Genomic DNA, 72089 nt, shown 5'->3' on the forward strand with positions numbered 1-72089 from the left:
AAAAACCACTTAGGGGAGATGAAAGAAGATTGTGAAATTTCCTACTTATCTACCTACCCAATAATAGCTTCATAAGACATATAGATGTAAACAAGTTATTTAGATAAATAAGTACTGTTTTCAGACCATTAAATATATTATTGTACAGATATATGTGTCTCCTAGTTTCATATATCCAAAGTTTTTAAGTGATGAATGAACAGTTAGGAACCCCTGTTATAAAGCAAATAATCCTTTTTATACTACAGATATTCACCAATAATTTATCTCTTTATTTTATTTAAATTTTTAAACATATGGTTTGCTTATACCAAGGTAAAACAAAGTACCCATGTCCAATATTGCAAAGAAGGAAATACTGTATTCAATTATGGTTGACATATTTAATAGATTATGAATTCCTTATTTTCTAAAGTTCAATTAAATTAAGACATTTAAAATAAACATCTGAATGTGTATATGAAAATTATTTTACTTTCCCTCTCCCCCTTCTCTTTCTCTCTCCCCCTGTGATTTTCATATGAAATTAATGATTAAAAGATATAAAGGTATTGTTAAAATGTGAATAAAGTAGATGGAAGAAGAATAAGAAAATAAACTAGAAAAAATACCTATGCATAATTTAAAATTGCCCATAAAATTATAAAGAAAATATTCTATATGTTGTTTAAATTCATTAGCTATAAAATAATTTCTGTTCATTGCATCTTATTTCTCATTGACTGAAAATCAGAAATTCATGTTCATCATGAAAAGTTTTGTCTTTTGGGTATAATGAGAATATACTTAAGAATTCTGAAAACTTAAACTATAGTTAGCTAATAACAAATTAACAATAATATTCAAAACGAACAAAATATTTACATTACTAATATGTAAAAACAATGAAAGGGGCTTGTGTGGATTAATCATCTTTTGCCCAACTCTATTGCCCATACATTTATTTTCTTTATTGAGCTGTAGTTGATGTACAATATTATATAAGTTACAGGTGTACAACATATTGATTCACAATTTTTAAAGGTTATACTCCATTTATAGTTATTGTAAAATATTGGCTATATTCCCTGTGCTATACAATATATCCTTGTAGCTTATTTATTTTATACACTGTAGTTTGCACCTCTTAATCCCCTACCCGTATCTTGCCTCTGCCCCCTTTCCCCTCCCCACTGGTAAACACTAGTTTTTTCTCTATGTCTGTGAGTCTGTTTCTTTTTTGTTATATTCACTAGTTTGTTTATAAATTCCAGAAATAAGTGATATCATATAGTATTTGTCTCTCTCTGACTTATTTCACTAAGCATAATACTCTCCAAATCCATCCATGTATTGCAAATGGCAAATTTTCATTCATTTTTATGACTGAGTAGTATTCCATTGTATATACACATACCACTTTTTCTTCATCCAGGTGATATCTCGCTGTGGTTTTTTTCATTTTCATTTGCCTCCAAGTATTTTTTGATTTCCTCTTTGATTTCTTCAGTGCCATTGGTTGTTTAGTAGCATATTGTTTAGCCTCCATGTGTTTGTGTTTTTTGCAGTTTTTTTCTTGTAGTTGATTTCTAGTCTCATAGCATTATGGTTGGAAAAGATTCTTGATATGATTTCAATTTTCTTAAATTTACTGAAGCTTGCTTTGGCCTAGCATATGATCCATCCTGAAGAATGTTCCATGTGCACTTGTAAAGAACGTGTATTCTGCTGCTTTTGGATGGAATGTTCTTTAGATATCTATTAAGTTGATCTGGTCTAATGTGTCATTTAAGGCTAGTGTTTCCATATTGATTTTCTGTCTGAATATGATCTGTCCATTGATATAAGTGGGGTGTTAAAGTACCCTACTATTATTGTGTTACTGTCTATTTTTTCCTTTATGTCTGTTAATATTTGCTTTATGTATTTAGGTGCTCCTATGTTGTATGCACATATATTTACTATTATTATATCTTTTTGGATTGATCCCTTGATTTTTATGTAATGTCCTTTTCTGACTCTTGTAACAGTCTTTGTTTTAAAGTCCATTTTGTATGGTATCTGTATTGCTATGCAGTTTTCTCTTGATTTCCATTTGTTGATCTCTACATTTCAAATGCATTTTAACAACCCTACATTTTTATTCTACTCCCTTCACAATTACTATTTTTGATATCATGTTTTATATTTAATTGTTTTGTGTATCTCTTAACTGCTTATTGTGGATATAGATGATATTACTACTTTTGTCTTTTAATCTTCTTACTAGCTTTGTGCGTGGATGATTTCCTACCTTTCCTGTACGTTTGCCTTTACTGATGTGTTGTTTTCTTTTATAATTTTCATGTTTCTAGTTGTGGCCTTTTCTTTTTTGTTTAGACAAGTTCCTTTAACATTTCTTGTAAAACTGGTTTGGTGGTGCTGAACTCTTTTACCTTTTGCTTCTTTGTAAAACTTTTGTTCTCTCCATCAAATTTAAATGAAAGCCTTGTTTCTACCTTTCATCACTTTAAATATATTGTGCCACTCCCTTCTGGCCTGCAGAGTTTCTGCTGAAAAGTCAGCTGATAGCCTTATGGGAGTTCCCTTGTGTGTTACTTGTTGCTTTTCCCTTGCTGCTTTTAATATTCTCTCTTTATCTTTAGTTTTTGCCATGTTGATTACAGTGTGTCTTGGTGTGTTCCTCTTTGGGTTAATCCTGTATGGGACTCTCTGCCCTTCCTGGACTTGGAGGCTGTTTCCTTTTCCACGTTAGGGAAGTTTTCAGCTATTATGTCTTCAAATATATTCTCAGCCCCTTTCTCTCTTCTCCTTCTGGGACCCCTATAATGTGAATATTAGTGTGGTTGATGTTGTCTCAGAGATCTCTTAAACTCTTTTCATTCTTTTTTCTGTTCAGCATCAGTGATTTCTACTACTCTATCTTCCAGCTCACTGATCCGTTCCTCTGTATCATTTAGTCTACTGTTGATACCTTCTACTTGATTGTTCGTTTCAGTCATTGTATTCTTCAACTCTGTTTGGTTGTTCTATATTTTCTAACACCTTGTTAAAAACTTCTAAATTCTCAGTCTGTGCATCCATCTTCTCCTGAGTTCTTTGATCATTGCTACAATCACTACCCTGAACTCTTTCTCGGGTAGATTCCCTATCTACTTCACTTAGTTATTCTGGGATTTTATCTTATTCCTTCATTTGGAACATGTTGCCTTTTACCTCATTTTGCCTAATTCACTGTTTTTATTTTTATGTATCTGGTAGGTTGGTTACATTTCCTTGGATAAGTGGCCTTTTTGTAGGTCTGTGCATCCCAGCAGTGCACTCTCCTCTTGTCACCAGAGCTATATGCTCTAGGGGTGCCCCTTATGTGGGCTGTATGAGTCCTTCTTTTGTGGCAGGCTGATTACTATGGGCAGTCTTGTAGGCTTTCTTGGCCCCTGGTCTGGTTCATTGCCAGGCCCTGCCCCATTGGTTGGCAGGGCCAGGTTATGAGGTGGCTGACTCTAGAACCCTGGGGGGCCCTGTGGCTAGTGCTGGCTCACTAGTGGGCAAAGTCAGGGTCCAGAAGACCCTGCTGCTATTGCCTGCCCACTGGTGGGTGAAACCAGGTCTTGGGGCTAGTGCAAGCCTACTGGGGGGCAGAGCTGGATCCTGGGGTCTGGTTGCAGGGCCCAGGAGTCCCAGAGCTGGTGTCAAATTGCTGGTGGGTGGGGCCACTTCCTGACACAGTTGGCTACAGGGTCCAGGGTGTCTTCAAGCTTGTGTTGGCCTGGTAGTAGGTGGGACCAGGGCCCAGCTGGTCACAGGGCAGGATTTGGCCTGCTGGTGGAGGGGCTGGATTTGTAGGTTGCAGTGCTGTGGTTGTCTTGTGCCTGCTCTCTGCCTGCTGGTGGGTGAGGTTGGTCCCAAGGCTAGAACCTGGTGTGTGGGGCCAGGTCCCTGGGCAGGGTCTGGCCTGCTAGTGGTGGGCCAGGTCCACAGGCTACAGGGCTGCAGTTGTCTTGTGGCTGGTGTCTACCCACTAGTGGGTGGAGCTGGGTCCTAGGGTCTCTGGCTGGAGGGCCCTGGGGGTCCCAGGTCTAGTGCCTATGCACTGGAGTGTGGGCCTGGGTCCTGGGCCTTCTGGTGAGCAGGGCCCTGTCCAGGGGCAGCTGTGGGCACAGGAGGTCTTAAAGTAGCCTGTCTGCTATGGGTTGGGCTGTGTGTCTGCCCAGTTAATTGCTTGACCTGAGGCATCCAGCACTGGTGCCTACAGACTGTTGGGCCAGGGCAGCACTGCGTCCTGAGGCTAATAAGCTAGAGGAATGATTCCAGAATGGTGCTTGCCAGCACCAGTGTTCATATGATAGAACAAGCTCCCAAAATGGCTGCCCCCAGTGTCTATGTCCCCAGGGTGAACTCTAGTTGCCTCCTGCCTCTCCTGGAGACTCTCCAAGAACAGCGCCTGGTCTGACCCAGGCTCCTTTCAAATTACTGCTTCTGCCCTGGGTCCTGGAGAGTGTGAGAGTTTGTGTGCATCCTTTAAGAGAGAAGTCTCTATTCCCCCCAGCCCTCTGGGACTCCTAAAAATAAGCCCTGCTGGCCTTTAAAACCAAATGCTCTGGTGGCTTGTCTTCCTGGTGCAGGACCGCCAGGCTGGGAAGCCGATGTTGGGCTTGGACCCCTCACTCCCTTGAGAGAACCTCTGCAATTGTAATTATTCTCCCACTTGGGGTCACCCACCTGGGGGTATGGGACTTGACTATATCATGATTCTGCCCCTCCTACCCATCTTGTTGTGGTTCCTTCTTTACATCTTTAGTTGTAGAAGATCTTTTCTGGTGAATTCCAGTCTTTTTCATCAATGATTGTTTTGTAAATAGTTGTAATTTTGGTGTGCCCATGTGAGGAGGTGCACTCAGGGTCTTCCTACCCAGCCATCACTGCCAATCTCCTCTATTGCCCATATGTTTTATTAATGGTATGTCACTAGTTGCTGGAATCCCTGTTCTGGCATACTTCAAATTCCCATGCCACTGGGAATTTATTAATCTGTAGACTCAGCCTACCTGCAGTTCTTATACTGATTAGGCCCTATATTGCTGTTCTTATATTGACGGGGAAAATCAAGCATCCCTGGATCCATGGGTCCAGAGTCCTTCATGTGTTTACCCCTATTGTGTGCTTTGTACTTTGGGGTTCGTGTTTCTTTGCTTATGCTCAAATTCCACACAACTGTTAAAAGATATGCAGTATCACTTACATAGTAAAACCATTGAAAGAAGCATATTCCTCAGCTGTGAATCCATAAATATCTTGACAAGATAGATTCACTTCTTGCTGAAGGAGAAGACTGACTAAACTTGTTGGTTCATCACTGAGAGCAATCATAAGGGCTGTTCTGGAGCAAGAGATATAAATGTGTCCATTTATGAACCTTAACCATGTCTTGTACTTTTTAAAAAATGAGTCTTCTAAATTTACTGTTTAAATGTATGATCAGGAAAAGAGTTGGGGCAAGAATGTAAAATGTGGGGCAGATCTACTCAAAAAGGTGTGCTAATCACAGATCATATCATGAGGTCTAAAGATAAGAGTCTCTAGGAAGCAGCTAGCTCAGTGGTTTTCAATCCCTGCTCCTGGGAACACTAGTGTTTTCCAGGAGGTGTCTCAAAAATTCTATGGAGGGGAGTGTCTGGGACTCTGGGTACCGTATCCCCATTTAACTACAGCATCTGGGATTTAGAGATTGAGTTTCTGTGTAAGATTCTAATGTTAAAAAAAATAATAGCAATAATAACATACCATTCTGGCCCAACTGTTTGATTTTGCAGATAGAAAAATAGATCCTGGGAATCTAGGTAATTTGTCCAAAATCATATGGCCAAATCTTTTCAGTTTCAAAAATATGTCTCATATATACATATATGATATATATATATAGGCTTAATTCAAACTGAGGGCAAGAGCAGCCTGGAGTATTTAAGCAATGAGCACCTAGAATTTAACATATGTGTGAATGTGTATATATTCCTGTTAGATAGCTATGGTTATATGCTCATATTTAACATTAATTATACCTTTGATTCTTATCTGAAGCATTCACATCTGCCCCACTCTTCAGAAGAAATTCTACCATTTCTGCATTATTTTCAGTAATGGCAAGTAAAAGTGGAGTATACCCATCCTGCAAAAATTATTTCAAAATGATTATTTAAAATATTGTACCAACATTACATGCCTTTTAATTAGGTTCAATTTAAAAAATAAGTATGCTTATAAGAAACCTCTGTAGTATCTTGTAATAACCTATAATTGAACAGAATCTAAAAAAGAATATATATATGCCAGTCAAAAAATCAAAATAAAATTGTAAAAATTATAAAAATAAATAAGTAATAAAATAAAATATAGTTGGCCAGTCAAAAAATAAAATTAAAGTTTCTACTTTAGGCTTAATTCAAATTGTGGGCAAGAGCAGTCTGGAGTATTTAATTAGTGAGCACCTAGAATTTAACATAAATATTGCAAACCATCAATTCACATTTCATAATGTTGTTACAGCTGAGTTTCCTAGGGTTTCATTTAAACTTCCAAGGCTGGCACTTATTTTGGCCGGTCATGCAGATAAAGTATCAGTGAACTAAAGTGTTAGGAAGCTTAAAAACATATATTAATCAGTTATCCATAAAGTTTTAATAGGTGACTTGGATTACTTTTAGTATAACAAGTGATTTTCTAATTTTACTCTATTATAACTATTCATGAGTATACAAATAAAATATAAAAGGACATAGTCTTCATGATTTTTAATCAATGTTCATTTATAGGGAAATCAAGTATTTCTCATGTGCTGTACTTCTTTGAACAGTTATAATTGTTAAACCTCATTTTGCTTTGGAGGTCAAGATTATAATCTGAAATGAAATGGAGAAAGGTTTTTTTAAAAAGGAAAACCTTATCAGTATTTGATAATCTCATTCTCCTTCTCCTTCTCCCTAATTTCATTTTGTAAAATTCATGTTTTATATAACATGTGTCTCAACAGATATAAATTATCTGCAATGAATACCTTTTTTTACTGCTTTCTAAAATATAATGTATTGTTTTTAATAGAAGACTACCTTATTTTGAGCTTCAAGATTAGCTTTGTGTTCAAGCAGTTTTGCAACTAATGAGTCACTTTGATGACAGGCAGCATAATGAAGAGCAGTATTGCCATATAAATCCACCAGGTTTGGGTCTGCACCATGTTCTAGAAGAATAGTAGCACAACTCTCCTTGTCACACTGTACTGCCTGTCAGTACAAAAAGAATAGATGGGTAACCAATTTACTATTTAGGATCTGATATATTAAACTAGTGTTTAATACTATGTTTTAAAATATGAAATATAACAAAGGTTAACTAGGAGAAGAACTCAAATGTAATTCAATTGAAAAGGAAAAATCAGCACACCTTAGTCAATGGAGATCTGTTTTCACCATCCCAGACATTTACTTTGCACTGTTTCTCAATTAAGAGAGATACAATATTTGAATATCCATTAGCACAGGCCAGGTGCAAAGGTGTTCTGTATCAATATAATGAAACACAAAGTTATAGATAAGTCTCACTTTGAGAAGTTATCTGCTATGCCCAAGAACATGCCAGATCATATATTATTAAGGTATTTGCTTTGTGTACTTATTTATATTTACACAAAATTTAATGAATTATAATTGCTTTTTACTGAATTAAAAGAGCTGTGCAAATGCCTGAAGATCAAATATTTAACTGGTTTCACTTCAAAGAAAATTTAACTATGCGTTAAAAAATAGGTTTTTTTCAAACACCAAAATGGAGTCTGAGCCTTGGAGAGTGATAAAATTAGACATCCAATTATATCTAGAAATGATCTCCAAAACCTAAGATACATATGCCAGCTAACAGGAGGAAAAGACATTGCCTATGTTTGCCTGTTGCATGGCATACTACACCTAGTGTGTGTGTTTCTCTTTGCTCAGCTATTAAAGTTGTCATTTGCATCTAAGAAGTGAACACAAAGGTGAAAGCCTAAGTACTCTTTAAGCTGTAGATCTCAACCTAATTTTCAGTTATTAAAATAATTTCTACTTCTCAAAGAACCATATTCTATGTAGCCCTCCAGAAACCAAGCATATAGTCATGAAGTATGACAGATACTAATGAGCTCCATTTAAACTTTGTAGCTTTTAGCCTGGACTAACCCTCAATAAACTTTTATTTATTTGTGAAGGTGATATCTTTATATCCTATTTTAAGATAATTTCATAATACAAAGTCTATATACAGATAGCCCAGGTCCCAAACAAAAGATTTTAGATGCCATTTTCCTGCTTCATTTTAGGTCCTCAGAAGTACTTTATGGGTACCTAAACAGACCTGTTATTGACACTAAGAGTAGCAAAATGTAGCCCACAAGGACTTGAAAATAAGGTAACTTTCAAAGAACTAGGCTCATAAAATCCAAACATGATGATATAACTTACCATTTATGGGAGTAAACCCAAAAAATATAAAAATAATTTTGAACAATTTGGAAATACAAAAACCTGAATATAAAAAATAAATTAATTAATTATTTTTTAATTTAAAAATAAAATTATTTTAAAATAATTATAAATTAATTATTTTTAAAATTATTAAAATAATTATTTTAAAAATTAAATTATTTTATTTCAAAAATAAATTAAAAAAATATTTATTAATATAAAAATAAATCAAGTTTACCTGAATATAATCTCTGGAAGGCAAGACTATAACTATAATTCAAAAAAACAGAAACCTAACCAATTATGTCATTCTGTCTGAAGAAAGAGTGTAATCAGAAAGAGGATGGTCAGCTAAGTGATAGACTGAAACCAGAAGTTATCCATGATTAACATCCTTCATGGTAAAGAAAATATGCATTTAAGGAACCCATACTTCCAAGTCATTGGAAAGGAGTACTTTGTTTTTGTGTAGAACAAAAATGATTCCTCAGACATCATGATCTAGATGAAATATCCCTCAAAATGATCTACCTTGTTTTGCCACGATTCCATCCTTACCAAACAAACTTCTGATAACTAATTTGTTTTCTCAGAAATCGTGACACAGGAAAAGCACTGATTAGCCTTTTTGTTGACATCCATAATTTGGCTTAAAGGTATATTTCCTTATGTAATAGGAAGTTTCTCCAGTCTTCAACCTGAACATATGGGGCCGAAAGGCTTTAAGCTGACCTAAAATAACTCCTTGCAGTAGCATAGCAAATCCTAACAAACATTTTGATCCATCCCCTTCACCCACTGTTATATATATCTCAAAATTTTAGTCTCAAGGAATGTAGGTGGCTTTTACTCAATCTTTAGATCTAATTCTCTTTCCAACTCCAGTTTCCTTTTTTCATTAAAACAAAGAAACAATAACCAAAAAGCAAAAACAAAACCAATTTCCCTTTCTCTGAGAGAAAGTAATTGGCATTTGAGTAATTCCCAGGAGGTGTTCCAGAAGTGGCTGCTGTGTCACTGCTGCACGCCTGCTGAATATTTCACTCTTCCAATTGAAGTCTAAACCCTATGTGACAGGGGGACCTTCAAGATGGTGAAGGAATAAGGCAGGGAGATCACCTTCCTCTCCAAAAATACATCAAAAATACATCTACATGTGGAACAACTCCTACAGAACACCTACTGAATGCTGGCAGAACACCTCAGACTTCCCAAAAGGCAAGAAACTCCCCCACGTACCTGGGTAGGGCAAAAGAGAAAAGCAAAAACAGAGACAAAAAAGTAGGGACAGAACCTGCCCCAGTGGGAGGGAGCTGTGAAGGAGGAAAAGTTTCCACACACTAGGAAGCCCCTTCACTGGTGGAGATGGGGAGTGGGTCGGGGGGAAGCTTTGGAGCCATGGAGGAGAGCACAGCAACAGGAGTGCAGAGGGCAAAGCAGAGAGAGTCCCATGCAAAGGATCGGTGACGACCAACACTCAACAGCCTGAGAATATTGTCTGCTCACCCGCTAGGGCGGGTGGGGGCTGGGAGCTGAGGCTCGGGCTTCTGAGGTCAGATCCCAGGGAGAGGACTGGGGTTGGCTGCGTGAACACAGCCTGAAGGGGGCTAGTGCACCACAGCTAGCTGGGAGGGAGTCCGGGAAAAAGTCTGGACGTGCCTAAAAGGCAACAGACCATTGTTTCCTGGTGTGCGAGGAGAGGGGATTCAGAGCATGGCCTAAATGAGCTCCAGAGACGGGCATGAGCTGCGGCTACCAGCGAGGACAACAGAGATGGGCATGAGACACTAAGGCTGCTGCTGCAGCTACCAAGAAGCCTGTGTGCAAGCACAGGTCACTAGCCACACCTCACCCCCACCCCGAGAGCCTGTGCAGCCCGCCACTGCCAGGGTCCCATGATCTAGGGACAACTTCCCTGGGAGAACACACGGGGCACCTCAGGCTGTTGCAATATCATGCTGACCTCTGCTGCCGCAGGCTCACTCTACTTTCCGTACCCCTCCTTCTTCCCGGCCTGAGCCAGAGCCCCCTAATCAGCTGCTACTTTAACACCATCCTGTCTGTGTGGGGAACAGACACCCTAAAGTGACCTACGTGCAAAAGCAGGGCCAAATCCAAAGCTGAACCCGAGGAGCTGTGCGAACAAAAAGAGAAAGGGAAATTTCTCCCAGCAGCCTCAGGAGCAGTGGATTAAATCTCCACAATCAACTTGATGTACCCTGCATCTGTGGAATACCTGAATAGACAATGAATCATCCCAAAATTGAGACAGTGGACTTTGGGAGCAACTGTAGACTTTGAGTTTGCAATCTGCATCTAATTTGTTTCTGGTTTTATGTTTATCTTAGTTTAGTATTTAGAGCTTATTATCATTGGTAGATTTGTTTATTGATTTGGCTGCTCTCCTCCTGTTTTTATAGATATATATATTTTTTCCTTTTTCTCTTTTTGTGAGTGTGTATGTGTATGCTTCTTTGTGTGATTTTCTCTGTATAGCTTTGTTTTGCCATTTGTCCTAAGGTTCTGTCTGTCCATTTTTGTTTGTTTTTTTAGTATACTATTTAGCACTTGTTATCATTGGTGGATTTGTTTTTTGGTTTCATTGCTCTCTTCTTTCTTTCTTTCTTTTCTTTTATTACTTTCTTATTTTTTTATTCTTAATAATTTATTTTTTATTTTAGTTATTTTATTTTACTTTATTATTTTTTTCCTTTCTTTCTTTATTTTTTCTAGCTTTTCTTCTGAGCCGTGTGGCTGACAGTGTCTTGGTGCTCCAGCCGGGTATCAGGCCTGAGCCTCTGAGTGGGAGACCTGAGTTCAGGACACTGGTCCACCAGAGACCTGGCTCCACGTAATATCAAATGGCAAAAGCTCTCCCAGAGATCTCCATCTCAACGCTAAGACCCAGCTCCACTCAACAACAAGCAGGCTACAGTGCTGGACACCCTATGCCAAACAAACAGCAAGACAGGAACACAGCCCCACGCATTAGCAGAGAGGCTGCCCAAAATCATAATAAATTCACAGACACTGCAAAACACACCACTGGACGCGGTTCTGCCCACCAGAAAGGCAAGATCCAGCCTCATCCACCAGAACACAGGCACCAGTCCCCTCCACCAGGAAGCCTACACAACCCACTGAACCAACCTTAGCCACTGGGGGCAGACACCAAAAACAACGGGAACTACGAACCTGCAGCCTGTGAAAAGGAGACCCCAAACACAGTAAGTTAAGCAAAATGAGAAGACAGAGAAATACGCAGCAGATGAAGGAGCAAGGTAAAAACCCACCAGACCAAACAAATGAAGAGGAAATAGGCAGTCTACCTGAAAAAGAATTCAGAATAATGATAGTAAAGATGATCCAAAATCTTGGAAATAGAATGGAGAAAATACAAGAAACATTTAACAAGGACCGAGAAGAACAAAAGAGCAAACAATGATGAACAACACAATAAATGAAACTGAAAATTTTTTAGAAGGAATCAATAGCAGAATACCTGAGGCAGAAGAACAGATAAGTGACCTGGAAGATAAAATAATGGAAATAAGTACCACAGAGCAGAATAAAGGAAAAAGAATGAAAAGAATTGAGGACATCTCAGAGACCTCTTGGACAACATTAAACGCACCAACATATGAATTATAGGGGTCCCAGAAGAAGAAGAGAAAAAGAAATGGACTGAGAAAATATTTGAAGAGATTATAGTTGAAAACTTCCCTAACATGGGAAAGGAAATAGTCAATCAAGTCCAGGAAGCACAGAGAGCCCCATACAGATAAATCCAAGGAGAAACATGCCAAGACACGTATTACTCAAACTATCAAAAATTAAATACAAAGAAAAAATATTAAAAGCAGCAAGGGAAAAGCAACAAATAACATACAACGGAATCCCCATAAGGTTAACAGCTGATCTTTCAGCAGAAACTCTGCAAGCCAGAAGACAGTGGCAGGACATACTTAAAGTGATGAAAGGGGAAAAACTACAACCAAGATTACTCGACCCAGCAAGGATCACATTCAGATTCAAGGGAGAAATTAAAACCTTTACAGACAAGCAAAAGCTAACAGAATTCAGCACCACCAAACCAGCTTTACAACAAGTGTTAAAGGAACTTCTCTAGGCAGGAAACACAAGAGAAGGAAAAGACTTACAATAACAAACCCAAAACAATTAAGAAAATGGTAATAGGAACATACATATCGATAACTACCTTAAATGTAAATGGATTAGATGCTCCCGCCAAAAGGCAAAGACTGGCTGAATGGATACAAAAACAAGACCCATATATATGCTGTCTACAAGAGACCCACTTCAGACCTAGGGACACGTATAGACTGAAAGTGAGGGGATGGAAAAAGATATTCCATGCAAATGGAAATCAAAAGAAAGGTGGAGTAGCAATTCTCATATCAGACAAAATAGACTTTAAAATAAAGACTATTACAAGAGACAAAGAAGGACACTACATAATGCTCAAGGGCTCAATCCAAGAAGAAGATATAACAATTGTAAATATGTATGCAACCAATATAGGGGCACCTCAATACATAAGGCAAATGGTAACCACCATAAAAGGGGAAATCGACAGTAACACAGTCATACTAGGGGACTTTAACACCCCACTTTCACCAATGGACAGATCATCCAAAATGAAAATAAATAAGGAAACACAGCTTTCAATGACACATTAAGGAAAAGGGACATAATTGATATTTATAGGACATTCCATCCAAAAACAACAGAATACACTTTCTTCTGAAGTGCTCATGGAATATTTTCCAGGATAGATCATATCTTGGGTCACAAATCAAGCCATGGTAAATTTAAGAAAATTGAAATCATATCAAGTATCTTTTCCGACCACAACGCTATGAGACTAGATATGAATTACAGGAAACAACTGTAAAAAATACAAACACATGGAGGCTAAACACTGTGCAAGTAAATAACCAAGAGATCACTGAAGAAATCAAAGGGGAAATCAAAAAATACCTAGAAACAAATGACAATGAAAATACGACAACCCAAAACCTATGGGATGCACCAAAAGCAGTTCTAAGAGGGAAGTTTATAGCAATACAATCCTACCTTAAGAAACAAGAAACATCTCAAATACACAAACTAACCTTACACCTAAAGCAATTAGAGAAAGAAGAACTAAAAAACCCCAAAGTTAGCAGAAGGAAAAAGATCATAAAGATCAGATCAGAAATAAATGAAAAAGAAATGAAGGAAACGATAGCAAAGATCAATGAAACTAAAAGCTGGTTCTTTGAGAAGATAAACAAAATTGATAAACCAGTAGCCAGACTCATCAAGAAAAAAAGGGAGAAGACTCAAATCAATAGAATTAGAAATGAAAAAGGAGAAGTAACAACTGACGCTGCAGAAATACAAAGGATCATGAGAGATTCCTACAAGCAACTTCATGCCAATAAAATGGACAACCTGGAAGAAATGGACAAATTCATAGAAAGCCCAACCTTCTGAGACTGAACCAGGAAGAAAGAGAAAATATAAACAGATCTATTACAAGCACTGAAATTGAAACTGTGATTAAAAACCTTCCAACAAACAAAAGCCCAGGACCAGATGGCTTCACAGGCGAATTCTATCAAACATTTAGAGAAGAGCTAACACCTATCCTTCTCATATTCTTCGAAAATATAGCAGAGGGAGGAACACTTCCAAACTCATTCTACGAGACCACCATCACCCTGATACCAAAACCAGACAAAGATGTCACAAAGAAAGAAAACTACAGGCCAGTATCACTGATGAACATAGATGCAAAATCCTCAACAAAGTACTAGCAAACAGAATCCAACAGCACATTAAAAGGATCATACACCATGATCAAGTGGGGTTGATCCCAGGAATGCAAGGATTCTTCAATATATGCAGATCAATCAATGTGATACACCATATTAACAAACTGAAGGAGAAAAACCATATGATCATCTCAATAGATGCAGAAAAAGCTTTTAACAAAATTCAACACCCATTTATGATAAAACTCTCCAGAAAGTAGGCATAGAGGGAACTTACCTTAACATAATAAAGGCCATATATGACAAACCCAGAGCCAATATCATTCTCAATAGTGAAAAAATGAAACCATTTCCACTAAGATCAGGAACAAGACAAGGTTGCCCACTCTCCCCACTATTATTCAACATAGTTGTGGAAGTCCTAGCCACAGCAATCAGAGAAGAAAAAGAAATAAAAGGGATCCAAATGGGAAAAGAAGTAATACTGCCACTGTTTGCAGATGACATGATACTATACATAGTGAATCCTAATGATGCTACCAGAAAACTGCTAGAAGTAACCAATGAATTTGGTAAAGGAGCAGGATACAAAATTAATGCACAGAAATCTCTTGCATTCCTATAAACTAATGGTGAAAAATCTGAAAGAGAAATTAAGGAAACACTCCCATTTACCACTGCAACAAAAAGAATAAAATACCTAGGAATAAACCTACCAAAGGAAACAAAAGACCTGTATGCAGAAAACTATAAGACACTGATGAAAGAAATTAAAGATGATACACACAGATGGAGAGATATACCATGTTCCTGGATTGGAAGAATCAACATTGTGAAAATGACTATACTACTCAAAGCAATCTACTGCTTCAATGCAATCCCTATCAAACTACCAATGGCATTTTTCACAGAACTAGAAGAAAAAATTTCACAATTTGTATGGAAACACAAAAGACCCCGAATAGCCAAAGCAATCTTGAGGAAAAAAATGGAGGTGGAGGAATCAGCCTCCTGGACTTCAGACTATACTACAAAGCTACAGTAATCAAGACAGTATGGTACTGGCACAAAAACAGAAATATAGATCAATGGAACAGGATAGAAAGCCCAGAGATAAACCCACACACATATGGTCACCTTATCTTTGATAAAGGAGGCAAGAATATACAATGGAGAAAAGACAGCCTCTTCAATAAGTGGTGCTGCAAAAACTGGACAGCTACATGTAAAAGAATGAAATTAGAACACTCCCTAACACCATACACAAAAATAAACTCAAAATGGATTAAAGAGCTAAATGTAAGACCAGACACTATCAAACTCTTAGAGGAAAACATAGGCAGAACACTCTATGACCTCAATCACAGCAAGATCCTTTTGGACCCACCTCCTAGAGAAATGGAAATAAAAACATAAATAAACAAATGGGACCTAATGAAACTTCAAAGCTTTTGCACAGCAAAGGAAACCATAAACAAGACAAAAAGACAACCCTCAGAGTGGGAGAAAATATTTGCAAATGAAGCAACTGACAAAGGATTAATCTCCAAAATATACAAGCAGCTCATGCAGCTCAATGTCAAAAAAACAACCAACCCAATCCAAAAATGGGCAGAAGACCTAAATCGACATTTCTCCAAAGAAGATATACAGATTGCCAACAAACACATGAAATGATGCTCAACATCACTCATCATTAGAGAAATGCAAATCAAAACTACAATGAGGTATCACCTCACACCAGTCAGAATGCCCATCATCCAAAAATCTACAAACAGTAAATGCTGGAGAGAGTGTGGAGAAAAGGGAACCCTCTTGCACTGTTGGAGGGAATGTAAATTGATACAGCCACTATGGAGAACAGTGTGGAGGTTCCTTAAAAAACTAAAAATAGAACTACCATACGACCCAGCAATTCCACTACTGGGCATATACCCTGAGAAAACCAAAATTCAAATAGAGTCATGTACCACAATGTTCATTGCAGCTCTATTTACAATAGCCAGGATATGGAAGCAACCCAAGTGTCCACTGACAGATGAATGGATAAAGAAGACGTGTCACATATATACAATGGAATATTACTCACCCATAAAAAGAAATGAAATTGAATTTTTTGTAGTGAGGTGGATGGACCTAGAGACTGTCATACAGAGTGAAGTAAGTCACAAAGAGAAAAACAAATACCGTATGCTAACACATATATATGGAATCTAAAAAAAAAAAAAGGTCATGAAGAATCTAGGGGCAAGATGGGAATAAAGACGCAGACCTACTAGAGAATGGACTTGCGGATACGGGGAGGGGGAAAGGTAAGCTGGGACAAAGTGAGACAGTGGCATGGACATATATACACTACCAAATGTAAAATAGATAGCTAGTGGGAAGCAGCCACATAGCACAGGGAGATGAGTTCGGTGCTTTGTGACCACTTAGAGGGGTGGGATAGGGAGGGTGGGAGGGAGAGAGATGCAAGAGGGAAGAGATATGGGGACATATGTATATGTTTAACTGATTCACTTTGCTATAAAGCAGAAACTAACACACCATTTTAAAGCAATTATACTCCAATAAAGATGTTAAAGTAAATAAATAAATAAATAAATAAAGCCTATGTGACAATTAAACTTTTATGAAATCTCAGAGCCCATCTGTATCCCCAAGGAACATAGGAAATCAGACACAAATTCAATAAAATAAAATATCTACGGAAGCTTCAGCTTTTTAAGGTAGTATTGAGCAATTATAGTCCTGTGGTATTTTACACAAAATCTGAAAACAAGACTAATCTATCTTGAGTAGACATGAAACAGTACCAAAGTTACAATATCACTCAACCTTCAAGATGGTCTTATAAAGATTTTTACTCAGAATACTTGGCATCCTTTTAAATGAGTCACCCTGGTTTAAAAACACAAAATGTCTTAAGAATATACAGATTGCCTCCATTCCAAGTTTTAGATTTAACTGTTCTTAATTCCACAGAATTAAGAATATGGAATATTGGAATATGCAGCAAACGATGTCCTTGTTATGACCCTTTACCAAATGTGTACACATATAATGTAAGTGCTTCAATGTCAATGTTTTTTCACCTAATGTCAAAAACAAAAACCATTCTATTTTTTGAAACAGTTGAATGCAAAACGTATATTTACAGAAATCTTAGAGAAACACTTTAAAACCAAGTATAGTATTCCATTTCTCAAAATTCCACAACTTTTATTAATGTATCACATTACCAAGTGAAGACTTTATACTATAAGAGTAAATACTTACAATTTTAAACTTTTTAAAGTTAAAACGTTAAAAAGTTTAAACTTTTAACTCTTTTTAACTCATAGTACTTATAAGAAATCTAAATCCCTGTGAGGCCTAGTGCTGGTTTCTAGAGTTTCAGGCAAGCTGGTGTCCTACTGTTTCATTCAAGTTCTGTTTTCTCCCAGTCTCTCACTCTCTTATATACCAGTGAAACTATTGTCAGCAGAGGTTGTGGACAGGTGAAGGATTGTCAGATCCCAGAAATCTCTAACTGAACTTTAGCAAAAGGCATGACTCAGATGGGTGTGAAGAGTCAATACTCTGGAAGCTGAAATGAGAGGTGTTATCGGCTACACATGGTGCAGGACCAGAACATAGCTGCAGTTTTGAATTACATCTCATCGTGAGAATACCCCTCTGATCAACAGACTTGGGCTCTTGATAACTTAGAATTCAAGGTGAGTGGAGAAGTAACCAAGGAAACTACCTCATACTAGATCATTACATTATTTTCACTGTAGGCCGGGCACTCTAGATCTAATCTGGGTTTGAGTAGTATGACTGAAAGTGTTCATTTGGAATTGAGCCTTCACCTACAAGGCAACCTACAGATCTGAGGAACTTTTTAAATAAAAACCATAAACGTAATTTAATTTTATAGCTAGGAGAGATATTAGACATCTTCAATTCACTTTCAAACTCATTGGGCACAGAACTCAAAATGAAAACATAAATATTAGCTAAATAAGCAAAGCACATTAACAGGGAGCTCCTCTGGTTTAATAAGAAATAGTCTTCAATGGGGCTTTGCAGATCTTGGTTTAAAAAACATCTATCTAGTAATAGTTCTGATTTGACGAGATGAGAAGATTTAGGGTCAAGGTCATACAAATGCAAGGAAGGCCTCAAATTCAGATTTTTATTCCAAAAACAATGTTATTCCTACTGGGCCACTATGGCCTTCAGAACAACCTGCTCATTAACTGTCATGGTGTTTCTCCCATTCTCTCCTAACCAGAAATTTTCAATTTTATTATCATTATTTTTACTAGAAAACATATTTAGAATATTATTTCCATAAGGCCATTATTTATATGTACATATATTTACATGAGGCATCAGGGACCCTTGCACAGTGCTTCTAAAATGAGTTTATGCAGCCCTCAATAAAACACTATAATTCACCTTTTAAAAAATTCAAATAACACAAAGCAGAAGTCTCCCATAACCATTCTCACTCTACCTACTTCCTCTGCCCAAATCTCATCTCCTCTTCAGAAATAGTGTTTTAAGTTTAGTATGTATCCTTTCAGATTTTATCCAATTCTCAGTCTTTCTACACACACACACACACACAAATATTCAAATAGAATATAGAGTTTGAGACTTTTTTTATTCAGCCTTATTGAGGTATAATATACAAAAAATGTAAGTGTACAGCTTTATGAGTTTTTTCCAATATATAGTCATATAACTGCCACCATAAACATAATAAAGAACATTTCTATCACTCTAAAAAGTTCCCTCATATCCCTTTACAATCAATCCCCCTCCTCCAGTCCCCATATGAAACACCGGGTAGCTACTAATTTGCTTTCTTTGGCTATAATTTTGCCTTTCTAGAATTTCATATAAAAGGAGTCATTTGATATATAGTCTTTTGTATCTGGTTTCTTTGACTTAGCAGGACACTTTCGAGATTCATCCATGTTGCTGCATGTATCAGTAATTTCATTTCTTTTATTAATAAGAGATATTTTATTACTGAATAATATCTTTAAATTATCATATTTATCTATGTATGTATATATATATATATATATATGTATTCATTCATCAAAAAATATTAATTCAGCACTTACTATGGCTAAGCAAGGTTCTAGGTGATGAAGATACAGCAGCAAACAAAACAAAAATACCTGACCTTATGGATCATACATGGCTAGTGGAAGAGGTCAATGAAAAAACTTAAAATACAAGGTACAACAGACAGTATTAAGTGCTAAAGAGAAAAATCAGGCAAGGAAGAGGAACAGAAAATGTCAGCATGGAGAGGGGGTACAATTGTTGGAAGAGTAGCCAGGGAAGCTCTCACTGATAAGATGACAAACACCTGAAGGAAGTGAGACTGAGCCATGTGGTCTGTGATATCTGGGTGGGGAAGCACTCCAGGCAAAGGACCCAGCAAGTCCAAAGGCCCTAACTGCATGTCTGGCATTTCTGTGGACACTAAAAAGGCCAGGGTAACTGGAGATGAATGAAAGGGAGAGTTGTAGAAACTAAGATCAGAGAGATAACAGGGAGGGGGTAAAGGTTGTGTAGGGTTGTATGAGCCTTTGGAAGGACTTTGGCTTTTACCCCTAATGAGATGGAAAGCCGGTGGATGTTGTTAGGACAAGGAAGGACATCACTTGACATACATTTTAGAGGATCATTCTGGCTAATGTGTGGAGAATAAATTGGAAAGGTTAAAAGACAGAAAACTACCTGGGAAGCCACTGCAGTAATTCTCATTAAGATATGATGGTGGCTTTGACTAGAGTGGTACCTTTGAAGGTGGCAAGAAATGGCTGGATTTTAAACATGTTTTGAAGGTAGAACCAAAAAGATTTGCTGTTGAATGAGATGAAGGATGTGAAAGAATGAGAGTAGTCAAGAATGACTCTAGGGGTTCTGGCCTAAACAACTGAAAGAAAGGATTTGGCATTTATAGAAAGAGAAGAGCAGGTCGGAGGAGGAATAACAGGAGCGCAGTATGCGGATGTTTGAGATTCCTAAGCAGTGACGGGGTGGAGCTAGTGGCTCTCACAAGCCCATTGTTAAATTTTCAGGAATTATTCGAGCCACTTGACATCACATTGGTAGGTGGAAATCAGGGATTCTCTTCCCTTCTACCCACCCCCACTCAAGAGCCTGTTATATAACATTTACCAGCACACCACAGCCTGTTAGATATACAAGTGATAGTGTAGGCATTTGTATATATATGAGTCTAGAGTTCAGGGGAGAGTTCTAGCTGGAGATTAAAAGTTGGAAGGCATTGGAATACAGTTACAGACGATCTCTCTTCATCAGGCAGGTGAGGATTAAGAGAGAGACAGAGAGAGAATTATTTCGAGGTCTGAGCCCTCAAATATTTACCAATCAGGAAGATGAAGAGAAACCAGCAAAGGAGTCTGAAAAGAACTGTCCACAGAAGTAGAAGAAATGCCAAGTGAACCAAGTGTTCTAAAAGACAAGATGATATTTCAAATACTACTGATAGGAAAGTAAGAGACTTGGCTGAGATGCCTGCCAGGTACGACTGAGAATTGACCATTGAATAAAGTCATGTTGAGGTTATTGATGACCTTGTAAAGAAATTCAGAGGACTGGTGTAGGATAAAAGTCAGATAAATTATTGAATAGATAACTCTGATTTTATTAAAAGAGGAGGTAAAACTATGAGCAAGTTGACACAGATCCTCTAACCATAGTTTCCAGTTGCCCTATTACAATGAAAGATGATGCTTTATATACCCTATGACCTGAAAACTCCCCCACAAGATTTTAAGGTAGGCACATATAGTACATATTTTCTGTTATTAATGCCAAATACGTAACCTCTTCATTTCTTAACATATAAAATTAATTTTGTTTTTGCAGTAAGTGGTTGTTGATAAGCTTTTTGAAGATCCTCTACAACTGAAAAAAATTTTTCATAGGAGATCCACATTAAAAAGTTAATTGTTTCGCTCTTTCAAAGTCTTAAAATCGTAATCACTGTTCTGGGAAGTTGCCTCTACTCTTTTCCTATTAGTACATTAGGAATATGGGAAACCTTAGTGGCTGGGGACAGTATATACCAAAGGAGAAAAACCACAGCATGGGGAAAGGGTGAAGTGCCCAGTGGAGATTAAGGCAGTGGGAGGAGTGGAGGGAATTGGGAAGGACACAAATGCCCTCAGATATCCAGGTGAACATTTCTAAAACTAAGAAGCTGAAAGTTGGGGGTATGACCCTCTGCCAGTGGTTGCCAGACCTCTCCACTATGGGAAACTCAGAGTGACAACCAGTGGGGTAGTCCAGACAAGTCCTGTTTCTGGTTAGAGGACCCAGTGGCCCCAGCTTCCCCTCCATGCTGCCCTTCATCACTATGGTCACCTGTGTTCTCTGTCCCGCATGTTCACATCATGTTTCTTGAGCTGAACATACTCCTTCACCTTCTCTAAATCCCCGACCGAGGCAGCTTTGTGAAGTTTCTTTAAATCCTTATCTCTAAGGTTGTAGCCTGGCTGGGCTGGAGGACCGATACTAGCTGGCCCGCCTATGGGCAGGTGTGAGCAAGAACTGTGGGGCTCATCCTTCCTTCTCCATAATGTGAAAAGCTTCTTCATGGCGGCACGGGAGGCAGTCCTTCAGTCGCACCAGGATGTCCCTGGAGCTCCTAACTGCCCCACCTGCCTCGCCACCTTGGCCCTCTGGCTCGCGGGCCCCTCTGGCCAGGTAGGTCCGCCCCGCAGTGCTGGAGTCAAAGCCGGCTAGAGACCGGAAGTGGGCCAAAGATCAGAACCTGTGTGGGCGGCTTTTCCCAGTTGCCTAGCAACGCCCAGGGCCTCTGGCACCCGAGGTTGGGACCCAGCCCCCGGGTTGCCCAGATCCAGATTCTTCACTCAAGATCTTAGATTAACTGTCAACACTCTCAGTCTTCCTATTAGATCCAGCATCTTTGGGTAGAAATCTATCAGCTTTCTTACAAATACCCCTTTCCCTTCAAGGATAGACCTAGTAGCTTGAACTCTTGCAAACCAAGATTTACCTTACTCCTGGTGGAGATGAACCTCCTCCAGTGATCTTGCCTCCAGCCTACTCCCTGCCTCCCACTAACATGGTTCAGAAGGCGCAACTCGCTTTTAACAATAACTGAGATCCTTTCATAATCTCAATTTCAAACATACTTTTTTTTTTTTTTTTTTAAAGCTGCACCTTGCAAGGGCCTTTGAGGAAATCTTTTTTTTTTTAAATCATTCACTTTATTTATTTATTTATTTTTAATTTATTTATGGCTGTATTGGGTCTTTGTTTCTGTGCGAGGGCCTTCTCTAGTTGCGGCAAGCGGGGGCCACTCTTCATCGCGGTGCGCGGGCCTCTCACTGTTGCGGCCTCTCTTGTTGCGGAGCACAAGCTCCAGACGCGCAGGCTCAGTAGTTGTGGCTCACGGGCCTAGTCGCTCCGCGGAATGTGGGATCCTCCCAGGCCAGGGCTCGAACCCGTGTCCCCTGCATTGGCAGGCGAATTCTCAACCACTGCGCCACCAGGGAAGCCCTCAAACATACTTTTGAATACCATCTCTCATATTTTAGCTCACTCTCTCATCACAAAACTCCAAAAATCCTTCTAACTCATTGCACCTACAGTCCATTAATTCTGCCACATTTCACTGACCTTGACCACCCCACTCTGTGTTCTCACTTCCCTACTTAAGTAGGTTAAATTCCACGGTTAATCATTATCACTCTCATGTATATACCTTCAGCATGTTTGCCCCCATTCCTCTTCTTACTTGTCTACCTAAACCACAGAGCTGGTTAAATCTAAAACTCCCATCTAAACATGTCTGCCCTGAGCCACTGGTTCTGACTAAAGGAAAAAACAAATCCATGCTGTCTTTTCTCACTTTCAGTTCATGAAAACCCACCTGAAATGGATTGGTATGCTTCCCAGCAATCCTTAGATACTTGCCTGATCCATTCACACTCATAGTTTCCTTGAACACTTCATATATTCTCTCTCTTCAAACTCATTCTTAGCTGATGACCTGGCTTCCTGATCCACTGAGAAAAGTGAGTTAATCAGAAGAGAAATTCTGCAGGCTACCAGGACATCTACCCACCTACCGACACCTTGCCAAAAAATATTTTACCTTCTCTCTTGTTCATGTTGATATCCATGTTTCTAGCAAAGGCCAGCACTTCGCTTACATACTAGAAGCCCATCCTCTGTATTGCTTCAGCAACCCCCCTCCCCTGCTTTCTCATGTGTCTTTAAGGTTTCCCTCTCCGATGACATTCTTATTAACATAAATACATGCTAGTGTTTGTCCATCCTAAAACAAACAAACTGACCCGCCTCCCCCTGCAACCATTGCCTCATTTCTCTCCTTTACAGCAAAAAGACTTAGAATTGTCTATAATCTTGTAATCTCTGTCTACATTCTTCTTCTGTTCTCACTTAAGTTCCCATCATTACCCTGTTTTCCCATTTCTCTCAATCCACACTGCTTTAAGTATGATTGACCATGATCTCCAATTGCCATTTCTCAGTTTTCACGTTAATTATGTTAATCTATTGCTTGCTCCTTGAAACACTTTCTTCACTTGGCTTCCAAGACATCACGCTTCCCTGGTTTCATTCCTTCCCTCCTAACCATTCCTCTTCAGTCTATTTCACTAACTCCTCTTTATCTCCAGTAACGGAGAGCCCCAGGATCAGTCCATCATTAGCTTAATTTTCCCCCAAATCCTTGGAGTCATCCTTGAATCTTATCTTTTACACCTACATTTAAACTGCCAGCAAATTCTGTCAATTCTAACTACAGAATATATCCAGAATCCATTTGATTTCTTCCCCTAACCATATTCCCTTCTGGGTGATCTCATTCAGTCCCATGACTTTAATACCATCTATGCAATGTCAACTCCAAATCTGGAAGTTCCAGTCTGGTTCCTTCCCCTGAACTCAGGACTGGTATATCCAGTTGTCTATAGACTCTATAGGCATCTCGTGCTTAACATGTCTCAGCTGACCTCCTGACATTCCAATCTGTCACTGTCTTTCTTACTTAAGGGCAGGTAACTCCATTCTTCATGTTGCTCAGGTCAAAAGTTTTAGTGTCATCCTTGACTTCCTTCTTTTTCAAAGGCCACATCTAATCAGTTAGCAAAACCTGCATGCAGTACTTCCAAATACATACAGAATTTGACCACTGATATCACTGTAGTCCAGGCCAACATCATCTCCCTCATTTGCATTACTTGACCAAGAAAAATTAGCTGTGTTAGAACTGGGACAAGAACTGATAAGCTTCAGGACTTCAGGTCTCCTCCTGTCATATCACACTACCTCTGGTTAATTTTATGAGCTGCACCACCTTCAATTCATGATGACCTGAGAATAATTTTTCACTTATATGCTAATATAAAGCTAGTACAGCTCAGAAATTTGGAATGTATAGATAATTATATGCTAATTTTATATAATTATTATTAATAGAATAATGATCTGCTGTCTCTTCTATTATCAGACACATGAGTATTATGTAATATGGTTAGTACCTTACATAAGTATTAAAATAGCAATGTTATTTATCACATTTTTTTCCTAAATAACTATTCCCATGTAATTTCTCAGGAAAAATAATAAAAGAGATCCCAATATGCTTCATCTCAAACATAGCTATGCAGTTAAAACTTCTCAGTGGATTTTCTGTTGGTGTTCCTGCCAAAGATACAGAAAGCAGGCTTATGAAAGTTTTGATAATGAAAGAGCTATTTAAAGATCAATATGTAAATTTCATTGCTAGTTTTTCTTTCTTGAAATTCTAAATTTGTGGTTATTTAAGAAGGTAATTGTTAAAGTCTAAAATAATAATGTCTGAAGGGAAATTTCTTTAGTTTCAAAAGTTCACTAAGTTCATTAAACCCATATGGTGCCTTTGCACAAATTAGGAAGTAATTATGTATGTCATTTGTTTCTCTATAATTACAAATAAATTGGACTTGTTATAAAATGGGTTTATTATTTTTACAACAAATTATTTCTAATAAATTATTATTAAGTCATAATCATTTATAATAAATGGCATAGTGATTTATTCGTAAGAAAAGCACCTGTTTTTAAACTGGGACTTTAAACAAACAGAAAACAATACAAACTGCAATAAGAAATGCCAGGTTTAGGGCTTCCTTGGTGGCGCAGTGGTTAAGAATCCACCTGCCAATGCAGGGGACACGGGTTCGAGCCCTGGCCTGGGAAGATCCCACATGCCACGGAGCAAGTAAGCCCGTGCGCCACAACTATTGAAGCCCGCGCGCCTAGAGCCCTGCTCCACAACAAGAGAAGCCACCGCAATGAGAAGCCCGTGCGCCACAACGAAGAGCAGCCCCTGCTCACCGCAACTAGAGAAAGCCCACAAGCAGCAACAAAGACCCAACGCAGCCAAAATATATATATATATATATCAGGTTTAGATGGTGTACACTAATACCAATAAGATATTATATTTTAATTTACTTTTGCGATCAGTATAGAAATTATTAAAGCAATTCTTTATTGAGAATCACAAGTTATATGTGGCTGCATTAACAATTATCGACCTTTCTCTTTCATAATTTGAAGAGAATGTTTTGTTCCCCTTAGAACAAAATACTTTTCTTCTGTTTGTTGGCTAATCATCATGATTTACTTCTTAATCAATTTAGACTGCCATAACAAATTACCATAGACTAGATAGCTTAAACAACAAACATTTTTTATCACAATTCCAGAGGCTGGAAGTCTGAGATCAGGGTGCCTGCATGGTCGGGTTCTTGGTGAGGGCCCTCTTCCTGGTTTACTTGCTATGTCCTCATATGGCTGAAAGAGCTAGCTGTCTCTGGCCTTTTCTTATAAAGGTACTAATCCCATTCAGGAGGGGTCCCATGACTCAATTACTTCCCAAAGGCCCCACCTCCAAATATCATCACATTGGAATTAGGGTTTCAACACATGAATTTTGGAGGGACACAAGCATCCAGTCCATAACATTTACTAATTTTGTTAGAACAAGATACTTTATTGCCATCAGCCAGAAGAGTTATGTTTGTATAATAAATGTACAAATAGCCCATCTCTGGACCTAACTCAAAGTTTTAATAGAAGTACAAAAATATGTCACAAAGACAAAAGTGCTGCAGTGAAAATGGTGCCTCTTAGAGGTGGTAACTTGTGCAGTGCATGACCTGAACAACTGTATGAAGCCACCATTAGGTTAGTCGCAATTTTGTAGATCTTCTATACATCAGGCATTTTACCAGATGTCAAAAACACAAGCATGAAATAGATGTAGTTCTGATTGTCATGGTACTCACTATAGAGTTAATTTCTATGGTTTTTCAAACATCTTTTCTAAGGAAAACATAATTTTCGTTCATTCACTTATTCACTCAACTAATAATTCTTGTGTCTTTTAAGTATACTGGTATTGCTCTAATACTGGAGCATAAAAAAGTCTTTTTCTTACCTCAATATACACTTAAAATTATTTGTGTTGTATTTCCATATGTTTCTACTTTGGGGGTAATATCTACATTGTCTAAGTTTGATCTTTATATTCAATTTTCAAGGCAGCTAAGTCATGCGACAACATTCTGTAATAGAAAGATCAGTGGATAGCTTTTTAAATGGTTTTTAAAAATGCCAAGTTAATGGAAAACTTGTCCTTTGGCATAGGGCTCATTATAATGCCTTGCAAGCTGACAAAGCATGATGATGGAAAGGATTTAGAAAGTGACATCACACTGCACTGACTTTGGACCATCCTGCTACCTAAGAGTCCAGCCTCTCTAGCACCAAGAAGAGAGAATCTCAAGAGGTCACCACTTAAAAACTAGAATCACAAACTCTTTCATTATCATTTCTTTATTGGAAAGAGAGTTAATATTGACAATAAATACTGTTTCAAATGCTCCTCACTGGTCCTCTTCCCTTGAGAGATGAACCTGGATAATCTGTGCCACACAATCTAGTTTCTACAACTAGTTTCTCTAGCATGAAAAGTACTTTTTAAAATGACACTTTTTGGCTTACATGGTGCAAATAAGAATTTCTTCCACTAGAGAGAGGGACACCTGGTGTCTTACTCTGGTAGCTTGAATATGTTGATATCAATTGCTATTTGCATATCTGGCAGGTTCCCCTCTAGCAGATTGCCACCACCTCCTCAATGATTCATCCTAAACTTACCTCATTGAGTATAAACTCCAATGAGAGTTAGTTCACAGTAGGTAAGTTCTTAACATGGGACCTTTTTATTTGTTCCTCCAAGAGAGAGAAAATACCAAATAACCAAATTTGCAGAATTCAATTCACAATGTAGATAAAATGGCTAGGGCTAAATGAGTTTACTACCATCGTTCTAAGAAGAAAAATAATAAGTAAATACATTGGTGTCTTTTGCACTCCTCTCCCCTGGCAGCTGGAAAGTTTTTGAAAGGATCATTATCTCTTATCTGTTTTCTGTTACCTGCCATAATGTGAAGTATGGTGCCTCTAGGCCTTAGGATGGAGGCTTCATGCTATACTGAACAGTCTCTACCTACATTCCCTCCCTAGACTAAAGAATTATAGTGAAGTAAGTGTGCTGTCTTCTTACTGCCCCTAGGGAAAGAGGTCCAGAAAAATATCATGCTGTTTAAATTTGTTATTCTGCAATTGTGATACCAATTCTGTGTCATGATGCCATTTTCTGATTTGACAGGGTTAGGTTAGGATTATGATAACTGTAATTCACTTCTAGGTATCAAATTTTGTTAAATCACATTCTCTGACATATAATGATTGTGGTGGTACGGATGCGAGAGATTTTAATGCACCAATTGCCTACCAATAGTATAATCAATATTCACTCTGGAATATTCTCCAGGTGTGTTCCAAGGGATACTTTGTGGCAAAGTGTAATAGTATTATGTTCTTAATATTATCATGTATTTTTCTATTGCTGATTCAAATTCATTTTACTTTTCAGTAATGGAAGAGTTCTAAAGAAGACATTAAACAGGTAGGATTTTATAGATTGACTCATTACTTTTTCTTTTTTTGACATCTTTATTAGAGTATAATTGCTTTACAATGGTGTGTTAGTTTCTGCTTTATAACAAATGAATCAGTTATACATATACATATATCCCCATATCTCTTTCCTCTTGAATCTCCCTCCCTCCCCCTCTCCCTATCCCACCGCTTTAGGTGGTCACAAAGAACCGAGCTGATCTCCCTGTGCTATGCGGCTGCTTCCCACTAGCTATCTATTTTACATTTGGTAGTGTATATATGTCCATGCCACTCTCTCACTTTGTCCCAGCTTACCCTTCCCCCTCCCCGTGTCCTCAAGTCCAATCTCTAGTAGGTCTGCATCTTTATTCCCGTCTTGCCCCTAGATTCTTCATGACCTTTTTTTTTTTTTTTTAGATTCCATATATATGTGTTAGCATACGGTATTTTTCTCTTTGTGACTTACTTCACTCTGTATGACGGTCTCTAGGTCCATCCACCTCACTACAAATAACTCAATTTCATTTCCTTTTATGGCTGAGTAATATTCCATTGTATATATGTGACACGTCTTCTTTATCCATTCATCTGTTGATGGACACTTGGGTTGCTTCCATATCCTGGCTATTGTAAATAGAGCTGCAATGAACATTGTGGTACATGACTCTATTTGAATTTTGGTTTTCTCAGGGTATATGCCCAGTAGTGGAATTGCTGGGTCGTATGGTAGTTCTATTTTTAGTTTTTTAAGGAACCTCCACACTGTTCTCCATAGTGGCTGTATCAATTTACATTCCCACCAACAGTGCAAGAGGGTTCCCTTTTCTCCACACCCTCTCCAGCATTTACTGTTTGTAGATTTTTTGATGATGGTCATTCTGACTGGTGTGAGGTGATACCTCATTGTAGTTTTGATTTGCATTTCTCTAATGATTAGTGATGTTGAGCATCATTTCATGTGTTTGTTGGCAATCTGTATATCTTCTTTGGAGAAATGTCGATTTAGGTCTTCTGCCCATTTTTGGATTGGGTTGGTTGTTTTTTTGACATTGAGCTGCATGAGCTGCTTGTATATTTTGGAGATTAATCCTTTGTCAGTTGCTTCATTTGCAAATATTTTCTCCCACTCTGAGGGTTGTCTTTTTGTCTTGTTTATGGTTTCCTTTGCTGTGCAAAAGCTTTGAAGTTTCATTAGGTCCCATTTGTTTATTTATGTTTTTATTTCCATTACTCTAGGAGGTGGGTCCAAAAGGATCTTGCTGTGATTGATGTCATACAGTATTCTGCCTATGTTTTCCTCTAAGAGTTTGATAGTGTCTGGTCTTACATTTAGGTCTTTATTCCATTTTGAGTTTATTTTTGTGTATGGTGTTAGGGAGTGTTCTAATTTCGTTCTTTTACATGTAGCTGTACAGTTTTCCCAGCACCGCTTATTGAAGAGGCTGTCTTTTCTCCATTGTATATTCTTGCCTCCTTTATCAAAGATAAGGTGACCATATGTGTGTGGGTTTATCTCTGGGCTTTCTATCCTGTTCCATTGATCTATATTTCTGTTTTTTTTTTCTGTGCCAGTACCATACTGTCTTGATTACTGTAGCTTTGTAGTATAGTCTGAAGTCAGGGAGCCTGATTCTTCCAGCTCCGTTTTTCTTTCTCAAGATTGCTTTAGATATTCGGGGTCTTTTTTGTCTCCACACAAATTGTGAAATTTTTTCTTCTAGTTCTGTGAAAAATGCCAGTGGTAGTTTGATAGGGATTGCATTGAATCTGTAGATTGCTTTGGGTAGTAGAGTCATTTTCACAATGTTGATTCTTCCAATCCAAGAACATGGTCTATCTCTCCATCTGTTTGTATCATCTTTAATTTCTTTCATCAGTGTCTTATAATTTTCTGCATACAGGTCTTTTGTCTCCCTAGGTAGGTTTATTCCTAGGTATTTTATTCTTTTTGTTGCAATGGTAAATGGGAGTGTTTCCATAATTTCTCTTTCAGATTTTTCATCATTAGTGTATAGGAATGCAAGAGATTTCTGTGCATTAATTTTGTAAACTGCTACTTTACCAAATTCATTGATTAGCTCTAGGAGTTTTCTGGTTGCATCTTTAGGATTCTCTATGTATAATATCATGTCATCTGCAAACAGTGACAGCTTTACTTCTACTTTTCTGATTTAGATTCCTTTTTTTTCTTTTTCTTCGCTGATTGCTGTGGGTAAAACTTCCAAAACTATGTTGAATAATAGTGGTGAGAATGGGCAACCTTGTCTTGTTCCTGATCTTAGTGGAAATGGTTTCAGTTTTTCACCATTGAGGACAATGTTGGCTGTGGGTTTGTCATATATGGCCTTTATTATGTTGAGGTAAGTTCCCTCTATGGCTACTTTCTGGAGGGTTTTTACCATAAATGGGTGTTGAATTTTGTCAAAAGCTTTCTCTGCATCTATTGAGGTGATCATATGGTTTTTCTCCTTCAATTCATTACCTTTTAAATAAGAAAATGAAAAGAAATGGAACTAACATTTATTCAGTGTTTTACTCTGATCTAGATCCCATATTATGTGGTTAAATTACATTCTCTGCATAATCATCATATTAGCTTTGCAAGGTTGCCATGCTATCATTTTCTTCTTTTTATTAATTACAAAATTGCTGTTCAGGGAGATTGATTAATTGGCCCAAGATCCCATAGTTAAGAAGTGGCTGAACCAGAATTTAATTCCAAGCCTGCTAGGCTCCCAAATCCATTCCTCTCCCCATAGCATCTTTGCATTAATAGTATCCAGATACAGGATCAAGTTAAGAGATACTTCGTGAAATCTGATTTAGCTATATGTTTGCTTTTTAAATTTTTTTTTCCTGAGAAACCTGATTGGGCCTAGAGTTTGTTCATTCTGTTTCATAAAGTAGTAATCAATACTTTGTTTTCATAAATGACAGTGTGTTGTATCCCCTGAGATGTCTCTTACCCCTAATCCCTGCTCCTGGATTCTTTTCCTTTTAACATACTTCAAATATAGTAACAAGTTGGTACCATTTTCATTATATGGTATTTGTAAAGCCAGCATATGGGGAAAAGAAAACTAAAAACAAAATGTTTACAGTATAATTGAAAATCACCCTTATGATAAGACAGAAGAAGCCACATCACAGAGCTGAAGGAGCCCCAGAGTAGAAATAATAGGATGGGATTTTGATCCTAGTTTTACCAATACTTGACCTGTGTCATTTCTGGCAAGTAATACATTTATAAAATAAAAGGATGTTTAAAAAAGAAAGATGTACAAAAAAGATGGAAGTAAAAGGGCATAACAAAAAATCAGTACAAAAATTGGATGCTTTTTTAATGCTAAACCTAAGAAGAGATCTGAAAGATGTCTTAAAGAATAGTCCTCTCCTTCTCCATTCACCAAATGATGATAGTAGGCAGCAGATGGTATACTGTTAACTAATGACAGAAGACTGCTGGTCAAGTCCTAGTTTGCCTTTATCCTTAGTGTTATGCAACCTACATAGACTCTACAATCCTAAAACAGAAAAAAAAGTTTGGAAAATGATTCATATGAATTATATCCACTTAAAAAGACAGTTTCTAGTTGCTTTAAATGAACTCAAGCCCCATAAGTTATCATAGAGCTCTGAAAGAATTTTATGAAACAACTCATGACCGTGGACAGTAAATTTCTGAGTCAGGATGGTTTGGTTGAGGTGCTACATAGATAGATACAAGCATCACAAGGACAAGAGGCTTGTTAATATTGGTCCCTGGTATATCCACAGCTTTGAGCACATTATCTAGCATGCATTAATAGCTTGACACATGTCCTTGAAGAAATTCCAAAATCTATTTTTTAAAGTCTGTGGACACATAGAAAAGAAAGCAGTGGTCACTAGGAGGTAGCATCATTGCACAAAGACCAGCTATGCTCACGTCATGTAGCTTCCCCATTATAGAGAGGAATGAAGATCACATCAAAGCATTTGACCAAATTCACACGAATAATCCCTGTTAACAAGATGGAGCATAAGGACTAAATATCTTGCAATTAAATGAATTTGTAGCTGGTTTAATGAGAGCACTGTGCTGTTTAATGAATCAGTATCAACATGGATGGAGGTAGCTCTGCCTTGTCAACATTCGTTTTTCAATCTTACATGTAAACAGAAAGTAATTTTTTTAATCAAATTTGTCCATGACGTAAAAACTGAGAATAACAGCCCAAGTTTAAAAAAAAAAAATTAGTAAGATAAAATTTAAACTGAGTAAAAGGAAATTTATAAAATGAAGAGGCCCCAGTTTACATGTGTTTTGAGTTTTCATTTTCAAATTCTCAGTCAAGAATATATGATTGCCATAAAACAAATTAATCTTACTGTATACTTGTTAAAATAATGTAAACTTATTATACATACCTTCTGTTTAACCTGAAATCCTCATAATTTATATACTCCAAACTCTTACAGATATGATAGCAAGTGGGACTCTGTAAAACTAAAGTGATAAGACCCATGTTTGTAACCTTTCCACGTTGGTCTTTGAATACCTAGAATAGCTGTTTACTGTTGTAGCCCACAAATCATACCGTTTTAAATGCAGTCTACTTTCACTTGCCACACCCTGGAAGATAGGTATTATCCCTGTCTTAAAGGTAAGGATTCTGAGGCATGATTGGGGATTCATCCAGGCATATGACAAGTGCTAGGTCTTTTAGTAATTCCACCACACTTTCATTACTTAGCTTTTTAGTGAGTATTCCTTTTTGATCCATTTCAGATCTACTGAACCACAATCAGTTAGAGTAGGGCCCCAGAGTATTTAAAGCATCTCAGGTAATCAAATGAAAATGGTCCACAACGCAGCTTTGGGAACTGCCTTAGATACCTAAGTATTTCCTTGAGGCTTCTGAGAGATACTTGACAGCAGAGATTTTGAGGTTATACTTGCTGCTGCTAGGCCATATTATATAAGGAGTACAAAAACCTGGTTGAATTAAGAGCCTGATATTCACAAGTATGACCTCCTGTAAGACACTTAACCCTGTTGAGCCTGTTTCCCCATACATAAAATGATCAGTATTGTAAGCACTTGGCATCATGCCTGGCACATCCTATGCACTTGGTAAATGCTCCCTACTAATTTCGAAGGTGAAGGCCCAGAATACACTATACTGCCAGTTAAGGACTGCTTTTTAACTGTGGCTACTACACAAATAGGTTCACATGCCATTATGAAGGGACTGTATACTTTCTCATCCACATGATAAATCTTTCATGTTACACATCTGAGAAAAATGTTGACATGGATAGCCTGCATTAGGTTAAAAATTTAGAATGACTTTATAAAGGTGTTAAACAGATGTTTAAGTAAAGCAAATATTAATAAAAGATTATCTTTGTTTTAAACAGATAGTATCTTTTCAGTTAAAAAGAAACAAATTAAGTCCTTTTTGCAGTTAATTGCCCTTTACAAAAAACTTTAGTGAAAATATTTTGCCAAGAATAATTTCTTTGATTCATTATTAAGTTGGGCTTAGTGTCTGAGTCACAAAGCACAGAGGTAACTGCAAGTTAAAATTGATTTTAGCCTTTTTATAAATAAGAAATTGCTTACAGAATAAAGTCTCATTAAAGAATATAAAAGACTTGACACTGCATATTAATCACGTTGCCACTCATAATTGTGGCTCCCTTACAATGCTCATGAAAAATGAAATCCAACTTGAATGGGTTATGAGCATAAAGAGCCTACCACGTGCACCCAGGAAGGAAGAATTCCATGTACCATTTGGTGTATTTTCATGCATTTCACCCACCAACCATTAATAAAGACATCCAATTCATATTCTGGGAATGATTTTTCTGGCATCAATAAGGAAAATACATCTTTACAAGGCATTTTAGATTTCAAAAGGAGAACATATCATATTAGAAACTCATTACTGTGAGGGAGAGGGACTATGGTTTGTTTACTGGTTCATGTGTAATTTGTGTTAGGTCAACTATGTTGAGAAAGCATCTGATTCTGGACATCATTTATACTTAGAATACATTTCACTTAGCAATCGAATGATCTATATTCCTTATTTGACTTTTAGAATTAGTTTACCAATTTAAAATACATTATTTATTTAAACAGAACACCTGATTTACAGTCCCTAATTAAAGTGGCCTGTTTGCTTTACCCACTTTGCATTAGTTTCCTTTTATTACTAAATTGATCATAAAACCTTATACTACAAAAGCCAGATATTTATGAATAGCCAGTACTACCTAACCTTCCTCTAATCCTCCCAGAGACAACCCTAAACATCAGAACATCAGCCAAGTTATCTGGGTAATGGTGCTTGATGACCAAAACTATCTCAACAGTTCTCTCCTTACAAGTCTTGTTTTTGTGAAAATGTGAAGATATTTTCCTCTGGAAAATGTTTTATTTGTGAACCAAAAAACTGCCATGTTTAATAAGTAGCGTTTTCAATTTTAAAAAATACAATGAAACCCACGTCTGAACTCTGAAAGGATCCATTCCAGAAGCCCTTTTCAGAATTTATACAAATTAGCCATCATCTCTTCTTATTGAGCTTGTATTTTTCATTTTGAGCCAAGGGACAGCAACTATGGCCTACTGGCCAAATCCAGCCTGCCACCTGTTATTGTAAACGAAGTTTTATTGGAACCGAGCCACAGCTATTCGTCATGTATTATCTATGGCTATTTTCATGCTACAAAACAGATCTGAGTAGCTGTGACAGAGACCATATGGCCCTCAAAGCTTAAAATATTTACTATCTGCATCTTTACAAAAGAAGCTTGCCAACTCCTATTTTAAACACTTCATTAAAAAAAAGAAAAAGAAACTATTGAAATTTTGTTTGAATTACAAGAATGTAAATATTTTTCTATTGTTATCACAAAGTTACACACTTTGGCCTACATATGACTTGATGAGAATTTTTGTGGACTAGCCTGGATAGCTAAACACTGCTTATAGCATTGTTTCTATGGATTCTTTAAAAAGTATACACAACCAGTTGTACAAAGGAGTTTTAGAAAATAGCCTATTTGTAGATGAGGGACATTAATCTACTTAATTGATTCACTACAATAATCAACCAAAGAATAGGCCTGACATGCTTGGAGAAAACAGGTTTACTTCTTTTGAAATCAGGTTTATGGAACTAGGGAGTCATGAAAAGTTGCTGACAATAATAGCAAGCACTGCCTCAATATAAACTCAAGATTTATTTACTCACATTTATAAATAACAAAAAACTCCTTTAATACTAGAAATTCCCCAATTCTTAAATGATAAGATGGCTTTTAAGACCATACGGAATCAATTTTTTCAGGTAATATACAACTTTGTTAGCATTTTTCCTTTTCTCACCCAAACACACTTTTACACACACTTCTAAAGTGCTAGGGAGCCACCAGGGCAGTGTGGTAAATGGGGATGGTTCAGATAACTGCACAAGACAAGATTTACCTTCCTGTGACTTTCTTAAAAATCAGGGACAGAAACATATGTATCCTGCACTATTGATGGTATTTGTATGCTTAATTTATATAATACTTGAATTTCTCTTTTCAACTAGTTTTCCATAAATATTAAAATAGCAGAATGTCTTTTCTAAAAGTTCTCAAAATAATCATTAGATTTTTATACTATTTAATAGAAAAATAAAACCAAGCTACCAAATGTATGATTTAGGCCAAAAAAAAAAAAAAAAAAGTTTTTTTCAAGAAAATGTAGAAATATTTTAATTTACATATCATATTACAATGAATCAATATGGAGTCAAAATCCACAATTACACTTTCATAAAAATTCTGCCCATCATCCTCAGAATAATCAGTTTCTGTACAAAGATTTACAGATGTCCAATATATGTAGTTTATCCTTAGTGCGCTACAGAGTTCAGAGGTTCTGCTCGAATATTCCCCAAATCAAGTGCAGAATCTGTCTCTTCATCAATTTCTCCAATGACTGCACTGTAATTGTTTAAGGAAAAAAAAATCAGTTAAAACAATCTCATTTCTGATTAAAACTGAGAGGAGACACTAAAAAAAACTACTACTTAAGGTGAAAAACAAACATTTTCATAAGGTTGTGAATTGTACATTTAAAGTCACAAAACTCAAACAAATTGAAGGCGACATTGTTACAGGAACGAATATTAAAGAACAGACTGCATATAGTGTGACTGGATCAGGAGTCTTTATTTGAGTAACTTCAATGAACTAAACCCATCAATGGTACATATAAAATCTATTAGTTTCCCTTTCATGATTTCTCAGTTGACTCAATTTAAATCCAACACCAAAAAGAAATACAATTCTTCACATGTAAAGATAATAACAGAACAGATACTTAGGTATCTAACAAATGATTTTTTGTTGTGATTGGCAAGGGTTAAAGCCAGCAAATTTTTCCTTGATTCAACACTAACATAACACCTATGACATTAATTTCACTAATACCATGCTAGGTAACCAAGCCATGGCTCTCTAGCTGGATACAGTCATTGTACATCCAGACCACGGGACATGTATGAAACATTATTACATAAAAAATTGGTTGTTAAATTTGTTTGGTTTTAATGAAAGTAAATTCTACAGACAAATGTTATACAGAATTTGCCCGATTTTGCTTTAAACTGTATACAGTCTTCAGTTCTCTAATAAATGGGAAGTACCAAACTTTAGGAGAATATATTAAGTTTTCTCAATATGAAACATATCAAGATCTTAATTCCATCATTAAAAATTTAGTATCATTTAAAATCCTTATGGAAGACAGTGGAGTGCTGGAAAATGTTTTAAAACTAGCTCTCCAAGGAAAAGGGGGAGGTTGATTTGCAGTGTTGACTGATATCCATAGTGCAGATACTCCCACTATGGCCAATTACAAGCTACCAAAAAGACATCAACCAACCAGCTTGCAAAATTCCCCAAAATATAAAAATCTGCTTCCATGAGCCAGTAGAAGCTGGCTCCAGCATACCACTGTGTCTATAGCAATGTTTTAAATTTTTTAAAATTGAAGTTCAAAAAAAAATTTTTTTTTAATTAAAGTAGGAGAAATTGTCGTAAAATCAATTATTATACAGAGCCCCAATATAAACAATCAGTGCTGTTCTGGTCAGGAGACCTGGGCCCCACCTGCTTCGCCTTTACAGCTCACTTCACCTAAATGTTATCTCTATAGAATATTTTATAAACCTCTGATTAAAGATCAAATGATTTATCCATCTAAAGGTGATTTTCTTAAGACAAATAAAATGAGTAAAGTATTCGTTTATCTTCCATATCCTACTTGTCCAAAAAAGTAATCTGAGATGCTAATACATCTTTTGCTGCCTTCCAGCCATGTTTTAATTTTAAACAGTACTCACTAGAAAACTGATTCAACACTCTTCTAGCCTCTATAACTGCACTAATACAGAAGCTGCTAGCCACATGTGACTATTAAAATTAATTACAATTAAATAAAATCTAAAATTCAGTTGTTCAGTCACACCAGCTACTTTTCAAGTACTCAATGGCCACACACACAGCTAGTACCTACCATAGTGGACAAGGCAGATATACAACATTTCCATCATCCCCAAAAGTTGTACTGGACAGTACTGCTCTACACTGTTGCACTTTTCTTAAATTGCTACCATTAAAATATATCTTCTCAAACTGCCGTATCAGTGTCACAAGTTAACTGAGGCCACAACATAAACATGGGACATCTTAAGTAAGCCAATTATACTAAAAAATTAAAAGAAAAAAGTAAGTAATGGATAAATTCAGCTATGTTATAAAGCATTATTTAAAATTGTTCACACAAGAGATTTCAAAGACATTTTCAAATCCTAGCCCTGGGCCCTGGAGGTATATTTATGTTCCTCTGGAATTAGGGGTACTTTGGAAGAACATTTTAAGAAGCCTCTCCAATGAACTATTCAGTGTAAGGCAGGGCTCTTTCTGGACAATATCCAGGCTACTTAACTATTAGAAATATGGACAAATCTCAGTAGATAGAAACCTCTTCTCCATATAGCAAGGCAGTACACCTATAGTATATTTAACTTGCCTTTAAAAAAGACATATTTTACTTACACATTATCACCTCTCACGATGTATAAACCTAGTACCACTTGTTCTACTCCCTGTGAAGAGCTGAACACTCGTTCATGGCTTTCATCCAAAATCAAATTAATGGTCTGGTCAAAACCTTTCAGTGTTCCCTGTAAAGAAAACATTCAAGGGAAAAAGACAAATATTCTGGTTTACCTGAATGTGTTAATTCAATGACACCATTTTAGTTGCCAGGTACTCCAAGAGAAGTACCTATTTTAAATATATATAAGTTCACTATAAAATACAATACCTCTTTATGATCAACAGGCACAAAACTTACCTCTTGGTTTTTTAAGAGGGGCAGTGGGGAACCCACCACGCTTCTGACTAGTGTGCAGAGTTGTTGAGAATTACAAAGGACACCTATGTACTGGTTTATTTCCAAGGAAGTAGCATAAAAGCCCAGGTAGTCCAGGAGCTAATATTCTAAAGATACAAACTAAAACAAGGGAAACGTAAGGGAAATAGTCCTCTACACAGCAGCTATAGCAATGTAACAGTATCACTTCATGTTACATGCTAGTAAACATGCTGCACACATTATCTCAATTAATCTCTACCCTTTGTGGTAGATACTATAAACATTCCCACTTCAGACAAGAAAATTTGAGGCACAGAGAAGTAATCCCTCAAGGTTTCATGGGTAGAAATTAGCAGAGCTAGAATTCGAACCATGAAAGGCTTGCTTCAAAGCCAGACCACTAAACTTCTATATTATACTACTATGAACAAGCAAATATAATCTACCACTTTTCAGAGATTCAAATCAGTACACAAACTTCAACTGGTAGTAATAGCTAAGGCTTAATGAGTACTTAGTATCTGCCAAAGTGTTTGATGGGCCTCATGTGGATTTACTTATTTAATCCTCCCAATAATCCAGTAACAGTAGATGCAAACATGACTATAACAATTAGAACATCCTAGAACTTGAAGGATATATTCAGAGAAAGTTTTATGAAGAATCGTGGTTCTTAAAAAAGGAAGACATGGGCCTATTACAACATGGTAACTCAGATGCTATTCAAGTTTCTGAAGAACATCAACTTATATTGGTTTTGGTTGGTTATATTTCTCATTAAAGTTTCACGTTTTAAAATTCAAAATATATAAAATTAGAGTGAAATAAAGAGAAAGTGTCAGCTAGGAAGAGAAACATTAGTTAATGTTAGGAAGAGAAACAAAATATGGAGTATTTACTATACTAAACTAGCAAAGAGTTGTTACCACATCCATACATAGGCTCTTGGCTTCATTTTACATGCAACTATTCTATAAAGTGAACCATGTGTCAAAGAAATACACAACTACTGAACCTTAGTACTCAAAAATGCTCTTTTAGTACTTAAAAATGCTCTTTTTAAATGGCTTTCCTTCTTCTATAAAATTAATTTTCCAATTTATCATCTATCCTGTTAACAAAAACAAGAAAATTTAAACTTGAGGTTTTTACAAAATAAAAAACTATTTGCAAATATTTGTTAATAGCAGTAGGCTTCTAAGATGAGATTAAAATATTTCAAACTGTCCTATTTGACTCGATACAATGTGAAGTACCTTAAAAACAAAACCAAAAAACATGATTGTTCTCTTGATTAAGAAGGAAGCAAGGCAACTGGCCTTAGCTTTTGGAGTCAAATTCAATTTAAATCCCAGTTTGGTTCTGCCACTTATATCCACGTGACTCTGGGAAAGTAACTCACTTTTTCTGAGCTAGGTTCCTAACCTAGAATGCAGGGTTAATTCTTTTTCACAGAGCTGTACTGAGATTAAGTGATATAACACATGTAACATGCCTGGTACATGACATATGTTTAATAAATGGCAAAGTCTGACACTTCGGTAATCGTCACTTAAGGATCCACTGAGAAAAAAATCACACAGATTAAAAACAAAACAAACAAAAACAGAACTGCAGAATGGGAAAATAAAAGACTAAACTATAGGAATTAGATAGACAACAGAGAAAGGTTAGCAGCCTTAAAACTTTTTGGAAAGTGAACAATCATATGAATTATAAACGAAGAAATTAAGTAGCCCAAAATCATGGGATAAATTCCTCAGATCAAGGAACAGGTCAAGGAGAGAATCCAAGATTTTTCTGGAATTAAAAAGGGATACTGTGATAAAAGGACAAATGAGATGAAGTAAATTTATTCATTCATCATAATTCATTCTACAAAAAACAAGAGATCATACAACCTAAGAATATCTGAAGAATATTAACACCATACAAGTCTTAAATGTTCATTATTTTATAGATGTAGTATCTAAATCTTAAAAAAGTTTCTAAGAACCATAAACAAATTTTCAAAAAAATTATATGATTCTGGTAGTGGTTGTCAGAGCACTGAATGGGGAAGGAAATAAAAGATGGAGGAGGAAGATAAATATTATAAAATACAGGCAGATATCTGCAGACTAGACTAGAAGTTCTCTGAGGGCAGAATCTATTACCCATCCTAGCTTCTAGAAGCCTTGTATGTAACTTACAATGTTTATTAATGAAAAAAATATGGATTGGCAGCTATTTATCAAAGAGATAAAGACCTGAATCATAAGAAAACTGCAATGCAAGTGTACTGTGGTGCCTAGTCATCGGAGATCAGAGGTTGTACATAAAAATTAACAACCAATAAGGCTACAAGAAAGAGAATGAATATGCCAAATACTTACCACAATCATTCTCCCATCAGAAGTAATGACAGCAACAGTTCCTGATAACTGAATCAAGGAAAGTATTTCTCAGGGCATGTAAACTGAAAACTTAAAATCTGGTAAGGAAATGGTTTAAGTTACTAGGAAAAAGGTAACAGAATTAAGATACAACTATTCAACACAGCCACATTTACAACATAAAAACTTTATGTTCCTCAATTTGGTGTGACATTTACACAATTTAAAAAAGGGAAAAAATAGAAAAAGAGCATCCCTTTCTGTGTGTGGTCAGTGTATTATATCTTAAAACAGCTGGGGTATTTGGTACTCTTTTCTTACTGGGGAATATTGCCAATTTGACAGTTGAGCAAGATATTTCTCCCTTTCTTAGACCTATTTCTTCATCTCTAAAACGAAAATTGGATCATTGCTAAACTAATCAATGTTGAATGATTTCAAGCACGTTAAGACACTGTCTTCCAGGACCTGGCTTCTGGAATTCAGAAGAAAAGAAGCTATATTCAATGTCACAGGTACCAATATGCTTGCATCATTAAAAGCCTTTAGCATTTCACTTTTGTCCCAAATTTGTACATGAGAGCACAATGCAGTGTTCCGTTTCTAGACTTTAAAACGGTAACAGGTGTATAGGGTAATTCACACGGGCTTTTTAAAGTTATTTGTCCCTCAAAACGATCCATTACAACAGCAAGCATTATTTTAATTCCATCAACAAAGAAGTTGAGATTTCAAGTGGTAAAGGGGCAGATATTCAATTTTTGCACCATCTGTAAAGTTTTTGGTATCCTCGAACAACGAGCAAAGCCTATAAATAAAACAAACACATAGACAGATTTACACGACCATCGTTGCCGTTGGTTAAACTGTTCCTCTTATTCCCAAACCTGAACGTATAGGCCCTAGGGAAACAGGAAGGATAAATCAATAGCTGATTTCTATAGAGACACGGAAAAGTTCGGAATAACCACGTTGGTAGGTTTTTTTTTTTTTTTTTCAGATTAAAAATAAAAGACACCTTGGGCCCGTACAAGCGGCAGGTTCCAGCCCCAGGGGCGGGATTGGCGGGTCCCAGATCCTTAACCCCTGCACCCGCATACCGGGCCCCGCAGCTGCCGGGCGTCGCAACCGCCCGCCGATCTCGACCCCCTGCCTCTGCAGCACCGGTCCTCTCCGGTGCATGCGCGGGACTCGCCACAGCCCCAGCAAATGCCTGTGGTGGCCGGCTCGAGGATACGGTTGATGTAGTTCTCCAAGGCGGACGTCATGATGCTCGGTCCGGCAGCTGGCAACACAGCAGGACCGGCGACAAGAGGAGCTAAAACAGCCCGCCAGGAACTAGCGGCGGCTCCCGCCGACTGGCGGCAGCAAATACCGCGAGAGTACCGCACTGCTGCCTCCGCGAATCAGAGACTGAAAGAACCCGGCCAACCATCCACAAGAGGCTCCGCGACGACTAGTTTCAATGCGCGTGCGCAGTATATTTGCACTGTGTTTCTGGGCGGTGTTCTCGGAAGCCGAGAGGGACAAAGCGAGCAGGCGGTGGAAGAAAGGAAGAAGCCTTCGGAAGGTGGGGTAGTGGGGAGACGGGGGGCGAGCGGGCTTCATGGTGGAGTGGAAGGCTATGTGGCAGAAGTTACGAAGGGGAAATATTGAGAAAAGACGGGCAAGGCGGGAGAAAACGGAATAAGGTGTTTTCGTCACACGTGAAATAGATGAGTGCTGTTCTGGTATGAAGTGTAGACGCGGGGAAGTGGAATCCCTAATTTCCTGCCACAGGGGCCGAAGATTAACCTTCTAGAAGCTAAATGGCCTAGGGCAAAGTTGCACACGTTGTAACCATATGGTATATACGCCTGGAGAACACAGCAACAAAAAGCACGTTCGCAGTTTGCATTTGCCTCTAAAAGTGCTCCATCGCGGAGGCGTTGTTACTCATTTATGTAACAAACTGAATCCAAACAGAAAAGTGTGTGAGTCTCCCTTAGAAAACAGTCTTCCCTTTACCACGCCACAGTCTCCCTCCCTTCAGGGTGAAATTAGTAACTAAAAGGCAGGCAGGTCGTCTGCTCCGTCCTGGAAAGGACTGATTCAGGAAGAGCCTTCTAAATAAGCACCAGACTGGGTTCTAGTCCTACACTGCTAACCATATCGTGTGGGTATCCTTGCACAAGCAACGTCAACTCATTTGGGCCTCAGTTTCCTTAGATCCTGCTACATTTATCATTTGCGGTATTTATATGTGTTAGAAAACGTCACTTATTTTACTGTGGTACCCTAACTTCAAAGGACTTGAAGTTAGAAAAAAAAATCTATGTACAAAATACCAGTGAGAGTTATTTCCCCTTTGTACAAAATTGCCTTATGATTTCAGTTAGACTTGTGATTTCTTAACTGAAGAATTGAGGATATGAAAACTCTTGCAATGTCAGCAGTTTTCTTCTGAAAAATCAAGCATATGTTTTCATTACAGCATACCCACAAAATTACCTACAAATCACTCCCAAATGTTTAATATTTTATATACTTAAACTTACTCTGACCTGTTCGAAGCCACATGTAGTCGGGAATTAGGTGGTGCCTGTCCCAATTTTTTTTTTTGGGGGGGGGGGTGGATGCTGGAGGGCGGGTGAATGAAAGTATCTTCCATAAATTAAAAAAATGAAGATATTGTGTGGTTTGCAAATGTTAGACATTGAACAAAAAACCAAAGTACTAATTAGTGATAAATGAGGTATCATTAGTAAGGAATTTTTAAAAAATAATGTGCCAAGTATTTAAAATCAATAACCCATGTAGTGTTTCATCTCTTAGAGTGTGTTTATATGTGAAAATGTTCATTTACATTATATAGTAACTTACAGAACTAATTTCATCATAATACATTAAAAATTTATGACCTTGTGTGGTTTCCATTAAATTAATATGCCAGATAAATGACAGATGTGCAGTGTTTATGGAGCATCACAAAATCTCTTTGGTTTGAAAATTTTTACCTTCGTCTTAAAACTATGTTTTCTGTAGTCACTGATGATCACAGATGTGGAGAGAATGCCTATGGATAAAGAAAAGTCTTTAATAAGACAAAAATGAGTTACATCTGGATGCAAACATTACATATGTGATTTATCTAAATTAGCGTTGTGACCTTGGGAGTACACGGACACAGAGAGTTCAACACCTCATAATGGAAAATTAAGTTAAAGTTCCAACAGGGGGAAATGATATAATATAAACATCTGACAACTAAAAAGGTAAGTAGGGGTACCGTGAGATTTTGAGCTTAATTCAAAAATCTCTCAAAGTGCTACCCATACTCTGTCACTCTTTACTGAGGAGTAAAAGTATGCTGGAATGTTTTTTATTTTATTAATGGAGCACTTATTTTATGCCATTAGTTCTGAATCCAAACTTTGAGCAGATAACTAAAATTTTTTATATTTACTTCACTTATGATTGGCTCAGTATTTTATATATTTCCCAACCCACTCATGAATCTCTCTCATTAGTAATCCAACGGCACGTATCTAGAACAACAGCCAAGATTTATCAAAAATAGGGCAGGAAAGAGATGGGAAAGGGTAGAAAGGAGTTCCCTAGATATCTGACATTCCTGGAGTTACTTTCCTCTAGTACAAGGGTCCCCAGCGCCCTGGGCCACGGTGCCTACTGGTCCAGGGCCTGTTAGGAACCGGGCCGCACAGCAGGAGGTGAGCTGTTAGGTGGGCGAGCCAGCAGAGCTTCATCTGCCGCTCCCCATCGCTCCCCATCGCCCGCGTTACCGCCTGAACCACCACTCCCCCACCCTTGGAAAAATTGTCTTCCCCGAAACTGGCCCCTGGTGCCAAAAAGGCTGGGGACCGCTGCATTAGTAGAAACCAAGGTATGTAAAGTAGGTCTTTCTCTGGTTAATGATTCTCCTGAGAAGCAGGGCATAACTCACCTCCCTTTGTATCCTGTATTCTTTCATTAACATGAAGAATCATACTCATACTAGATTCTGAGGAAACTGAATTTGCGCTTTACTGTGAATGGTTTATGGGAAAAAAATGATAATTATTGGAAAATTAAAATAACCTAATTTGATATGAGCTTTTATTTACTTTTATTTTTATTGATTTGTATTCCTACAAGTTCCAAAAGTGTCAACCAATTAGCAGTATATATTGAATAGATCTTTCTAGGGTTCTCCAAGGCAGAAAAGGACGTAAATAAACCCTGGTATCTCCTTACAAGGAAATTCCTGAATAGGTACAGAGCTCTAATTATGAAATAGTGTATGGAAAAATAATAGATATCCCAAATTATAAAGAAAGGTAATTGATATGGAAATATTAATTCATTTAACAGTATAAATTACAAAGTGTTTTTCATATATTATGGGGTTTTTTTTTTCCTTTTAAGGTATTAAGATAGGCATTTTTAACACCATTTTTTAAGGGATGGGAAAAGTTAAATATAACTAACTTGCTAATCGAGAAGCAGTATAGGATTGTGATTAAGAACACTATCTCAGGAGCTACCCTGTTTGGATTTGGATTCTGTGGGACTTTGAGTGGATTACTTAACCTTCTTGCCTCTGTTTTCTCATCTGTAAAATGGAGAAATGATGGTACTTACATCATCAGATTGTTGGAGGACTAAAAGTAATTCTTGTAAAGCCTGGCATATAATAAGCACCCGATTCATGTCAGTTATTATTGCTCATGGACATAGATTACATCACAGGTAACCTTTTACTCAGTCCCAGAGCTTGTTCTACTACATTATTTTGCTCACTGCCTTTTTTTTCTGATTGGATAAATTGAGCAGTGCACATTTTAATTGCTTAAGGAAGGGGAAGGTGGAAATGTGTTAGAATCTTGGACGTTTTATGAAAAAGGTAAGACTTAAATTGGGGCTTGAGCAAAAGTGCAAATGCACTTTAGGAAAATTAATGACATTAATTATTTGCAGTGGAGGTAGGAAGTGAGGATTAGAAGGCTAGCCAGACTCCAGGTGTGAGTTTCTGATTTGTAGCAGTAGGAGTGGAAAGGCGGAAGACGTAATTCAAAGACAGTGGTTAAGCAAGGCAGGGAGGCAGACAGCAAATCACGGGCAGCATAGTGATAGTGGTTGGTGAACTGGCAGAATGGCAAGGGTAGGGAGACCCAGGAAAAGGCAGGGCTGCTTGTTAATAAAGTACATGGGGCCAAGCTGTAGAACTGTGTAGGTGTGACACTTACTGCGCACCAGCCAGTGGTGAGGCCACCAGACACGCTGGGTTCACTAGCAGTGGCATACACTTTACCCTAAACACTTGGGCATCAGGATTCTAAAAGCTCCACAAGTGACAGTAACATGAAGCAAAGTTTGGGAACCACTGGACAGCATTAACAGAGACAATAACAATCCAAATGAGAATAGCACATTTAAAAGGACATGTGAAATTCCTAACAAGAAATGCTGTAGTAACTTAGAGAGTTTTACCTTTAAAAAAAATTGCAGGTGGCTTGAAAAATGACAGTTTATGGAAGAGTTGACACTGCTGCGTGATGGAAGCAAGGGCAGGAGAGCATCATCCTCAGACGTTGCAGTTGTAAACTTTGCAGTTGTAAAGTTTGCAGGAAATATAGAGATGCCAGAGACAGATGGCTCTGACCCATTGTCTGTTGTTGCTTTTGTGCAGATCTAGGAGAAGTGCAAAATAAGCACTATCAAAATGGAGCACACGGCTGAGTTAAGCCGAGGAAGAATAGGATGCCACACAGTGAACAGGTGTCATTTGGGTACTGTATTCCTTCAGACCAGGAGCGATCGTGCAGTCAGCTGTGTGACTTTACATTCAGCTGTTGGTTCTTGGTAGCACAAGACATTAAAGTGCTAGGAAAAATTATGTATGTACCACCCTGCTTTCTGCACTATTCCACCATTACTCCCCTGTTTAACAATCACATGTGAGCTGATTCATATTACACCAGACAGTGCTCTAGCACAACAGACTGCTGATATTCCACTTCAGATCTGGACTTTGGTTAACCTGCCCCTATTTTACTTATCTCCTCCTGTGGTTGAGGTAGGCAGGTATTATTACCTCTGACTTTGCCCTAAGAGGATGCTTGAATTCATACAGCTTGGGGCAGCTTTATTTAAATAGTACGTGAACAGTACAGCTAATCGAATGGAGCACCCAGACCTCAGCCTTCTCAATATCTTTTGTGTGTTTGTGTGTGTAAATTACCATTTTTGTGTAATCACTATTGCAAGGCAGATTAAGGAGCATTGTTTTAAGCTGAGTGCTTTACTTGCTTTTTTTGTCATTTTTGCTTGTCTTTTAAAGATGAATGTCTTTAGCAGCTTGGATTGCAGTACAGATAAAATTTATACTGTCCTTTTTACTGTGATTTTGGCGTGACAGACTTGGAAAATGATGATGGCAGAAATTACTTTAATAAGTCTCTGTGATCTTCAATGTGAACTCACTCCTGATGGTATAATCCACACTGAAAGAGCAGGTTTATTTAGACTTGTTGCAGACATTATATTGCGAGAGAGATCAAAGCTAATTTATTGATATACTGAGGTTAGGCTATGAGGTATGAATAATGTGAGGAAGTACAGAAAGATAAATGGTTTGGTAGTGTGAAGTATATAAGAATTGTCTTGATAAAAACTATGTTACCTTGAGTCACTAATGGAAAGCAGTTGCCTGAAATTACATTAAAATATGTATGGAGTAAAAAAAAAATGAAAAAGAAAATCAAAACTTTACCTTACTATTTCTGAAAAATTCTCATTTTATATGTTTTGCCATTATTTGATTTTGTACCTAAAATAGAATTACACTCCCACCTCTACCATTTTTTTTTTTTTTCAAACCATGGATCTAGATTTTAAGAGCTGGAAGGAAATCTAGGAATTTGCGAGTCCACTTCTCTCATTTTGTAGATAGGAAACTGAGTCCCAGAGAAGCTGAGTGACTCTGAGGGTTACATAGCAGAGCCTACAGTGAAGGCCTCCTAGATTCTAGTTCAGTGCTCTTTACAGTAATTAGTAATAAAGTTACTTTTACTCACAAGACAAAATTTGAGTCTATATCTACAGATCATCAGCCCATATCCATGGATATGTCATTGTCTGCCTTTGTAAGGCAGACTTTTTCAAAGATCAGAAGGAATTGATATCCAAGAATATACTCAAAGGCAGCTCGATATTTTTCAGATATCAGTACCTCTGGGAAGAATAGGAAAAGCAAATATGATATTGTGGTAGGCAGCAGAATGGCCCCCCAAGGATGTCCACATCCAAATTCCTGGAACCTGTGATTGTTACCTTCTATGGCAAAAGGGATTTTGCAGATGTAATTAAGGTTCAGGACCTTGGGGTGGGGAGAATATTCTGGATTATCTGGGTGGGCTCGACTCTAATCACTTGGATCCTTAAAACTGGAAGAGGGAGGCAGGAGAGTGGGTCTGAAAGATGTACGTGAAGACTGGTTCCACTGTTGATGGCTTTGAAGCTGGAGAAAGAGGGCCAGGAGCCAAGGACTTTAGCTGGTTGTCTTTAGCTGGAAACAGCCCTTAGTTTACAGCCAGCAAGAAAACAGGTATTTTGGTCCCACAAAAGCAAGCATACCGAATTCTGCCAGTAAACCAAGTGAACAGGAAATAGATTCTCCTTTAGAGCCTCCAGAAAGGAACACATTCTGCCAACACCTTGATTTTAGTCCAGTCAGACCCATACCAGACTTCTGACCTATAGAATGTAAAACGATAAAGTTTTCTTATTTTAAGCCACAAAATTTGAGATAATTTGTTATGGCAGCAATAGAAAATTAATGGAGATAATGCAACCACTTAATTTATTATCTTCCTGGATTTTGACTAAAGAAAGTCATTGAGAAAAGTAGCTATACTATACCTAGGAGATATGGAGAATATTTGACCCTTTATGAACAGTTTAAGTACTACTGCTCATGACTGTCTTTCTCTGTGGCACAAAGTCTTTCTAAATTCTAAAATTCTCCCCAGAATTTCCTCCACAGTGAGCTTAGGTGTAAAGCATGGGTTTCTTTAACCTAGATTACCATTTACTTCATGTGTGTTTCTTTCTCATTATACTGGTATTATCATAAGGTGGAGGCTCCACTGTCAGGGGAAGGAGGAGGGGTACGTGCTCAAGCTTTACTGAAATCTTAGGTCTTGATGAGGCATTCAGCGGTGTTCTTCTCAGCCTCCATCTCACTTGTGAACATGTTCGTGGTTCTGCTGGTTTCTTCTCTGGGTTTTATTTTCCCCAAAGTCATTTTGTTAGTAAATAACAAAGCCAATCTTTGAACCTAAGCAGTCAAGCTCCACTGCACTACACTGCAATTTTAACACTGTTGTCCAAGGGAAATGCCCAATAGAATGACAAAATAAAGACCGTGATGTAAACAAGAGGTAGGTCATTTAAAGTTAATGGCCCCGGTGTGAGCACTTGGTTAGGACAGTTACAAAGAGGCAGATTCAACAATTAAAAAAATCTTATTCAACAATAAATGACTCTGGTGCATTTATTTTATTTTTTCTTCAGTATTAGGCATCTGAGTTGTTAATATTAAACACCTCTAACGGGGGTTGGCAAACTGTAGCCCTCAGACCAAATTTTTTTGTAAATAAAGTTTTATTGGAACACAGCCACACCTATTAATTTATGTATTATCTCTGCTGGCTGCTTTTGGATGACAATGGCAGAGCTGAGTAGTTGTGACAGAAACCATATGGCCCACAAAATAATTAGTATCTGGCTCTTTACAGAAATTTTACAGACCTCTGTTCTCTAATGTCAACAAATGAGATTTCTAAAGCTTTTATATGCATATTACCTAATTGTCCTCTACAAAGTTTGCACCACTCATTCTTCCACCAGGAAAGTGAGCTAATTCATCATCCTGGTCAGCCTCAGATATGACCATAATGCCCATTTTTGACCAGCTTTGAGATATGATCCCTCCATTTTTCTGAATTTGCATCATGAATAACAAAGAAACCAAAACTCAGATATATAAGACTTTAGAAGAATGTCTGTGGTGTCTCCTCCTTCTCTCCCTTCCTTCCTGTTGTTGGAATGTCACTTTGGAACCGAAGAAATGTTTTCCAAGTCATTACCCCATGTGATAACTCCTGCAGTGGGATTTTTCATGCATAAAAATAATGACAGAAAATAATGATCTGCATTTTAACATATGCATCAGAAACTAAAAAACCACAGACGTCGTAACACAGTGGATTAAAAGAAATTCTCAGCAGAGAGTTGTTTTGAAAAACAAAAGGTGGTAATTCAAATTAAAGACAACCGTTTGTCAGGGGTGTTCATCATTGTTTTTCAGCTGTTCAACATCAGAGCTCTCTTACTTCTTGAGAATTCCCTACTTTATGAGTTTGGGTGGGACAGAGAGCTCATTATATCAGGTACTTTTTTTGCTCTTTCTTATAGCAAGAGAGATCTAGGCTGTTTATGACTACCTGACTTACAGAGAACGCGCTCTTGTGGTCACACAGCTGCAGCAAGAGCAATTTCATAAAGGAGCCATGCCGTTGATACTCCTGGTGGCATCCAGGGCACGTGGGCACTTCAGCAGTATTGGGGCATGCAAGCTTCAGTCTGTATTGTTTTGCAGTGGTGTCCACAGGGTACTAACCCAGCTTTGCTGTGTGTTTGGGACGTGCTACATGGTTATGTAACTTCTGAATCTTGTTCTCCAGCCTGTCTCACAATTATGTGAGCTCCTGAATATCCTTCAGTTACTTCCCTTCCTGCTTGAATCAGCTCAAGCTGGTTTCTGGTTTCAAGCTGGCAACTAGGAATTCTGACTCTAGAAACGTTCTGGAAGCATAGTGCAGCAGTAAGCTACAGTGATCTTCAAACACTTTTTTTGTTCTTTTAGCTGCTAAATTTTTATAAACTAAAAAAAAATTTTAAACTGAAACCTCCTTATACAAGCTTACTTTAAAATCCTAAGTTTTTGTATTATAAATTTATTAATTATAAAGAATGTAATTCCTGTCACATAGTATTTTGTTTATGTGCTTTAACTGTATTTTCTTTCAAACCTTGGAGTTGCAGATTTAACTTAAAGTTTATGGCAAAGCCCATACTTTTCAAACCCATCAACTGACTTTATTTTCACTTTAGATATGTTACCACGCGTTCTGTGAAAACTGCTGGAAAGTCAATCCACCATGAGCCCTAAACCTCCCTGCACATCCTTTCTGGGTGTGCTGCAAATGCAAGGCCTTGGTCATTCTTTTTACCTAGGCTAATTGTATGTCCCTTCCAGCTCAATTTTTAGGTAAGTAGGTGTATAATAATGACCATTTTCTAATTCTTTCAAATCTATTTCAGTGTGCTCCAGTGACTTGGAGTTGTTGATATGTGCATCTGTGTTTGAGGGCTTTTTCTATGTATGTGTGGCAGGCTGGAAATGCTGGGGAATTAACACCCTCAGAAAGAAGTCTTCAGTCAGTGACTGACAGGAAGGTTTGTAGTTACCTCATCCCCTTCATCAATCAGGTGGGATAATTCAGCTGGGATATCTCCAGTCATTCAACAGAGTAGCTGGCTTATAGTGCACCTTTCATTGGCTGCCTTCCTTCCTGGTAACACTTCTCCACTCCCTTACTGGCTTTCCCTAAATAAACTACTTGCACTTGAATTCTTGCCTCAGGATCTGCTGTTGGAGGAACCCAAACTAAGACAGAGGTCATAAATACTTCTTCCTTTCAAAGGGTCCTGTGTCCTACTTGAGTTTGAGGCTAGCCATAGCCTAACTGCAATCCTTATCATCTGATTTCATCTGATCATCTTTTACATGATGCAAAGGATGGGATGGGGCTTCTGCCCCTCTCCACAGACCTGTGCAGGCCTCTGTAAATATCCCTGGGTAAACAATCACTGCTGCCGCCAAAGTTGGTTTAAAGTGGGTTGTTTACTCAAAAATGAAATACCTATCTCTGGTACCTTAGCCAGGCTGCTGCCCTGAAGCTTCAGTTAGGTTCCAAGATGCAGCAAGAAATGAAGCACAGGAATGACCCCATTATCTGACTGTAGCGCAGGAGCTCATCTTTGTCCCTGACACCACAGTGATCTAGTTGTGGCATTCAGAAGCCTGGGCTAAACTCAGTTTGCTGATTTTGGTCATGGAGAGGAAGGTTTGAGCTACCCATGCCTCTTTACTGGGGTAATTGGGTGTGGGATACTTATTCTGTAAAGGCCCAGAGCTTACAGAATAAGTCACTTATGTAAGCATTGCCAGTACTAGTGGCAGTCAAATACTTAAGCAAAAGGCTTCTCCAGTCTTCCCCAAATCATGTTGGGATGGTGACAGTTTACCCCACCTTTTTGTGAGACTATCCCTATCATATTACCCCTCTGAGTCCAGGGATCTCTCTTTTATAGACCTTTCTGTTCAGAAGAGTGTCTTAGGACAGTGTCCCCAGAAGTACAGCTTGAAGCAAGGATTTATTTGTATGTGATTTATTAAGGAAGTGTTTCCAAGTGAAATCAGTAAGGAAGCGAGAGAAGCAAGAGGGGAAAGGGGAGAAACCAAGCATGGGTGAGTTTGCAGGCTAGGTTTCGCTGAGGGTAGCTTCAGTCTGACCCCACGGGGAATGCTGCTGTGTGAGTTGACGCTGTGCAGTTTTGTCCTCACTCGAGGCAAGGGAACTGGGCTTTCAAAACCTCCCACCTGTCACTCTTCGGGGAAGGCTCAGGGAGGCAAGTTTCCAGCCCATTGTGAATGAGGGAAAAGCCTAACCAGCCCAAGGGTAGGTAGTATTCCAGAAAAGAATGTAGGTCTGGCCTCTGGAAGTAAATGCACATGAAGCCAGGAGACAAGTGCTCGGAAACCATGAAAGCAATCTTAGAAAGTTTGGGTGGAGCGCTGACGGTGCACTTTAGTGGGTGATTCAACATTCCAGTCCATTTAAGTTTTGGGGATATTTGAAGTAGGGAAATGTTAGGCGTGTCAGAAGATAATTCCAATTTGGTAAAAGATTTATAAAATGTATTTCCACTTCTTAACAAGGTGTTCAGCCCCAAAGCATTGATTTGTGATCAAGGCAATTCTTTTGTTACATGGGCGGAGATAAGAAAGGGACTTGTAGAGGATCATGCACCATATAGAATAAATTTCTTGTGACAGCATTAACAAAGCCTTACATTATTAGAACATTTCTTGGCACACTTTAATATTGGACTGCTCTTTAATATATATGTAATCCAAGTTTGCCCCGGAGTTGTCATAGCTTGAGGGTACACAGGAAGTCATAACAATGACAACTCCGATTTCTCTGGTTCATGCCTCATCTGCCTCAGGCAGGATTTCCAAACCCCATTCAAAGTCTTCCTGGTCATTCTGGGAGTCCACCTGGGATTTTTTTTGCAATAATTCACCAAGAGTCTTTTCATTTCTTCTATTCTGTGTTTCTTTATTGATCACGGAGCCTTGGGCGTTCTCTTCATGGTGGCCCTCTCTACCAGCACCAGGACTTATGCCTGTAGTGACAAGATGAATGTCTGGTGGTGTGTGGGAAGAAGGGGGCTGTCTCCCAAAACTTGCAGAGCTTCAGGCTGTCAAGGTTGCCAAAATGATCATCTGTTCTCAGTATCTCCCTGAGCTAAAGCCGCACTGCATTCAGATGGTTGGTGAGGAGGATGCCTCCCTCCTTGTCTCTAGCGGAGCTTATAGTTGGGTTCTGAAGGAGCGCTGCATGTGCACCCGGCTCTCAGAGTCCTTGTGAAAACAACTCTTTCTTGCTTCCGTCTGTAGCTGTCTCCCTGTCCTCAGAGTTTAAACATGACCATGGGGATGGGTGAAGAAAAAGGCCCTCTTCTAGTCTCTTTCCACTGCATGCAAATGAACTTATGCAACTAGATGACTGTAAACACATCAGAAATGCCCAGTCGGGCATTCTGAATTCTAACAGTTGATACACCTTTATCTTAAATTGGCTTCCTATGAACACCCTTCCAAAGAAACACACACACACAGGAGACCTCTCTATAAATATAAATGTTGCAGAAGGGTTTAACTTGTTCCACTCACTTATTCAAAATTTTCTTAATGAAAGTTTGACATGCCATAAAGTAGAAAAAGTTATTTGATACAGTATCAAATAAATAAGACACGCTTTTCTTAAGTAGCTAACCATTCTCCACAAGAATAGTAAACCGTGTGTGTGTGTGTGTGTATGTGTGTGTGTACCTCACTAACTACCATAGGAAAGCAAAAAGAAAAGTATGAGGTGGTGTTTTTACCACACAGTTACTGCTGGCAACAGTGTCTCTCTTTGCATAGCTAGGCTTCTTAGGCCCATGTGGTCAGTATTTCCTGCTGCTTTAGGTCGCCAAGTTAACTGGGTATGAGGAGGACACTACTAGATGGAGAACCTTGTTTCCTGACCATTATCAGTTCTACAGACATTGGTGGCAGAGTGTCAGCTCCTGCTCCTGATTTTACCCTGTAATGACATAACTTCTAAATAAATAGAAGTAGATGAGGTGGTTTTCCCTGTGGGTTTGGCTTGGCAGACATTGGAGTAGAGTTATGTACAATTAGCTCAAGTTTTAATGGAGGCAGCATCTTGGATGGAATCACAGGAATTGGAATGTTGCAATTTTAGCACTAGTGGATTATTCTTTGTATCCAAGAGGTAGACATCTAGCCTGTCTGTACTGTGTTTTAGAAATCCTCTAGAACTAATGCTCATTTTATACATGGATAAACTGATTAAAGGATGTGGTTAAAAAACCTGCCCAATATTACACAAATAACTCTATGGTAGAACTGAACCAGGACTCAGATCTCCCGAACATAATACTCCTTCCAGTCTTCCAAATTACCTCCCCACACGGGCTGGCCGGCTTTTGGTTGCAAATAATGGAAAACCTGAACCAAAGTGGATTAAGAAAGAAAAAAGGCAAAGGTTTATATAAATTCATGTAACCGAATTGTCCACAGACCCTTCTAATTTTAGGCTTTGTTGGAGTCTTGATTTATAGGTTCATGATGCCGTCGGGACACCAACTTCATTTTGATTCTTGCAGCTGTGTCCTCCTCTGGGTGCTGGACTCGTGTATATGCTAGATCTCCTCATGGTAGCGTTAATGGGCCTGACATTCTTCTCACACTATGTCAGGTCCCCGAAGCTCTCACAGAAGAGCACAGAAACTTCATTCATTGGAGGACTTAGTAAGTTGCTCACATTTCATTGGTCAAAATGTGATACATGCCCATCCCTGAACCAGTCACTGTGATCAAGTGCAAGATGCTCTGCTGGACTTAACATGGGGGTGGGATCTACCCTCTCAGCCACACAGCTGCTTTGCACTGGGGATGGGTGAGGAGTTCTCCTGTGGAAAATGAGGTCCTTTTGGTTGGAAAAAAAGGGGAAATGGATGCTGTGGAAGAAGCCAACAAGTATCCACTCTTTTTTAAGATGTATTTGAAACAAATGCAACAAAGCTCCGATATTAGGATACCTAAGTAGCTCATAATTTTATTTATATTGAGTTGAATCATAGTCCCTACATATCATAACTATAGTATCCAAAATATTATTAAAATGTCTATTTTTTCCTTTTGAGTTTGCTTGAGGTTTTTTTTTAATATAACCATGAACCTAAATTTGGAAATGTTTAAAGATATTTGATATTTATAATTGCTGTCCTTTCAGTGAGAAGTCCTAAAATCTTATGGTTCAGAATATAATATTTATTTTTTCCAGAGACCCACACTCACCAACTTTCTGAACAAAAAGCATTACCCAGGACCACTGCCAACTCAAAGGACAGAAAAGCTTTTCTGAGGCTTTTCCTCCTGTGTTGTCTGCACCTATCAGCTCCCCTACACATTTTCAAATAGCCTCTGAAAATAGACTCTTTGTACCTTTCCCGACAAACCCTGTAATTCCTTATTCTCTTTTCTTTAATAATTACTTTCAAAGTTTTACCACATCTTAGGGTGCTATATACGTTGAATAGAGTGAGCTGTGCAAAATAAACATTTTGGTGTAGGTCCAAAAGAACTATGCCTTTTTATGTCTGAGAAAATGTTTTAAAACTCACCGCCTACACAGCAATAAATGGTTTAATGATAGTCCTTTAAGTGCACCATCAGAAATGTTTTATAGAATTTCATGAAAGACACACTAGTTTATTTCCATGGAGAATTGGTTTCATTTTAAAGATACTATACTAAGGAACATTCCATACAAACAACTCATTTTCTATAGTCTTTTTTAAAAGTTTCTTTTAAAGGTTGAACTAGCATTCACATCAGGGTTTGATGAATCAGAGCAGTGCTGATGATTTCAACAAGGTAATATTTTTGCAATCTTCAGTAACCGGGCAGGATTGCATGGACTGTGTTACACCTTACATAAGGTCTAATACAAAGGTACAAAACAATACATCATAATTTAGAAGCTGTGATAGTTAATGTTGTCATATGTAAATAAGTAAAGTGGCTTAAACAGTGGTCTCTGATGAGCTTTGTTAGTAGGAATCAGCTTCCTGAGACTGCTAATTGTATTCACGTGGATGGGATTAAATTTCTAAGTTTGCAAGGTTGAAGGTCAGATCCTGACTGGATGACTACATCAAGATGCCCGCTTTGTGGGGATCTGTGTGGGTGAGCGTCACACCCGGGAAATCCCTAGCCCTCATGGCTCACCTTTTCTCAACTTTTCCAGCTCTGTTGTTCATGTTATTTGTGATTTCAACCAAGCTCCTAGAGTTATTTTATGCCATATTAACATATGAGATAGTTTACAGATACTCCCTTAAGGAAAAAAGGTATTTATTTCTGTCTTTTATTTTTGATAATATAAAGACTTAATGTTTTGCAAAAAAATGTTGAGTTATTTGAGTACCCACCTGGCCTGAAACTGAAGCATCAGACAAATTAACTGGTTCTCATTCCCACTACTGTGTGTCTTTCTCTTCTCTTTTTTCCTCCTTGCCACCTCTTTCAAATGAGCCATTTGCTCTCGCTGCCTCCACTTCCTCAGTGCCAAGTCTCTCCTCTCCCCCCACCATCTGGCTCCCACCCCCATTATTCTACTGAAACTTTCTTCAAAATTTATGACTGATAACAGGCAGAGCTTCTTAATCCTCATTTCACTTGACTTGTCTGCAAAACTGGTTGCTGTGTTTTATGTCCTTCTTTTGAAAATATACCTCCTTCCTTTTCCTGATGTCTAGAACCTACTGTCTCCATTTAATTTTCCTTTTTTAACATTCCCCACATTTTCATTTCATACCCCTCTCTTTTGGTGTCTTTTACTGGAAGCATTTTTTTAAAAAGAAATATAACATGGCAGATAAAGCCTATCTACTATTCTTTCCCCCTCCTCTCTGTTCTCCTATTCTGAAGTTGTATTATCATTAACATACGTTTCTACATTTGTGTGTCTGCATACAATGTATGTTACTTTGTTTTAAAATTCACATATCCATATATCATATTATAGCATCCTTTGCATCCTGCTTTTACTGAACATTATGTATTTGAGATTAATCTATTTTGATATATCTAGATTTAGTTAGTTCATTTCAATTTCTCTGTAATCTTCCGTTTATGAATTAATAACAGTTTCAACTACCCTTTAAATACAGACTGCAGTTTTATGTTCACAGGAAAATTGAAAGGTACAGAGATTTCCCGTATAACTTCTGCCCGCACCACATGCATAACTTCCCCCATTATCAACATCTTCCAACAGAGTGTACATTTGTTACAGTTTATGAACCTACATTGACACATCATAAGCACCCAAAGTCCATAGTTTACATTACCGTTCACTTTTGGTGTTGCATATTCTGTGGACTTGGACAAATGTATAATGACATGTATCCACCGTTACAGTATCACATGGAGTAGTTTCGCTGCCCTAAAAATCCTCTGTGTTCTGCCTGCTCGTCCCTTCCTCCACCCCAACCCCTGGCAACCACTGATTTTTTACTGTCTCCATAGTTTTGTCTTTTTCAGAAGGTCATATAGTTAGAATCATACAGTATGTAATCTTTTCTGATTGGCTTCTTTTTGCTTAGTTCTTTCTACTCAATAAAGTCTGGACAAGGACACCGGCTGAGAGATAAAGGTGGAAAAGGTCAGGTAGAAGGTTATGAATTTAAAGCAAAACGAGTCATCTGTGTGATTCCTATGAGTACTAACACTTTCCTGTTTAGGTGCAAAAAAACGTCTGAAGCAAGGTGAGTTCATACGTGGATTGGGGTTTTGTAAGGCAAACTACTCAGTTGAGGGAAAGAAGGAACTGGGAGTTGAAAGTATTTGCAAAGGGACACTATGTTGATGATAATGGAATCTGTGCTGAAGAAGGTGGGAAGTAATGACAAGGGATGGATAATAAGAAAGTGGTGGGATGAAGGGATCAAATGTCCCCACGTCATTGCAGAACCAAGTGGTTGTATGGAAGTACTTGTATCAGTGAACTGAATGCATAGCTATGCAGTAGGATGTTAGATCTTTCTATTTGAAAAGGTTCATATTTTTAAAGAGATGTAAAGGTCTGGGGTGTGACCATAAAATAGGTGACTGAAGGGGAAAAAGGAAAATGTCAGTGGAATATGGAAATCAGGAAATTGAGAAGCTGGGGCTTTTTGATGGGTCATCCACTTATTGAAATCACCAAGGATAAAGGACGGAAACCGGGTGGAATAGAAGACTCTTTTCGGGGAACAGAAGACTAGTGAATGAGGAAGTGTGACTAGGAGGTTGACAGAAGAGTGTAAGAAGGTGTAGAAAGAGTGGCATAGCCCAATGATGTTAGCATTTAAGAGAACAGTGATTTTTGCAGGAGGGAAAGGGTGATAATTTGAAAGTAGCAAGGAACATACCTACCTCAACTCCTGGCCCTGATGTTTGCTCAGGACCCAGGTAGGTTTCAAGTAAAGCAAGGAGGTGGAGGGAGTATTTGAAGAAAAGGGAACAGCTGGTCACAGGTTGGGGGTCACAGGAGACCCTGAAAGGGTTTGTGTGGGAAGGGAGGGAAGTGGAGAAGATAAACAGAATAAACAGAGTCTGGGGTTTGAGTCTGTGAGAAAAAGAATGACTTAGAGAGGCTGGGACTCCTGCAGATTGGTGAGGTACTTGGGGATGTGAAAGATGATGGGATTGGTTGTGAGAGGCTCACCTTGTAATACTCTTGGTGGTGTGTTAGCCTCAGGCATGAAGTTATGGTGTGGCCTCAGGACTGATAGTCTGTCAGGAGCTGAGAGTTCTAGAATCATCTGCCACAGTTCCCGTTACCTTGGACAAGGCACCAAACCTCTCAAAACCTCAGTCTTTCCACATATGCAATGAGTAGTTTATCTAAATAATCTTTTGAACTTCTTCAGGTGTTTAAAATATCTGAGAGTAAAGAAATGAGGTCATGCCACTGGTAAGTTTGCAGTACTAGAAATAAATATTCATCTGGCCAATCGATGATGTATCAGGAGCTAATATTAGGAAGAATGAGAACTATCTGAGAGTTTATACATCCGGTACCTTTGGCTTCAAAGCATGTTAATGATCTCAACAAAACAGATAAGTGACAGAACAATTCAGCATATTTTAGAGACATTTGGTTATGCCTTCCTGCTAAAGCAAATATACTTTGTAACTCATAAATATGAGTTAGTAATAGATTTATGATCTCTCAAATGCTAAATAGTAATTAAAGTTGAAACTGAATTGCCAACCCTTATCTCTCACCCTTCTTCCATTCTTTTGTCCCCCCCCATCCAAACTGTATTATTTTTATTATAACAGTAGAATAATGCATGAATGAGACACTTGAAAGCATACAATCATAATTGGTGAAGGGAATGAGTTAGTGATGAAAATGCTTCTTCACAATTAAATTTTTAATATTTACATTAATTTTCTAACCTATTTGGTTGAATTGATGGGTCAATTCAGTCAACTCTACAACCACGCTAATAACCTACTGGTTAAAAACTGCTTATTTCAGTCCGAATTGTGGAACAACTTTGGGTCCAATCAGATGATGAACCCTACTAGCTGAGGAGATTTTTCTGAGTTTGGTGTCCTGGTAGGCATTTTGTTGAATGGCTTAGACTCTTCAGGGAGAAAGGTCTCTAAGGGTAAAAGCAGCAGAGCTTGAGCTTGGTTGGGAAAGGACATTGTGTATAATAAAAGGGGGGCAATGTGGACATTAAATATTCCTTATTTGCAAATAGAAGCGCTGTATATTGGAGCTAAAAACCTCATACATGTGAATTAATTTCACTCAAGCAAAAAGTTAAAGTCAGAATATTTCAGTAGATGAAAAATAGATTTTCATATGAATGAAAGTGATTAAGTAGTTTATCTTGCGATATTGAATGTAACTTTAAAATTTTGTTTGAGAAATATGGCATATCAGCTTATTTCATCCTAGATATTAATTATACCTACAGTTTGGGTAATTGGCCACTAGATGGCAGGGCTGTGACTAGAGTAAAGATCACAAGACAAACAGGCATTCGGTAGTCATAGGCAATTGAAAGAATCAAAACATGGAAAGCCTTGTAATACAATTTAAAAGCACAAGTTAAGCACATACTTATGTATTAGGATTTTTGTAAAGGCTGGAGATGCAAAAATGACTATTACATGTTTTCCATCACCAAAGAGGTGATAGTCTTGTAGCCAGATATATGTGTGGATTTTTTTTTAAGCACTATGATAGAATGTGATAAATACTATTACAGATTTTTTTTTTTTTAATTTCAAAGTATAATAGGAACATAGGGACTATTACAATTAATTCAGCTTAGGATGATGATGTTGAGGCAAGGAGTTCTTAGAAAATTATAGATAAGGTAAAATCTGAGAAGAGCTCATCTTTTTATAAAAAAACAAAACAAAAACATATTCTAAAGCCAAAAAGTACAAAGGAAACTTATCTTTAATTGTTATGGATGAAGTGGCAATTAAAAATTTTACATGTGATTTAAAAGAAAAAAAGAAAAACTAATTTCTCTCTAATCTTTACTTCTAATCCAGTGGTTCCCAACCAGGGACAGTTTGGCCTTCCTCAGCACATTTGGTGATGTCTAGAGACATTTTTGGTTGTCACGGCTGGGGAGAGGATGCTACTGGCGTGTAAGGGGTAGAGACCAGAGATGCTGCTAAACAACCTACCATGCACAGGACAGAAAGAAAAAATGACCTGGCCCAAAATGTCAGCAGTGCCAAGGTATTGTAAAATACAGGCACATGTAGCCGAGGTTTAAAATTGGACAAGAGGACACCAGTGAAAGTTCAGTATTTAGGAATGAGTTTGGTTTGAAACGTGGAAACTAGAATTTTTGTCTCAAGATGAGGAGCAGATGAGTTCTGGTGTTTGGAAGGAAAGGTTAGAAATGACACCTTGAATTAAAGATATTCAGGCGAGCCCACTCAACAGCATTTGAATGTGCAGGGTTGGAGCGAGGACAACAGAAGTTTAATCTTGCCTTGTCAAATAGGGGCTGGAGGGCGGAGTGGCCAGGATCAGCACCATGGAACATGCAGACCAGGGTTTGGATCTCAGCTCTGGTGTTTATTAGCTGGTGACTCATTTTACTTTCTAAGTTTTCACTCCTTTAAAATGGGGGATTTGTTGAAAGGATTAGAAATGTATGTTAAATAACTAGGACATACAAAATGCTTCATAAATGATATTTAATGTTATTGAGATATTGTTAGAGGCCTGACTGTACTTCTCCTCCCACAGTTGTCTTCATGCCTTTTGGAAAATTGGTTAGTCAGGATACGGCTATATTACATCATAGTGAAAATAGAAAAACATATGAATTGTGGGATGTGAAGAGGAAAAGTGAGGGACAAAACACAAACAAAACTTTTGCAAGACATCATTGGGAGAAATATTGAAAGCTGAGACAGAATCACCAAGGTCTCTGAACAATATTCCTATGCATTAGGGAGGATATAGCTGATCTTTCTGTGAGGAGGTGAGGGATGGGAGGGGTTGGAGGGAGGTGTTGCTGTGATGAGCCGGACGCAGCCAGGTTAAATCCAGCTCTGCTGCTCCTGCACCCGCACAGCGGAACAGGATGAAGCACACAGGGATGCGCGCTGCTCTCTCGCTCTCACAGCCACGTCCCCAAGCAGGTGACATTGCCCTGCAAGACACTGTATATCCCCAATCCGTACTCCTTGTTGACTACTTCATACTTTCTGAACCTTTCTTTAAATCTTGAAGGCATCCTCCAACATAATCACTCTTAGCCGATGACCTTGGATCCCATTTCACTGGCAAAATAGAAGCCTTCAGGGGAGGACTTCCATGAACTCTCTCACCTCATCCACTTACCTCCTGCATCTGTGTGCATTCTCTCCACCTTCTTTCCTGTTACTAAAAATGAACCCAAACCATCTATACTCTTAGCCAAGGCTGACCTCTCAATGATGTACTATATTCCATCTCTTTTCACCTACTAAAGGCATGACTTCAGCAATTCTCACCCATTCTCTTGGGTCATAATTATTCCCTCTCTTTTAGATCATTTTCATCAAAATACCAACTGCTGTTATTTCTCCCATTTAAAAAAAAGCAAAAAAGTTTTATTGCACCAACTTCACCTTACTTTTTCTCTTTAAAACAAATGTCCTTAAAAGCATTCTCTGTATTGACTGGCTCACTTTCTCTACTTCCATTTTCTCTTGAACTCAATCCATTAGGCTTTCACCATCACTGCTCCACAAAAACTGCTCTTTTTAAGATCACCAATGCAATTTGTATAGTCACAAATCCAAAAATCAGCTCTCAAACCTCACCTTCCTTGAAGTATCAGCAGCATTTGACGTGGTTGGTTACATTCTCCTGCTTAAAATCTTTTCTTTACTTGGTTTCCTAGATGCCACACTTTGCTGGATTTCTTTCTGCTTTGTCTGCTGCTTCTCAATCTCTTTTGCTGTCCCTCAACACACTTCCTCTGCCAACCTCTACACTTTGGAATGCCCAATTCTGAGTCTTTAGACCCCTTGTCTTTTCTATCTATACTCAACCCCCTAATGATTGTGTCCAGTCTCATGGCTTTAAATACCACACGCTGATGGCTCCCATGTTTATATCTCTAGCTTGAATCTCTATCCTGAATTCCAGGCTTGTTGCTCAAACTTCCTCTTCAGCATCTTCAGTTGGAGGTTTAACAGCCATCTCAAAATTAATATGCCTAACACTAAACTCTGTATACAAACACCCTTAACTCAGTTAGTGGAAACTCCATTCTTCCAGTTGCTCAGGCCAAAACTTTGGAGTAATGCTTAACACCTTTCTCTTTTATTTATCACATGTCACTTCTGAAGTGTCAGCAGATTTCATTGTTTGACTCTATTGTCAGTTATGTCTCCAATCTGCCTAATCTGTCCACTTCTCTCCACCTGTGTTGTTACTTTTCTGGTACAAGTTATCCTCCTCTTGCCTGGATCATTGCAGTGATCTCTTGGTTGGTTTTCCTGTGTCTTCTTTTAGCCTCTTCTCCAAGTCTGTTTCTTACACAGGAGTCAGAATAATCCATTAAACACTTAGATCATATCACCCCTCTGCTCAAACTCTTTACTGACTTCCAGTTTCAATCAGAACAAAAGCCAAAGTCCCAAATATGACTAAAAGATCCTGAGCAATCTGGTCCCCCATTAACTCAGACCTAATCCTTTACTTCTTTCCTTTGCTCACAAGTTCCAGCCACAACTGTCTCATCACTGTTTCTTGGATACTTCATGCACAGTCTTGCCTCAAGTTCTTTCTACTTGCTGTTTTCTCTGCTTTTCCACTAGATTCCCTTGTGGTTCCCCCCCCCACCTCCCTCTTTTCCTAAAGGCCTTTACTCAAATGGCATCTTATCAGTGAGGCCACCTTTGGTCAATCTAAAATTTTAATACCCATCTTTTAACATTTTCTCTATTCCCCTTCCCTGCTTTAATTTTTATCCTTAACACTTACCACTCTCTAGATACTATATATTCTGTGTATATATTCTGCTTATTGTCAATCTCCCCTCTCCAAGGGGACAGAAGTTTTTGTCTCTTGTTCATTATTATAATAGCAGTGCCTAGAACAGGGCCTGCCATATAGTAGGTATTCAATATATATTTGTTCAATGAATTTCAAATGAATATTTGTTGAATGAACATTGAATGAATCTGGTAACCCTATAACCATCACTGGGGAGGAACGTTAGAGTATTATGTGAAAGTTTCTCACATAATAATGCTCAGCAATGTAATTTGGCAAACGATATCAAAAGCATTTCCTTTCAGAATCATTAAAATTACCCTAAGTCCTCCAAAGCCATAACTGATGGGCAGGGATTGACAAGAGTTGCCATATGGCATAGGCAAAACTAGGAAATTCAGTTCTCCTAGGGACATGTCATGCAAGACAAGGCAGCCCCTCTTAGGGACTTAGATAACTCTCTTTGTTTCAAAGTTTCTTGAATAATATTTTCATTATTGATTGCTGAATAAAACAAATACCTAAAAACTTGATGGCATAAAAGGATGTTTCGTTATGACTCATAATTCTATGGCTTGACTGAGCCGTTCTTCTGCTCCACACTGCATTGCCCAGGGTCACGGGGACAGCATCAGTCATCTGGAGGCTTGACAGGAGTGCAGCCAGACCCTCAGCAGGGGTCTCAGTTCTCTTCCTCGTGGATCTCTCCACACTGAGCTTCAAGTTACAGTGGCTGGGGTTCTGAGAAAGAAGTTTCCAGGAGCAAGCATCCAAGAAATGGGAAACAGAAGCTGCTGCATCAGTTCAGGGCTAGACCCAGACAGGCACAACATGTCTTATTACGTTAGAGCAGTCACAGACCCGGTTAGAGACCACAGGAGGGGGGCACCACAAGAGGCGTGGTGCTTTGGGGGTTGCCACATTAACCATCCACTACATTGGGGCACTTAAGTAGACACCTCCGGAATGCTGGATCTCATTTCCTGGGTCTACCTCTGATTTCACCTGAGGCTGTGATGTACACTTGTGGGCAATTTCAGGCTGACTTTGTACCTGTCACTTAAAGTAAGAGCCAGATTTTTTAGCTTTCTGCCCCACATCCTCCTCTGATGCCAGGGAACCTGAAAGTACAGGTGAGTTAACTTCCAGGACAACCTTGTGCAATGGCAGGTAGAAGCTGGTGGATAGATGCTCCAAGCCTCCTGTCCCTCATGCTTCTTGGTATGTCCCAGTGAATTGAGCTCCTTTTGCCCACAGTGAGAATTTTGATAATGAACCCTTACATTGGCTTTCCTATTTTCCAAACTCATGAATTTCCCTGACCCCTCATTCCTGTGTCCTAGGATCACCATCCAAATAAACTATCTATCTGTACTCAAGACCTTCTCTGAACTCTTTGCTGGGGGCAGGGGGCAAAGTTAGAGAGGTAATTTTATCTGATAATGAGAAAAATCCTTTCATGTTCCATTTAAAGAATAAAGCTAGGACTTGTGGAAATGGTTGAATTTGTGCCTATAAGTTCCAGTAAAAGAGCTGATATTCTGAGGGTTGGATATGTGCTTCAGTGTATAAAGCTCATTGAAGTGAGGGGGAAGGTTTAGTCCTTTGTCAGTTGGAAGACCAACTGGAGAGGATGACTCATTCTGTGTTGGCCATTCCTGCATAGAAGTTGGATGTCTCCAATTTAGAAAGTGTTTAAATGTGCATGCAACTTTTCTTTTTCAAGATAGATAAAGCCTTACTGAAAAGACAATGCTGTCTGCTTAGGAATGGTGATTATTTTAAAATTTTTCTGTTTAGGAACATAAAATATTTGGTACCCAAAGGCTTTAATTGTGGCCTATAAGCTAAGAATGGGGCACCTTCATTCAGTAAATAATTCAGTTTAACTGGAAGAATAAATTCTTATGCAAATTTTGGAGGAATTTCAATGTGTATGGGTGTATATTTACACTAGTAATTGAATTCATATTTAAAGAAATATAAATATTTTTCAAGAAATGTCTTTAAAATATATTTAATTTCTTTCACAATTTATTTATATCTCACCTTCTTCAAAAAATGACTTACAGCTACTTACAATGATACATTAAATGTGACCAGGAAGGGTATATTAGAACTGAAATGGAAGAAGAAAGAGTAACAAGGGTGGGTCACAAAGCAAATGTGTATCCACACATCAGCTCTGTTGCTATACTGGCCTTCCTCGTGCCAACTCCACTTGAAATGAATTAGAAAAATACCTGCAGAGGGCGAAAGTTCTCCCTAAAATATGACTTTGGATATATTCCAGCATACAGATGCACATAAAATAGAATTCAAAAGTTCTGCTCTGTGTAGCATGGCAACAATTGATGTAGCTTGAAAACAATTTAAAGCAGTTATAACCAGATGCTCACTTCACAAAAAACAAAAATTTTCAAAACCCTCCATTTAACACCCATGGAATACCTGACTTTGAGCAGAGCTACTTGCTCACACATTCTCCAAAATGCCCTTTATGCCTAACATTCACCAAGATAGCTGAGATGACTTATTGTATTGGCCTGTTTATAAATTGGTTAAAAGTTCTGGGACATCCTCCAAAAATAACGATTTTCACATTTAAAATGTTTGTCTGTAACTCTGTTTCCTGGCAATAATGAGCCTGCAGAGCCTGTTTGTTCAGGCCACTCATGATTCGAGATAATAATATAACCACATCATTAGTCTACAAAACAATGTTCATATTTCTGTTCTCTGTGGGACTGTGTCCAACTCATCTGGAAGTGGCATCTGATTATTAAGAATCAAGTTAGAAAAAAAAAAATGAATCAAGTTAGAAAGAATAGTGAGGGTGATAATTTTGCTTTACCCTTGTGTAAAATTTTAGCTCTTCTATCAGAAGTCCATTTTTGATAAATTTAAGAATTGTTCTAGAGCAAAGATTGCCACCACATTCTGCCCACTGTCTACCACACACAGTGGGGTGTCGCTCCAGGACCTTGCTTCAGTCGTGTAAGCTCTGCCACCTATTAAACCATTGATATCTCTTAAAAAAAAAAAAAAAAGGAAAAGGAAAAAGGAATTGTTCTAGGCTGCTGTTCTAGTTTATAGTTTAAATTAATTTTATTATGTACCTAAAAAAATAGTATGTTTAATCGGCTATCAATTATCTGGGCATCCCCAGGATAACATTTGTAAAGCCATAGAACTTTATTCCAAATTATCTAGATTGATCCTACAGTTTCCCTTTGTCACCAGCTCAAGAAGCTTGGTATTAGCTCTTTTTTATTTTTCCTTTTATCCTCTCACCCCTAACTCCCCTCCCCCAAAACTGTCATTCCAGCTCTAGAACTTGGCTCTTTCTGAAGTCTGTTCCTTTGTAATAACAATGGCCTTATTAGCTAAGCCACTTAACCTTTCCATGTCTCAGATTCCTCAGCTGAAAGCACCTACCTTCCTAGAGTTGTGGTGATTAAATGAGTTACTTTAATACAGACATACTGTAGGGAAGGGAAACATTTTTCCCTCTACCCTCCTAAGTTCTCTGGCTGAGGTCCTATAAATTGTACTAACAGAAGACAGATTAACTGGAGGAAAAACAGAAATTTATTAGCATGTGCATTGCACAGACACATGGGAGCACTCAGAGATGGGTAACTCAAAGGGGTGGTTAGAATTTGGGGTCTATTTACCTAACTTGGAGGGGGGAAGGAAACTTATGGAAAAGCAGATGACTCTTTGGACAGATAAATGGGCCCTTAGGGGAATATATGGGAGACATGATAGTTGGTTGTTCTGCATGTCTGGGTGTGGTGCTGGCTTCTCTCCCAGAAGAGATTACAGTTGCTTTCCGGAGGGGACTTATGAGGAGTTCTTTGGGGAGGCTCTCCTTTTAAGCAGGTAAGGAATTTCAGGAACTGAAATGCCTTCAGCTCAAAATAATCCTTATGTTAAAATGGCATATTTGGGGATGGCATATCCTGATCCCCTTCAATATGTAAGACCATGTAATAGTGTTGGAACATTCCTGACAAGAAGCAAGCACTCTCTGAGTGCGTGTTGCTGTGATTGCAGTGACTGCTATGGTAGGATTCTCTGTGAGCATCCGTAACTGGAGGTTTGCGTCCAGCTTCCCTGTACCAGAGCCTGCGTCCATGGAGTTAAAGGTGAGGGAGATGCTCATCCCTCATCTCTCCTTCCTTCAAGATTCTGAACCAATTAGGAACAAACCTAAGAAGCAGTAGTACCGGATGGTGCAGAGACAATGTGGGTAGAAGTGGACCCCTGAGCCCCTGGGGCTGCCTGTAAGATGGGCACTTGAGGACAACCTGTCATGAGCCAAGGAACCATGCAAGGTCAGGGGTGTCTCTCTCAGAGAACAGATGTTTGCTTCATATTTTAAAAAGCTGCAGTGCTCCTGCTGCCACTGTAAAAGCTGAGCGCTTTCCTGCAGAAGATTGTAATTCCTCTACTCTCCTTTGGCTAAGGAACAATTGAGCTTGAACCGATTTGCCTTCTGTGTTAACCTGATTAACACTTGCCTATTTACTGTTTATGTGTGAGCTAAATCACATTACAGAGATGTATGTAGGAGACTTCTATGATGGTGGGACTCAGGTTTGCCCTTTCGTTTTAAGGTTAAATCTGAATGTCAGCTATTTACTCCTGCTGAACAGGGTGAGTGGAAGCAGGCCTCAGCAGCTGCAGGCGGGGTCCTGCCAGCTTACCCGCAATGGTAGGGCGTAGACACCCACAGATTATCGGCTCTGCTAGGGAGTCGTGGAATTAGTTAAAACACCTATACGCAGAGTAAACTGTGTGTCCCAAAGTTTCACTCTGCTGGGTTTTTTGGTTTTGTTTTGTTTGTGCATTTTTAATATTCACAGCCATGCTGAGTTACTTTCCTAGGCATTCCAAATTTTCTCTGAGAAAGTAATTATTTTTTTGTTTTTATTTGTTTTTTATTTTGCTGGTCACCAAGTTGCATAGATTTTGAGTGGTCCACTCATACTCTGTTTTCCCATAAGCTCTGATAATTTTACTAGCAACACATATGTTTCATTATATGCTAGAAACACATGTATCTTGTTTGGCAAAAACTGCAGCATACCAAGAGAACGTGGAGAATAGGGCTTCCCTGCTTGGTCTGGCCTATTTGGTCTGTAGGTAGGTCTGTACCTTTGGTCTGTACTTGGTCTGTTTATGATATGGAAGCCAGAAGTAACAAAGAACTCTGACCTTTTTAAAATTTATGTGGAAAGAAGTATAAGAGAGAGTGAGAGATCTAGAAGAAAGGCCATGCATGAACTCTGACCTGTGATGTCATGGTTAAGAATGTGGACCCTATAGTCTAGCTCCCTAGGTTCAAATCCTGGCTCCTCCACTGATTAGCTCTGTGACCTGGGAAAGTATGCCCCATTTCCCGCTGCAAAAATACAGATGATATTACTGGTACCCATCTTCTAGACTTACATTGTAAGAATTTGGAGAGATAATCCACATGTAGTATGTTGAAGTATGGTTTCCCCCCAAAGATATGTCCATGTTCTAATCCCCAGAATGTATGGATGTTACCTCCTTTGGTAAAAAAAAAAGGGGGGGGGGCTTTGCAGATATAATAAAGTTAAAGATCGTGAGGTGAGGAGATCACCTTGGATTATCTGGATAAATCAAATGACAAGTATCCTTATAAGAGTGAGGCAGAGGAAGGTTAGACCAACAGAAGAGGAGGCAGCTATGTGGCCAGGGAGGCAGAGATGAGAGTGACTGGGCCATAAGTAAAGGGATGCTGACAGCCACTGGAAGCTGGAACAGCAGAGAATCGGTTCTCCAGCAGAGCCTCGCAAGGGAACACAACCCTGTCAACATCTTGATTTCAAACTTCTAGCCTCCAGAACTATGAGAGAATAAATTTCTCTTGTTTTAAACCAAGTTTGTGGTAGTTTGTTATAACAGCCAAGGGAAATAATACACCATACAAACCATGTAAATTTCCTGGCCTGTAGCAAACACTCAATAAATATTAGGTATTATTACTACCCCTGAACAATAGAAAAACGTGGCCTAATGGATAGTGGTTTCTTCGTGGTCTATCCGATCACTTAAGTCAGTCCTCTTTGCATGAGGAGTTGCTAGTACTGACAGTTGCTAAGAATGGAAGATTTTTCTTTGACACTTCTGAGAGGGCAGAAGTGTTTGTCAAAGTCTCCAACACTTTCCTTAGAGAAAGGAAATGTTGATGGCAGTTCCTACACTTTGAGCCAAGGCAGACACACAGTGCACAGATAATGAAGTTTCTATTTATAACACGGACTCGTACAGAGACCTCCACCGGAAGAACACTGGCAGTTGGACTACAGATCCCACATGTGTCCAAATATATTTTGTGTGACTTAGCCAATCTCAAGGCTTCCTGGAGCTGCAAGCACAAGCAGATAGTCCTGGCAGGGGTGACACCACGGCCTGTTTGCTGAAAGCTTCCTCTGGAAGCTTCTTCTTGGAGAGGGGTTGTGCACATTAAGTAGGGTGACCATGACCATGCGTCTGGTTTGTCGGGACTGTCTTGTGTTCTCCTGTTGTACTAGCACCCCAAATGGTTTAGCATTTGTCACTGTCAAAAATGTCCCAGTTTAGATGATAAACTGTGTGCTTACTTTGATGTGGAGACACATCATAGTCAGCCTGCCAAGGAACAAGATCTAAAATCACAGGAAAAGATTTCTTTCCTAATAAGTTAGGCAATTTTGTAAGAGTAACTCTAAAACTGACAGAGGTAAGAATGGTAGATCCATCTATATCTCTGTAAGATATTTTTCCCCTCATGGCTGGAAAATTAAAAGGCCCCAAAGACCAAATATAGAGAAATGGATAATGAGAAATCCAGAATTCTCGCAGACAATATTAAAAGTCCTTAACATTTTGGAGACCTTACTATCAGGGTCCCAATCAGCCAAAATGCATGAGGGGATTCTTGGAGAATGCAGATCATGCTCCAGATCTACCAGGGTTAAAAAGACAAGCTCATTGCTGGTGCTGTGTGGCTCTTGGTCTGCAAGGGTACCATTTTCTGTGGAGCAGTGCATCCCACATCCAGCTGTCAAAGCCCACCTGAGCTGAGATGGTGAATAAGTCTGCAGGATTTCTGACTGACCATTATCCCCGCTGCATTGAGGCTCACTGGTGAGATGGCTAGAGTCAGGCAGTGGAGCAGATCTCTCCATCTGGAGGGAGTGAAGTGACCTCCCACTTTCTGAAACTTTGTGATATGTTTGAGGTAGCAGGGTGGAGAGTTAGGAAGAAGGCAGAAAGATGACTTAATATTGGGAAGAATCCTTTCAATGGGAAAATCCTTCTCTCAATGGAGGACACAAAGCCAAGAAGAGATTTAGGTCAAAGAGGGAACTGTCTATGATCAGAATTATTAGTGTGGCTTCGATCCAAATTTGATAAGGTATCTTTGAGGGAATCTAGTTTTCTCAGGACAGCATCCTGTACTCTCCAGGGATGAAGGAAAAAGATTGGAAAAGCCCAGCCCATCCGTATCCCTGTAATTTCAGAATGTGGGGGAGTGAAGGAGGTTGGGGACAGGGTGATAGAAGTTAAGGGGAGATCTAGACTGTGATCAAAAAGTAGGAAAAAAGATACAAACTATGAAAATATCATACAACGTGTAATAATGCTATATATTGTTGGTAGACACATAGATAATAAAATTACACCATCATGCCTGGGAAGAGTACACATCCACTAGATGGAAACAGTTATCCCTGGGGAGATGGCTAGGGGACAGAGATGGGCCCACCCAGAGATGGGTGGGGGTTGTCTCTGTCTTCATTCTCCCAAAATTATGTTGGAAGCGATGACTTGGAAAGCAGTGACAGGAACCTGACTTCCATGTCCCTGCCCTCCTGTCCCTGTCCCCCTAGAGCTCCACTACTCCTGGCTCCTCACAAGGTTCAGGCCAGAACCATGTATCCTTGGGTGTCAGGTTCACTTTGCTCTTACCTCCT

General features: G+C 38.4%; 2 protein-coding genes across 2 annotated transcripts; both read right to left on the reverse strand.

The window, feature by feature from the left end:
• Positions 1–5213: 5213 nt before the first annotated feature.
• Positions 5214–21888, reverse strand: ANKRD7 (ankyrin repeat domain 7). Its single transcript, XM_059932513.1, is given in 7 exon segments — positions 5214–5267; positions 5269–5359; positions 6039–6145; positions 7083–7256; positions 7417–7531; positions 21656–21791; positions 21843–21888. Coding segments are annotated over 7 exon segments (723 nt in total).
• A 14142-nt stretch (positions 21889–36030) lies between these two features.
• Positions 36031–45096, reverse strand: LSM8 (LSM8 homolog, U6 small nuclear RNA associated). Its single transcript, XM_059932514.1, has 6 exons — positions 45048–45096; positions 44101–44159; positions 42342–42462; positions 41105–41145; positions 38408–38535; positions 36031–36289 (listed from the first exon to the last, which is right to left on the reverse strand). Exons 1-6 carry the CDS (start codon positions 45094–45096, stop codon positions 36199–36201), a joined length of 489 nt encoding a protein of 162 aa, XP_059788497.1. The 3' UTR covers positions 36031–36198.
• Between the last annotated feature and the right edge of the window lie 26993 nt (positions 45097–72089).

This window comes from Balaenoptera ricei, chromosome 9, assembly GCF_028023285.1.
Source record: "Balaenoptera ricei isolate mBalRic1 chromosome 9, mBalRic1.hap2, whole genome shotgun sequence".
Lineage (NCBI taxonomy): Eukaryota > Metazoa > Chordata > Mammalia > Artiodactyla > Balaenopteridae > Balaenoptera > Balaenoptera ricei.

Coding starts and splice junctions, on each gene's coding strand:
- LSM8 (XM_059932514.1), bottom strand. CDS start 45,096: ATGAGTATGATTCTTCATGTTAATGAAAGAATACAGGATACAAAGGGA. Junction 41,146..42,341: donor CTTGGAGAACTACATCAACC/GTATCCTCGAGC, acceptor TTCAGTTATCAG/GAACTGTTGCTGTCATTACT. Junction 36,290..38,407: donor ATCGTGAGAGGTGATAATGT/GTAAGTAAAATA, acceptor AAACAATTACAG/TGCAGTCATTGGAGAAATTG.